The sequence below is a fragment of the Sceloporus occidentalis genome, unplaced genomic scaffold (genome assembly GCF_023333645.1).
Source record: "Sceloporus occidentalis isolate IW3139 unplaced genomic scaffold, rSceOcc1.0.p SCAF_12, whole genome shotgun sequence".
Lineage (NCBI taxonomy): Eukaryota > Metazoa > Chordata > Lepidosauria > Squamata > Phrynosomatidae > Sceloporus > Sceloporus occidentalis.
This window is the reverse complement of record NW_028316992.1, coordinates 4,455,746-4,527,834: the sequence shown is the minus strand read 5'-3', so window position 1 is coordinate 4,527,834 and position 72,089 is coordinate 4,455,746.

The following is a 72,089-nucleotide window of genomic DNA, read 5'->3' as shown; positions in this document are numbered from 1 at the left end:
ATAGAATGGTACCAGTTCCCCATGAAGTGGCAGAATAAGAGGGTGCATTTAGCAGCATCTAGGCAAGCAGAACACAGTGTTTGATACACAGAGTGAAGTTGCAGAGCTCAGATACATGCTTTGGAGCATCAGCAAGAGATAGGAAACAAGTCTTTACAACTATCATTGAGGCTGAATTTATCACCCCATTACCATTCCCACAGGCTTTGCATTTGTATTGCAATGGGCCCTCCTCATGCACTGAGTTTAAAGGTGCAGAACCCCCAAGAAAGTGGGAAAACTGCAAATTAAAAAAAAAACACTACTTTTTTTAACTTGAGAAAACACCTCTGTAGGAATCTCTGGGTCTTGAAGTGCAACTCTACATTCAACATCCACCAGAAGTTGACCATACAACCATGCTGTAGGACCTACAGATGCATAGGAGATTATCATATGGAGGGTAAGGATGGGAGCAAAGCGAATTGCTGCCATCCTTATCCCATCCCATTTGCAATATCAGTAAGTAAAGGGATCTTATAGCAACTTTGAGACTAACTGGACAAAAGACGTTGTAAGATAAGCTTTTGTAGACCTGGTCTACTTCTTCTGTGTGTGAAGCATTGTGACAGATGATAGGGAACTGACTTATGGTTCTCATTACTTAAGACAGACATAGAAGATGAAACCTCCAACAGGAAAGTATAATAGACAAGCTATCGCCTTCTATGATTCTATATCACTGCAGACTGTTTTTATTTAGAGATCTGCAATTGGTGCTTTCTAAATTTTATCGGTTGGCTTGTTGTTTCATTTATATTTTGAGCTGGATTGTCATGGCATTTCCCAAGAGGAACAAAACTTTTAACATTTGCAAAACTCTCAGGAAGATATAAAGCTTCAAAGGATTGTCACATTTGGTTCTTTCCAAACTGTAAAGACTGGTATTTTGGTTATGCATTTTGTTCTGTTCTTTCCTAGTTTCCCAATCCATCCAACTCCAGCCCACTACTTCCAGAGCTCTCATCCATCCTGCTCCCACAGTGACTACCTCTAAAGTTTCTCTTCAGCCATATCCTCCCTCCCCTTCCCATTTTCCAGGCAAATTTGAGACTCAAATCCTACTAAACAACCACGCTGGTTTCATGAACCACATAACATAGACCAGGGCACATATACAGCCTTCTGGATCAAGGTCAGGAAAATGACATCATCTGTCATCAGCTCTGAAGAAACAGCATGCAAACAATGAAGACATCTGAGTTATGTCACAATATTGGGATCAAAAGGAGCATATTACAAATATTATAATAAGCCCAGTGATTTCTTTTGAAAGGCAATGAGCTGAAGTCGCAAACATCTGCTGGAGAGTCCAAGGAGATTACAAATGTCCAGTTATGAAAACATTCCAATTAAAGCCTTCAGATGCTTAGAATACTTTTCTAGCTATGTAAGTTGGCGCAACTGATAACATAGCTTGACATGTTTCACATTATTTAAACTCTTCTTATTTGAACAAGGAATAGATAAACAGAAAGTACCTTTTTAATTTTAAAACTCTTGGTTTGATCAGAGGTTGCTTAGTGTGTATTTAATATGGTTTGAATACTGAACATTTGAATGATGTTTTAAAAACAAATGTTAAAATGTTTTATCAACCAAATAGCAATGCAATGGAGAAATATGATTATTTAACACACAAGTGGTCCCTAACCAATAACCAATAATCTTGGAGATTTGAAAAATACATGTTCTTACATACATATATTCCACAAAAGTATCTATTCCAAAACTGACAATGAAACCTTACATTTCTTGGAATTACACCAATTCACTTACAAAGGCATACTATAGTTGTAATTATGTGCACCATTACTTGGGAACAAGTAGCCCAATTGAACTCAACTGGAATTATTTTTGGCATAGACATGCACAGGATAGAACAGCATTTCAAACTAGTCAATTTACCCATTTTGTTACTGTCACTAGGAGTGCTTCCTTAACCAATCACTCTATATTCAATAAAAAGAGGTATTTTAAAAAAAAAATCCTTAAGATCTTAAAGAAATCTTATGTCCCTTATTCTTCAAGATTTAAAATAAACCTATTAGTGTTAAATCTTTAAGCCCAACAGACTTACTTTAGCTTGTGGTATTCAATCCATTTATTCATGTGGACAGACAGAGTAGTATATTCAAAGCCTTAGGCATATGTGCACAATCTACACAGCTGTAGGGTTTATTTCAGAGGAAGAAACTGGCAAAACCACTTCGATGCATTCCTTGCCCAGGAAAATTCTATGAAATTCATGGGGTCGCCACAAGTAGACAAGTAGACAGGCAATTTAAAGTCTCCCCCTCACATACATAGTTATTTCAAGTTGGCTAAAACAGGCTCAGTTGCCAAGAGAAAGGTTTTCAGCAAGTGATCTGTAGACTGAGGCCATATTTCTGTCGTTGCACTATGCTGACATTAAAAGTAATGTTAAAGGTAAAGGTTTTCCCTTGACAAGACTGTCTAGTTGTGTCTGACTGTAGGAGGCAGTGTTCATCTCTACTACTAAGCTGAGGGAGCCAGCATTGTCAAAGATGATCCCAAGGTCGTGTGGTCAGCATGACTGCATGGAATGCTGTTACCTTCCCACTGAAGTGGTACCTATTTATCTACTTGCACTTTTACATGCTTTCAAACTGCAAGGTTAGTACAGTGCAGCCTTGCCTTACGTGGGGATCCGTTCCGGACCCCCACACACACACATAAGGCAAATACTGCATAAACTCAGGCTCGTGGCAGTGTGGCACATATGGGCCATGGGCACACACGCCATTCCAGGTATTGCAGTGCGGTTTCCACATAAAGTGGAAGCTGCTTATGGTGCACCCGTGTATGGAGCGGGCGCGCTGTAGAAGCTGAGACTAGTGACGGGAGCTCACTCCATCATGTGTCACAAGGGTTTCAACCTGCTGACCTGCCGATCTTGCAAATGTCAGTCAGCATTTTAACCACTGAGCTACCACCTCCCTGACATACCAATGGTGTTTGGCTACAAGCAATTAATGGGTGCCTTTAAAAACATGGGAATGCCAACACATCTGACAGATGAGAAATCTGTACTTAGGACAAAAGACTACTGTTAGAACAGAACATGGAGTATGGTTCCCAATTGGCAAAGGGGTCAGGCTAAGCTACATCCTTTCATCCTATCTGTTCAACTTGTATGTAGAATATATTATACAAAACGTAGGTTTGAACACAGAAGAAGGAGGAGTGAAAATAGCAGGAAGGAATATCAACAGTCTAAGGTATGTAGACAACAAAATATGACTCACCAAAAAAAAAAAAATTACAGACCTAGAGCAACTACTCAAGAAGATCAAGGAAGAAAGTGCCAAGGCAGGCTTATTGTTGAACATAAAGAAAACAAAGATAATGTCCACATAGAATTTACACAAATTCAACCTAGACAACGAGGAAATAGAAATAGTAGAAGAGTTCTCACACCTGGGATCAAACATTTATCAGAGTGGAGACTGCAGTCAAGAAAACATAAGAAGACTAAGAATGGGGCAGCTATGAAAGATCTAGAAAAGTTCCTAAACTGTAAAGATACACAGCTAAGCATAAAAGTTAGAATCATACAAGCCATTGCATTCTCTATTACCATATATGGATGCAACAGCTGGACAGTTATGAAAGCAGATAGGAAGAAAATCAATTCTTTGAAATGTGGTGCTGGAGAAGAGTGCTAGGGATACCATGGACAGTCAAGAGGTCAAACAAATGGATCCCAGGACAGATGAAACCAGAAATCTCCCTGGAAGCCAAGATGACTGAAGTAAGGTTGTCATACTTTGACCATATAATGAGAAGGCACGACTCGCTGGAAAAAAAACAATAATGCTAGGAAAGGTAGAGGGAAGCAGAAAGAGAGGAAGGCCACATGCTAGATGGATGGACTCTATAAAAGAGGTCACGGGTATGAATTTTCAGGAACTGAGAAGAACAGTGGGGCCAGGGAGTCTCGGAGATGTCTCATCTACAGGGTTGGCGTGGGTCAAGATCAAGTTGAGGTTGATAACAGCAGTAGCAACAACAACAACAAAAATACTTTAAAGACACCAGATCCTGTCTGATCTTAGAAGCTAAGCAGATCAGCCCTGGATGATAAGCAGATCCGGTGTTGCTGTAGGCTATATTTCAGAGGAAGGAACTGGCAAAACCACCAAGGAATCTTAGGATTCTTTGCCTAAGAAAACTTTAGAAAATTCATGAGGTTGCCATAAGTCGATGGGTGACTTAAAAGTGTACACACATACACTACCTTAAATGTACAAGCTATGGGCAACAACTGTGGAGCCCAATGGCAGACTAACATGGTATATGCAGGCTGTGGTACAGGACAGAAAGCTCTCATTAGGAAATCCATATCTCCTTTTCTATAATTTATTATATCATATTCATGAACTCCACATCCTGCCTCTTCAAAGCAGCTGTTCTCCTATGAGTTGTCATCAGTGCAAGCCACAGGACCCAATGTGAGAAAAAGTAAAATTTTCTTCAAAGCTAAAATATAACTCTGGATTGGAGAAACAATTGACCTTACCACAGTGGTTCTCTCAATTCTAATGCAATCTCTTTCCCCACCTACTACTTCGATTCTATGGCAGATTTGATCCATTTTGTTTATTTGTATTGAGTCTATTTATTTATTTATTTATTTTACTCATTTACACCTTCTTTCTCTCAATAATGGTGCTCAAGATGACTAACATTTTTTAGCAATTTAGATTAAAAACACTACTGTAGTTAAATGAAATTATAAAATATAAAATAAACAACCATATATTAAAACATTAAAATGCCTTAAAATAATAATAATAATTTTAAAAACTATATACTGACACTTTAAAACTTCAAAATCAATATCACACAGCATTAAGAGTTCAACTTCAACAGTTTGTACAGGCCTGGTGGCACAAAAATATTTTTACTTGCTGCCAGAAGGACATCAAGGACAGGTCAAGCCTGACCTCTCTGGGAAGGGAATTCCAAAGTCTGGGAGCAGCCACAAAGAAGGCCCTCTCTTTTGTTCACACTATACAAACCTGAGAAGGTAGTGAGACAGAGATTAGGACACTCCTGATGATTTAAAAACCTTAATGGGCCCATACAGGGAGATATGGCTCTTCAAGTAGCCTGAACCCAGGGCTTTATACGTCAAAACTAGCACTTTGATTTGTGCCTGGAAATGGACCAGCAGCCAGAGGAGCTGTTGCAACAGAGGAGTCGTGTGCTCCCTATAGCCAGCTCCAGTTAACAACCCACCTGCTGCTCTTTGGGCCAGCTGAAGTTTCTGACCATTTTTCAAAGGCAACCCCATGTAGAATGTATTGCCGTAGTCCAAACAAGATGTAACCAGGGTATATATCACCGTGGCCAGATCCAACTTCTCCAGGAATAGACACAGTTGGTGCACTAGCATTATCTGTACAAAAGCACTCCTGGTCACTGGTGAAACCTGGGCCTCCAGGCTTACAGCTGAATCCAGGAGCACTCCCAGACTGCAAATTTGTGTTTGCAGGTGGAGCGTACCACCATCTAACACAGGCTGATACCCTGTGAGTATCATCAGCAAACTGGTGACACCGACCCCAAAACTCCAGGCAACCTCTCCCAGTGGTTTCATATAGACGTTAAATAAGGGTTAGGTCTGAGCCCTAAGGGACTCAATACACCAATAGCCAGGAAGTTGAACAGCAATTACCCAGCACCACCCTCTGAGAGCACCCCTCCAGGAAAGAATAGAGCCACTGTAGAACAGGACATCCAAGTTCCATGGTATCCTTCTGACAGCTACCCAGAGAAGTGACTCAGAAGGATACCATGGTCGGTGATATCAAAAACTACTGAGAGATCCAGGAGAACCAACAGGCATCCTGTCCAATTGCCTGTGCAGGTTGTCCACCAACGAGACCAAAGCTTGAAGTTTATCACACCGGGGTTAAAACGTTCCCAGTGCATTCTAACGTGCACGCATGGGGCATGCAGGGAGCATGATGGGAACGCGATGGGGCCCAGAACGCCATTTTTCCGCACAGCAGAACACCGCCTTTGCCGCCGGGCTTTTCCATCGCGTTCCCATTGAGTTCCAGAGGGCGCGATTTCTGGGAACTGTTTGCGTTCCCAGAAATTGCGCCCTCTGAAACTCAATGGGAATGCGATGGGAATGCCCGGAGGCAAAGGCGGCATTCTGTTGTGCGGAAAAATGGTGTTCTGGGCCCCATCGCGTTCCCGTCACACTCCCTGCGCGCCCCCGCTTGTGCACGTTAGAACGCACCGGGGAACGTTTTAACCCCGGTGCAATAAACTTCCAAGTCTCTGTCCCATAACTAGGTCTGAAACCAGACTGAAATGGATCGAGATAATCAGCCTCATCCAGGAACCTCTGGAGTTGAGAAGCCACCCCACACTCCAGCACCTTGCCCAAAAACAGACTGTTGGAAACTGGCCTATAGTTATTTAATATAGCAGGATACAGGGGGTGGTATCACTAGGTTTGATGTCACCCCAAGTAGTAACTCATGGTGTCACCACCCCCATTGACCTCCTCCTATACAACACCATACAGAATTCATAGTCATTTTTTTTGTACTAATGTTACTCATTAATCACAATTCCTGCATATTATTGAATGTAATGGTTATAGTTGTGACATAAACAACTATCAAAATTAAAATTAGACCTTTAAATTACAATATCATATACACACTTAACTGCTGAATTACATATACATATTCATAGTTTCATTTTTAAAAAATAAAATTTAAAAACAGGGCCCTCTCTTTTGTCATCCCACTAAGCCTCACCCTACTCACCCCATCTTGTCAGCATTTTAAAGGGACACAGGTGAATGCCACAGCCCATTTCTTCCCAGAGGAAGATGTTTGGGGAGCAGTAGGCTGTCATCTGGTGTGGTCTGCACTGCCTGCACTCCCTATTGATGCCACTGGATCCAGGGAAGCTTTTTTTTTTCCAGAAGAGGTCTTACCACAGCCTCCTTCAGGTATATTGGGACCCTGTCTTGTTGTAAAGAGGCATAAACCATTGATATATTGTGAGAGTATCACAACTGTGATTAAGTAGCAATTGTGACTATGTAGCAGTCATGACTATGCAGCAATTGTGAATAGTAATGGAAGAAGGAGGAAGCTACTTTACTAAATAGCTGAAGTAGAACTCTGCCTATAATTTTTTTTTTAAAAAAACCTAATTTGATCACTAGATGAAACAAATGCCTTCTGCAAATGATTGTTTATTTCCTCCAAAGCTGCACAGATTCCCAAGAGGACCGCAAGGATCAGTAAAAATGATTTTTATCCAGTTGTTTAAAACCATTTTAGAAGTATGCTATGCAAAGCTGTACAGAGTGTTCCCATTTTATTATTGCTGCATAAGAAATGTCCATATAATGTCCACCTAATGTGTCCTAATGAGCAGAAAGGGAAAGTGTCTAGCATTACATCACTTGGCTACCATTAGTGGGCCTCATTTATTTTTGAACTTGAAAGGCGTCCAGTTATTACTGTCAATAGAAAACTCCTCTAGGGCACAACAGCAGAGAATAAAAGTAAGTGCTAAGCTCATCTGGTCTTATCAAGCACTTTTTTTATCTACAAAGTTAAGAGCTGTTTTTGCAAAGGAGAGATTATCTTTGTTTCTTAAGTGACTACAGTAAAGCATGAGGATTTGTGGTCCAAAGCCATACGCAGTACAGTGATCTTATACCAGGCATGCTAATGTGAACTAATTGAGGGATTTGGGATGAACACAAACACACAAAGCTGTGCCACAAGGCTTCTTCTGAAACTCTTTTAGTCATAACTGACGAAAGGGACTGTACCTGGAACCTTTTGTATAAAAACACCATGTTCTTCTATTGAGTAGGAGCCTTTCTTCCTGGTTGTTGACAACCTGAATAGTTGCCACCATTCCCTCTTCTTCTTGCTCTTCCTTGACCCATGTGCTACCATCCCAGTCACTTCTACCACCCAATAACTCTCCTCATTCAGTTCAACCATGAAATTTGTAAGGACTACTTTGGAAGATGGAAGATCGGCTGAAGCATCTTTATCTGTACAAATCCTCAACATCTGAATGAGCATCATGATTCTGGGCCAAAGTATCTGGTTTTCTTCATTCCTCCTGAATAATTTGTTGTCTGTAATAAAGACATGCAAAATGGTCAGAATTTATTGCAAAAGAAAAATGAAACCTAGTGTTAAAATGGGAACAGACTTTGCACCTTAGACACATGCCTTCTCTTAGGATCAAGTACTCATCCTTCAAAGCTTACCAATGATCAGCTGTTAAGTGACAAGTCACAGCTGGCCATGCTACAAAGATATTTAAAACTATGGCACTGTTCAGCTTTATCTCCACTTGAAACTGTCAGTGGAAGATGTATAACTTATTTGGGCCTGAGGGTCACATGTATATATGTGATCAGGATATAATGTGAGGAGCTGCTAATGCATACATGTGCAACCACTCATGTGGACACACAGACATGTATAAATATAATTGCCTACTAGTCCTACAAAGCACAATTCAATTATAGGCATGCTAGCTTAGGAGCAAATCCTGGTACAAACGTTCACTCTTAGAAGATGGAGCAAGCTTGTCTTCTGCTGTTCTGGAGACTAGAACATGAACCAGTGGATTAAAATTACAAACCAAGAGATTCCACTTAAACAATAGGAAGAAATTCTTGACTGTAAGAGTTATTCAACAGTGGAATATGTTGCCTTGGAGGGTATCTGTATATAAGGTGTTTGAGGAGAATACAGCTGTGCTTCCCATGTACCATCTGCTTTGCATTTCTTGCTGGCATCAGCTGCAGAAGTAAGATTCAACAGCCAGATTGGTTGTGTCTGGATGTGGAATGGGAGAAGACCACTGGCTTGTCTTTGCAACATTTCTTGGGCTGGCTCTGGATGTTGAGGCCTGCAGCAGTGCTTCCTCTAGGAAAAAGGACATAGTAAGTGAAATAGGAATATAAAGGCTGGGTTGCCTGGCATTTGGGGTTTTGTTTTGTTTTGTAGAGAACTGTGTAATGTATATGCCTTAATATGACAGTAAGATGGGCAGAAGGAACTGAAGCAAGTAGGGAGCATTTCACCTAAGGCTGGCCTAGTGAGTTCATGGCTGACATGAGATTGGAAGTTGACCTCCCAGCATTAGGGATATAATTCTTCACTAATTTTCTTCTTGAAGGAAGCAACTAATTTTAGCATTCCCCCCTCCCTTTGAAAGTTTTTGACCACAGAGTTTTTGAAGCCTATTTGCAATTTTGGACTTTGTGCAAAATTCACATGTGGTTGCTTTGCATGGGGGAAAAAACCCAGCATTTTCTGCACAAGAGAAAATGTTTTCTTCACAGAAAATAACTTTGCTATGCAGAAATATTATTTTATGTGCAGAAAAAGCTTTTTTGTATGCAAATCAAACATTGTTAACTTCACAGAAATTGTTCTGAGCAAAAAAAAATACATATGAAATTGTGAATGTTCTCATCAGTTCAGGATTCTTCTCAGCAGGGTTTCTTGATACTCAAAGAATATGTTTTTCAACCATCTTTCAAATATTTTGAAATAGTATGACATTATATAATCTCAAAAATAGTACAAAATGTACAACGACTTCTAGGCCTAAAGATAGCTTCACACCTCAATAGTTTTTGGTTTACAACAAAGGCAAACTGACTTCCTTCAGCATGTTTACTTGGAGGTAAGTTCTAAAGAAATCAATAAACTTTCATTCAAAATAATTATGTTTAGGATTAGCACCTACCTACTGTACATCCAGATGCAGTGGCTTAGTGGTTAAGACGTCAGTTCTGATGATCAGAAGACCAGATGGTTGGCACTTCGAGGCCTGAGTGAGATGGTGAGCTCCTGTCACTAGTCCCAGCTTCTGCCAACCTAGCATTCCGAATGCAAGCAAATGCAAGTAGATAGAAAGGTACCACTTCTCAGTGGGAAGGTAACTGTGTTCAGTGCAGTCATGCTGGCCACATAACCACCAGAGTAGTCCTCAGACAGGGACGTAGCCAAGGGGGGGTTTCTTGGGGTCCGGACCCCCCCCTTCCATTAGAAAAATGGTGTGTGCTGCTGCGCCGCCGCACCCAAACCCCATTATAATGGTGGCACTTAGTCTGGACCCCCCCTTTCCTAAAATCCTAGCTACGTCCCTGCCTCAGACAAACTCCTTGGCTTAGAAACAGAGATAAGCACAACCCCCTACAGTCAGTTACGACTAGACATTCATGTCAAGTTTCTACCTTTACTTTTTACCTTTACTGTACATCTTCTCTTAAGACATAGACGCATTTCACTCTTACATACCGCAAATTAAATTCCCCGTTATTTAAACGCCTAAGAAAGTTTGGAAAATCATGTGTATATATTACCAAGAATTACTTCTTTTTATATTTCACAGTATCCTGTGAGCAACTTGAATCCTTAGCATGGGGCTGTTAAGTGAAATGGAACCATTCATCCTAATTGGATCACAAATGAAACACCTTATAATAGGTGAGCACTAGAAGTACCCACAAGTAATATGTTATAATTTATCAAGCACTGAAATAACACATTCAAAGTTCCTTTTATTAAAGCTGGGGAGCCATTTCACCAGCTCCCTTCTGTTTGAAGAGGATAGTTAAAATAAATTTCAGGGAGGAAAAGTGTAGACAGTGTTTAGAAAACTAAGCAGTCTGATTGGCTGCCTGGAACAAATCATTTAATACTTAGATCAAAATATCACATGCCAAACAGCTGCAGAGGCTAATTCTGGCTTTGCTGGAATATATTGGGGGTGAGTGGGAGGGGAGGTCTAAAGGCACAATCCATGCCAAAACCACTGCACATTGCAAGCAGACATTTTTGATCCATCTATGTTAATCACTGTCAGGTTTGATAAAGTGGTAGACCCAATGTTTTGACATAAAAGAATGCAATGAAGATCATGGATGCTAAACGGTACCAGAAGATGAGGCTGTAGTGTACATTAGCACAAAAGAGAAGAGACTGTTGACTATAAAGCATCATTAGGCCCAAGGACTTGAGGCAAATTCTGTGCAGTTTGTTCTCTTGAGCACCTCCACCTGCTATCACTATGTGCGAAAAATTTTTGTAAGAGTAATTTGGAAAATTCACATGAAAGGTACATAAAATATGTGAGGAATATCTCAGGCTTGAAATACAGTACCTCCTCTAGCACTTACATTTTACTAGCAGGTGGAGTTTTTTTGGGGGGGAAATATATGTGTATATATATATATATAAATGCTATGGGAAAAATTATGTTCTTAATATGAAATAATTTGCTCACTTTCTCATTTTTTCCAAATAGGGCAGGGATCCAGCCCAAGTTCAGCAATTCACAGTCCCATTAATATTGATATTTAAACACATGCTCAACGACTCTCTTGCTGAACTCACTGAGATTAGTGCTGGAATCATACCTAGGTCTTTGACTCACATAACTGGCAAAACATAACAAAACAAAACCCTTTGGGATCAAGATGGATGGTCATCCAGATACTTTGAGAGTCTTATGCTTTGCTCAGGCCTTTCCTTTGGAATAGTCCCATGTTAATGCTTTGGTCAGACTTCACCTGAAATGCTGGTGAAACCACCTCTGAGAATTCCTTGTTTAAGAAAAAAAAAACCTATGCAATTCATGAGGTTGCCATGAGTCAACAGGCAACTCAAAGGCACAGCCACACGCACACAGTTATGTATGGCAGAGGATGAACTAGATTGTCCTTGTGACCCCTTCCAACTCTAAGATTGCACTATTTGATAACTCTATAATAGTTTTTTTCTTCAGGAAAACAAATAGCCACAGCAGTATATTAAGCACTGGGGACTCAAGTGGTCTGCAAGACTTTTCTTTCCTATTAGTGTAATTTGCTCTTTTTCTTTTCTTTTTTTAGCCCAAAGAACATCTCCATCTGGTGCAGAAAACAAAACGCCATCACATCATCACCATCAAACACACCAAAACACCAAGAAAAGTTCTTCTTCTTCCAGGCAGGGAGAGATACTCCCTTGAAGACCAGTCTCTTCAGCAGGCCTATCCAGATAATTTTAAATTGTGAATTAAGATGTTAAAATGTATATGTTTTATTTGTCATTTTAAACTGTTACATGTTTTACTTAATGTGTTTTAATTGATGTTGCTAATTGTTGAGTTGTTATTGTTCCCTGCCTTAATCCATGGAGAGAGGTGGGTAAGAAATAAACTTTAGCATCATCATCACCACCACCACCACCATCACCACCACTTATGGAAGACCAGGGGGCTGTATTGGTACCCAGAAGAACTTGGAAGTATGCACCCTCCCAGCATCCCTGCCTGTACAAAAAAAAAATTGAAAGGTTTTTATGCACCCAAATGCCATCTGGGGAGTTGGGAGACATTTTCCACATGTTTTCAGACCTTTCCGATCCATTTTAGGCCTAGAAAAGGCCTTTGTTGAATAACAGGAAGTCAGCAGACATTTCTTGTTCACTTTATGTTTTTTTTAAAAAGCTTTTCCAAGTCCTATATTGGTCCAGGGATGCCTCCTAAACATAGAGAAATTGCCCTCTATGTATCCTACAGGGTGTTTTGCGGCACAAATTTTTTTTGAAATAATAAAATTGTGTTGTTGTTGTTGTTGTTTTACAGACCTCTGGTCCATTCCACTGTACCACAGTACTAGAGCTCTCTAGCAAAAGAATTCTAAGTACCATGTGATGGAGCTGTGACAGTTAAAAGTGGTATAAAACTACTGTATCTGTGCAGTATAGCTACACCTCACATCTGAGCACAACTTTCTAAACCTGACTGGATTTATAAGGGCACTATGATACTGTCAGTTTTAACTCACCTCTTTCCTAATTTCCCATAACACAGAATTTGCCCCATTAAAATTCTGGGGTTTTCATTGCATCACTTACTATGGAGTTTATCACACAGGAGGGAAGCACCAAAACCCCTTTCATAAATGGGGTTTAAACCTGGGAAAGGGCACCTTGCCTCCCATGTGATAAACTCCTATGATGTCTTTCCTGATTAATTATGGTCAGTCGAACCACACCAGCATGCATGTGAAGTTAAAATTTTGGGCTACCAATAAATACATATCATTTTTACCCTTAATGCTAAAACCTATTTGATAGACCATTCCTTCAGTTTTGGGGAATCCTATTGCAACTCTTAGCAGTTTGCCTGGAATGTGTTTATCTGAAATAATTTGATATCATCCATTGCATGGCTCGGTCCCACTTACAGATCATTCATGAACAAGGGAAATATATACAAATGCACATTTGGTGGGAGATAGGTAGAACAAATGGTGTTCTGAGATAGGATCACAAATGGAATCAGATGTGTGGATGATGGGGTGTGATTCTGTATATTGGTAATGTTCCTATGAATTGTCTTGAGGTTTGTGTTTATATGAAGCAAACTCTCTCTGAGATCTAGTAGTGCTCCCAGATGGAGGATTCCTGGAACTACCAATCATTACTGTTCCATTGAAAGCTAAAAGTCGAATGGCCATTGACTGTTGTTACTTCATGAGATCTACTTTTGGCTGCTGGTGGTGCTTACATATCTTACAACGTTCCACCAGGTTCAACTCCCTGACCCCTTTATAAAAATTAGGCAGCTCCTTCTGAAATTCCAGTGTTCTGTCCCAGCAGTGTAAAATTCTGCATTTTTTAAAAAACAAACAAACACTAAACTGAGTCCAAGTACAAAGATACAGCTAGATCCAACACTACTTTGCGTGATAACAGTCACTAGCAAAGTGCAGCACATGGGCCAGAGGCAGAGTAAGAAGATGTCCTCCTTTTCCAGGACATGTCTTCCATTTCACCTTTCTGTTCAGGAGGGATTTCAAAATGCCCTCCATTTTGAGAATGACTAAGAAGCATGAATTTATATTTATATGAGTGTCTTTAGTTTTTATTTTATAATAAAATAATTATTTTTGTAATTATTATATTTTATAATTAAAATAACCTTCATTTTTCTCAGTTGTCATGACTTGTCCTCCTTTGTGGTTAGGACATCTGGTCATCCTGGCCAGAGGTGGCCCTTAGCTTCTCAAAGTGTGGCCCCTGTACCCCCCCATGCTACCCATCCCACCTGCTCCCATGGTTTGTAAGCCTTGAGTGAAGGAGCAAGCATCTTCCTTTGTGGGATAGGAAATGCTTCTGCAAGAGACAGTGTGTGTGATTTCCCCAACATGGCACTCACCCTTTTTAGGGAGAACTCCTCTCACTGTGCCTCAAATGTCTGTTTTTGGCTTTGCACTACCAAAAGGTTGCACTGCTGTTCTGCTGTTACCCTTCTTGTAAGATTTTCCCTCTTTTTTTGGTGGTGGTGGTGGTGGTTAAGGGATGGGAAAAGCCCAGATACAACAGTGTAAAAACAAGTACTGAGGAAATTTGGACACTTCCAAAATAAATTAATTAATAAATAAATAAAATCTGCAGCACATTAGTGGTGGAAGATGAGCCATTTGGATTTTCCACCTCAGGTATTAAAATACCTTCAATAGCTCTCCTTGCTCATAGGTCAGGGGTGCACACTCTGTGGCTCTGCAGATGTTGGAGGAAAAAGTGAGGAGGCATGAAGAACAAAACAAATGAAGCCAAGGGAGAAATAGAAAAGTTGCAGCATCCAGTGCATTTCAGGAACTCCTGTAATTCCTTCAAAAATAAGAGGCTGAAAAAGAGATTGTGCACTCTGTCAACAACTGGCAAACCAAACTATAGGATGCCAGATTGTATCTTCCATTATCCCTCCCCATTGCACCTGCTAGCTAGGGGTGACATCTGGATAGTGGTGTCCCTAGGGTTGGTGTCACCCCAATGCGATAAACCCATGTTATCACCCACAGGCAGGCAGCCACTCCAAGGGAGACATCATGGGAGGAGAGTTGAAGGGCAGATGGTGGAAGGAGAAGAACCAACAAGGAGAGAGGTGCATACACCATTCACTTGTCCTTTTCTTACTGCCTCACCACTTTCCCAATCCTACCCAAGCTGTCTGGCACACACACCCCACCGCCCCTCTGCCCAGTGCAGCTGGTGGCATGGCTGGGCTGCTGCCACCTGATAACCCCTTCTCCCACCCCATCTTCAGCCAGCTCACTGTAGTCATCTCCTTCATTCGAGCTTCTCTACAGCCTTGCTTCTCTCAGTGAAGAGAGACAAAGTAGTGGAGGCACGTGCCAGTGGTTGAAGTGATCTGTTGCTGCACCCAGCAGATGACTGGGTGGGCAAGAGGTGTGATGATGGCAGGAGGGGGAGTCTGTGGCACCATTTCTGCTGCTGCTGTCAGTACCTCCCTTTCCCAGCCAGCCAGCAGCCCTGAAAAACATGGAAAGATCTGCCAGATAGTAGCTGCACTGTGCCCCCTGAACAACCATAACAGGTGGAGGGCCCAACCGGGTGTAAATACACACACGAAGGTATCACCCAATGCAGTCTAAATCCTCCCACATTCCAAGTGATGCCCCTGCACCTGGATATCCATACATCGCCTACCTTTGTACTAGGTCATTTGTGTTTCTCAGGACAGTGCATAGACCATTTGTTTTCAGGATTACAAGTCTAGATTCCCCCAGCCAGCATGTCAACTGGTCATTGTGGCAGAGAGAGATTCTGGATATTCCATATTCATAAAAAGTTTCATTTCCAAGCTCTGCTGAAATAGTCCCAAAGCTACAGTATAATGGCCATAGTTCTATGTCAAAGATGTGCAGCCCTCCTGTTTATTAAATGATAAATCTATTACTGCATCTTTTCCATCTTTCCTCTCAGCAACATTCATTTTCTCCCCCATCAACCTCACCAAGTTTGGGATCAAGCTGAATTATTCTTCCCTTTCTCTTCTTATTGTGGTGTTGACTGCCTTCCCACAATCTTTGCATTATGAGCATCCAAAGCACAAAAGAACAATGGGTAAAGATTTTGGAGACAACTCAAAAAAATGATGGCAGATAAAGTTCTGGAGCTTTAGCAAATTCCATTTGCTAATCCTGACTAAATTCTCTTGGAAACCAGCCCTCCTGGGTAAACTTGATTTCAGGAGATAATAGAGTCTTTTGGAGTTGCTCATAAGTTTTAAGTGATTATAAACATGTGTTCTGAGAACACATGTAAGCTGAAACATACAGCATTGGGGGGGATGGAATCATTAACAAACTGAGCAGTTAGTGGAGTAAAAGTGATTTTGAAAAACTGTATAGATAACTTCTCAAATTTTCCTATTTCCTATAATCTCCCTATGAAATCATTGCAGCTGGAAGTCTCTGCTGCAGTTGATGAAAACTATTAGTTGATAGTAACTGACTGCAAAAGCAAGAATGGTTTTGAGCAAGAATGGCTACGTGAGTTAAAAATTCAAGACTCAAAAATTCTTGATAAAGCTATGGATTTCCTATTTCCAGGGAGGCAGTTGTGCTAGTCTGTTGCATTATAAACTAACAATATGTTAGGGATGTATTATTTGCTAATTTCTTATTTGAAGGAAGCAATTAGTAATTTTAGTAATTTTGTCCTACTTTGGCTACATCTTCAAATGAACACTTCACATTTTTTTAAAATATATCATTATTCAAAAAAAATTTTTAGAAACTAAACAAAACATGTAGCATATATAAGTTACACAACACATTTTTCATAGGACTCAAAGACAAAACAACAACAGCCATACATATTACACAACTTCGGGCCAGAACAGACAGGCCAAAATAAAGCTGCTTTGGGTCACTTTGGAGGTATGCTGTTTAAATGGCACACACATCTTAAGAGGCTGGAAGCTGGGCCAAAGCTGTGCTTCAGTCCTTAGGACTGGATCGTGGCTTTGGCACAACTTCCGGACTCTTAGGATGCATGCACCATTTAAATAGAATATCTTCAAAGTGGCCTAAAGCAGCTTTATTTTGGCCCGTCTGTTTGAGCCCTTCTTTCCCAATTTGCACCCAACTACCTGACCTACAATATGACATTCACACCCCTACACTAAAACATGCACACATACACCCCACATTCTCACCCGTAGTGATCTTGACTGAACTTTAAACTAATAGAACAATAGAACAATATACATCCATACAATTCTGACATTCATCTAAAATTCATTATTTCCTTGTTTGCATCTTTAGTATTTACAATTCAGTTTCCCTTTCTAATAAAGATCATCTTAAAAAAATATCAAAATTAAGCTTATACTGATTTATTTCTCTTATTATTTTTCTTTTATACTTTGATTATATCATACATTTTATCCATTTTAACATTTCATCCTATTTTATTTCCATAAGAACTGTTTCTCCCCATTTCTGTGTGAGGTATTTTGAGTTTCTCCCATTCCTCTGTATATTCTTTGGACTGTTCACTTTTAAATTTTCTAGATAACTTATCCATTTGGAGCACATGTTTTTTTCCAATTCTTGGCATACAGCATTCTTGCAGCTAAGACCAAAATAAAGGGAATTACTGACTCTGAAGATGCCAGCAACAGATGCTGGCGAAATGTCAGGAAGAAAATCTTCTAGAATATGGCCACACAGCCCAAAAAACCCACAAAAAACTGAAAATGAATATTTCCCCCCATTTCCCCCCCAAATTCAACAAAATTCAGGCTTCAAATTCACATTTAAAGATTTTATCCGTGCAAAATCTATGCCTTTTTTTCCTCAGAAAACAGCCGTTTTTGTTCAGGATACAGCATTTTCTGTGCTGTTTCCTATACCGGAAAGGCTTATTTCTGTACAATTTTGTTTTTAAAAAATTAAAAATCCACATGCAAGCTTTGTACAGAATGAGTCTTGAACTGTGAAGATCCCAATCACTCCAAGAATCTTCTTGTCAGGGTTTCCAGACATTCAAGAAATGTATTTTTAAAGCCATTTTTAAAATATTCTTTCTAGCCCTACAAAGAGTCTTATGGCACCTTAAAAGCCATCAAATGGTTGACACTTCATGGATCAGATGAAAGTGAAACATGGCCAAGGAACATTTTATGCTGTACTGAGAGTCACTGTGGTCTAGTGGTTTGAATGTTGCACTATAATCCAGGAGACCAGGGTCTGATTCCCTGCTTAGCCATGGAAACCCACTGGGTGACCTTGGGTGAATCATACTCTCAGCTCCGGAAAACCCTGTGACAGGTTCATCTTAGTCACCATAAGTCATAAACAACATGAAGGCACACAACATAATGTTTCTACTGTTCCATGTTTCACTTTAATCTGATCCATGAAGTTTCAATTGGGGTTTCAGAGTACATATGCACTGCACACATAGTGCATAGAGGGATTGTCAACAATGGAAATAAAATTCAAAAAGTACAGGGAAGGGACAATCAGATTATTAATATTATTACTTTTGCCAATGGAGTTTAAATTTTACTGTTCTTTGTCTCAGTCCCCACAGGACTAAGAGACAAAAGGCCTCTACCTGCACTGAGCTCCAACTAGATTAGAAACATACAAAATGTAGACTTGTAACTCTAACATTGTCACTTTTCTTCTCCTGTATGATATTTGCCTGATGAAGAAGCCAATGGAGCTATGAAAGCTTTGCAGGATGTGTTTTGTGTATTAAAGGTTTTGTGTAATAAAGGTATCACTCTTTGGTGGATTTGGGAGTTTGTTTTATGTTTCTGTATGGCTACCTGTAAATATTAACAGTGTTGTTATTGTTGTTGTTGTGTGACTTTAAGTCATTTCTGACTTATGGCAACCCTAAGTAAACCTATCACAGAATTTTCTGCAGCTGAAAGTGGGTGACTTGCCCAACGTGACGCAGTAGATTTCCATAGCTGAGTGGGGAGTCAAATGTTTATCTCCAGAGTTGTAGTCCAACTCTCAAACTATTACACTGCACTGGTTCTCATTATTAACAGTGACCATTCATGAAGGAACACCAGCAGCAACTATAATACTAATTTGTCATTCTGCTTTCTGTCTTTAATTTTGCTAAGCTTTCCTGTGGGTCACTGAAGAAGAAGAAATGAAAGCTTGCAATTTACAAGGGATGTTGCAGAAACCTGCCAGCCTAGTTTCATGCCATGCCATTGTTGCTTTATGATTTAATGTTTAAACAAGTACCACAGAAAGATGGCAAAGAAGGCATTTTCAAAGCTTCTTTATGTGCTTTGTATGTAGTCACAGTGTGGAACCTCCTGCAGTGTGGACCTTTTGCATTGTCTTCAGTACAAAAAACATTTTTACTGTAGACAAACATGGCTGAGAGTTGGTGACATGTGAATACTATGAAGTGTACATGTGTCTCTGAAGCACATCCCTTTGGGTGCTACCATTTGGATGGTAATTAATGTTTTGATGGCATAATAAAATCATGTTAATAGCAGACTTACCTGTGCATGCTAGGGAAGAGGCATACATGCCCCAATATTTTTCCAGTGCTATTCTTTCCTTGAAGAAAAAACAGCTTTTTCAAAAACTATTGGGCTAAGTCACACATTTTGTTTGCGCACCTGGAGTTTTCCTTGCCTTACTTTTTTCAGCAGTCCCAATTGTACATTTCAAGTTAGGGATGATGGGAGTTATACTCTCATCCATCAAGAATGCCCCAGTTTGAGAATATCTGATCTAAAGGGAATGGATCAACATGAACAGAACTTTTCTTCCTCCCCCCCCTCCTTTAACATAACAGGGAGCTGGGGATGTTTGGCCTGGAGAAGAAAAGGTTAAGAGGTGATATGATAGCCCTGTTTAAATATTTGAAGGGATGTCATTATTGGAGAGGGAGCTAACTTGTTTTCTGCTGCTCCAGAGACTAGGACCCTGAACAATGGATGCAAGCTACAGGAAAAGAGATTTCACTTTGGCATTAGGAAGAGCTTCCTGACAGTAAGGACTGTTCGACAGTGGAACACTCTTCCTCGAAGTGCAGTGGAACGCCTTTGTTGGAGGTCTTTAAGCAGAGGCTGGATGGCCATCTGTCAGGGATGCTTTGATTGAGAGTTCCTACATGGCAGGGGGTTGGAGTGAATGGCCATTCCAACTCTACGATTCTATGATTCTATGCTTACTACCTAATGGGAGACATATCCCTTTCACGTCTAGCAGCAGCTGAGATGGGCAAAATTGACCAGATGCTTCAGATTCCTGACTGAATCTTCTGCCTCATTCATTTATAGCAACAGCTTTTAACAAAACAAACAATGGGGCTGTACAGATGAGAAGAAAGGGGCGGCCAGAGGACACCCCTTTCTCCCCTGGATCATTGACATGGCAACCATGCAGGCGTGGCAATGATCTGCTCCAAAAAGGAGCCGTGAAATGCGTCTCCTTTGTGCACCACTGCCAAGGTGCCATTGGCACCTTCATGCGCACTGATGGTGTACACACAGCACAGCACTGTTTAGATGCTGTACCACATGTACGTCATCATGGTGACCCGCGTGTGAATGGGGGCGAGCCATGATGACGCCAGCGGCACGTAGTAGGGCTTAGGAGTGTGCAGAAGCTCCACTCTCCCGAGCCCTACTTTCAGCCCCAGGCCACCACAAAGTGGAGGTCTGTACTGGGCCAATGATTCAGACCAGGACCACAGAACACTTTGCAGAAGAATTAATCCTTTTCTTTCATGCACTGCCGTCCAATCTTCCTAGCTGCCCTTCCCATTGCTATTCTTCTTTTAATTTCTTGAATGCAGCCTCCATTCTGATCAATATTTGATCCAAGATATGGAAACTCTTTGACTATTTTAATTTCCTTGTAATCTCAAACGAATTCTTGTAAATTTTCCATGGTCATTGTTTTTGATATTTTTGGTCCATGGTCATTACTTTTGCTTCATAGACTGTGAAAGTCCTCTAATGTCCATTTACTAGGATGTAGCCACTGCAATCAATTTTGGAGTGAGTGGGCGACTTATGGTTCTGCCCCTTTCCTTGCACAAACAATCTATGGTGCAAGGGGGAATTGCAACATGGATCCCCCTTCTTGCCACACCAGAGATCACTCACAGTAAGGGGTGGGAACATCAGTCAGATGCTTCTCAAGTGATGGTGAACAAGTCTCCATCAACTGTAGTGGCTGATTCCCAGTAAGTGGGGATCAATGCCCAGTAAGTGGCAATCGGGATGGGACTTACTGCATAGCACTATAGCTCTATAGCTACAATGTTTAAGCATAAGTAGATCCCCAACAGGATTCTGGCAGATCATAAATTTCAGAAGGTTCTTATTTTGAAAAGGCAAACAAAATGCTCAGACATCTGTACCAGCCAAATTCAATAGGCATGGTTATTGAATGGAAGAGGATCAGGTTATACTTGCCTGCCATGTAAATGTGAAAATTTTGTCCAAAAATTTAAGAGGGAGAGAGAGAGAGAGGTGGCAGCCTTAATTCAGCAACATCACAAACATGGCTGAAGTCCTGAGCATATAAGGCCTTCTCTCTGTATGGGTGAGCCTGATGTTTCCTTTCCTTTCACAGCTGGATTTTTTCCCATTTCATCTCAGCTTCATTCCTGACAAATTGGCAAATTTTGGAAAGTTCTTATCAAAAACCAGACAAAATTCCCAGCCATCAGGAGCGGTTGCTATCAATCAACAATAATGTCACTGGTGCTATGTATAGCCCTGACTGCTGGATGGGCCTGTATTCTGCCAATGGATTTATCAGGGCCAAAGGGATTTAAGGGATTATTCATGGACTTGGCCCTCTTTTTGAACAAGTGATGACATTTTGTTTGTCAGATCATGTTTAAGGGGGTGCTGGTAAAGCAGTCACTTTGGCACTCCGATGCCTCTGTCTTTTCTGAATTGTTCATACCATTATTTTGACAGCTGAGTAACCATGGACTGAAAAGTTCAAAAACCTCCCTTTGAAAGGTTCATGCCATGTTGCGCTCTCTTAAATAAAGGCAACAACCTATCTAGATTACAGTTCCTTTGAAGGCCCACAAACCTATGAGAGACCCATGTAGTCGGATCACATGCATGGTTAGATAGAAGTAAGTCCCATTTTATTCAATGAGATTTCCTTCTATGTCAGTGGTTCCCAACCTGTGGGTCAGGACCCCTTTGGGGGTCAAAGGATCCTTTCATGGGGGTCTCCTAAGACCATTGGAAAACACCTTTTTAATTACAGTTATGAAGCAGCAGTGAAAATTATTTCATGGTTGGGGGTCACCACAACATAAGGAACTGTATTAAAGGGTCACGGCATTGGGAAGGTTGGGAACCACTGTTCTATGTAAATGTACATAGAGAATTGTCCCTACATTTTGTAAAAGGGTGGACCTTGGTTTTATATTTGATTGCACTACCTTGTTTTCTTTGTTACAAGTGATTTGATTAATGCAGTTTAGGACATGGACAAACAAACACAACCACTCTGCAATAAAGTAAACCCTCAAAAGCTTAAGACATTAACCTAAGTATATAGTGCTGAGAATGGGAAACTTTCCCAATTTTTAAAAACTTAGCTAGTACACTGGCAGTTTGCATACCTTATAATGGCATTCAAACTAAGAGAGCCCAAAGCATTTTCCACTGACACAGCCATCTGGAAAATATATACATACACACATACACACACTTACACACACACTCACATGTATTATGTGGACGTGATTAGTTTTTGTGTGCTTTCGGTGCCCTCTGGTGGAAAAAGACCTAAAATGTGGCTACTAAGACCTGCATCCTAGAGCAACTCTGTAAAGAGAAAAAATATGGTCAGTCAATACCTTCATTAATCAGGACAAACCAAAATCCCACAGAATAAGAATAAAGCTTTTAAATTCTGCTGAGCTCTTAATCTGCCAAAGCACTAAATAAAAATGTGTGGAGCAGAGAGAAAAAGAGAAATCCAGCTTGATCCTGTGGCCACAAAGTCTTCATTTGATCACAGTTTTAAGATGAGACTGCTGGAGACGGAAATGACAAACCTCTTCTGAATAAATCTTACCAAGAAAACTCCATGATAAGTTCGCCTTAGGGTCGCCATAAGCTGTAAACAACCTGAAGGCACACACCACACACATATGCTGGGTTGTATCACCAGAATCTTAAATCATCATCTAAGTTATGTAACTGCACACATACTTAGCTACGTAGCAGAGATGCAAAAAAACAAAAACAAAAAAACCTGTTAGTGAATTCTGAACTTGCATAACAGGATAGTGGCAAGCGTGCCCAACAAGTATTAGTGCCTGATGCACATTGTATTGGTGTGATGCACATCCCATTGTACATTGATCTTGCTCCCATTGTGCAACAGTCCCTTTGCTAGTTCTGCTATGTAGTCACATGACAGCAGCCCTCTGCTGGATGTGGAAGTATGGAATTGTCCCATTCTCATTCCTGCAGATGTAAGTCAATTTACAAAAACATAAATGGATTGCAGCTTATAATTTTTTTAAAAAATAGGGGAATCAACCATTTATCCAAATGGACCTGAAACCTGCATACCACTTAGAATCATAGAGTTGGAAGCCACCACAAAGCCTATATAGTCCAACCCCCTGCTATGCAGGAACTCACCCCCAACAGATGGTCATCCAGCCCCTGTTTAAAGACCTCCAAGGAAGGAGACTCCACTACACTCCGAGGAAAGAGTGTGTTCCACTGTTGAACCTTACTGTCAGGAAGTTCCTCCTAATGTTGAGGTGGAATCTCTTTTCCTGTAGCTTGCATCCATTGTTCTGGGTCCTGTTCTCTGGAGCAGCAGAAAACAAGCTTGTTCCCTCCTCAATATGACATCCCTTCAAGTATTTAAACAAAGCTATCATATCACCATTTAACCTTGTCTTCTCCAGGGACTTTATCGCACTGCCTCCAGTGCCTGACTCACCTCTTCTGAATTTGAGCCAAATTCAAAAGTTAAGCTCATTTTATCGCATGGACTTTCCCCTCAAAATGGCTTCCCATTGCCTACAGTGTCGAATTTGGGCCCCATAAGTCGCTTCACCGGCCATTTTTTTCCAAATCAGAAGCTTTGGAATTGGGGAAAAAGGCCACTGAAGCAAAATACGGGGCCCAAATTCAACACTGGAGGCAACGGGAAGACGTTTTGAGGGGAAAGTCTGTGTGATAAAATCAGCTTAACTTTCAAATTTGGCTCAAATTTGGAAGAGGTAAGTCTAAACAAGTGCAGAATGTTGACCTGGGCAGGATGATCATCCCCTACCCAGGGGATACAAATGATACCCCTCCCCATTTTGCTCAACAGTCTGCTTTGTAAAAACCAATCAGTAGGGCATAATCCCAGATATATATCCATAGAACTGTAGCCTCAACAAGCAAAACAAGCAGTCATCTTTCATATGTTATCATTCCAAGTTTTGCAGGATGCTCAGAGTTCCTTGTAACAAAGTGTGTGTGTGTGTGTGTGTGTGTGTGTGTGTGTGTGTGTGTTTAAAAAGTATCCATCTGACAGCCTTGGCTAATGCTGCATCTTCTGTCAAGATTGCTTCAATATGTCATGGTTTTATCCCACCAGTTTGTCCACCTTTCCAGTGCCAATTTTTCTTTCTCTCTCTTTCTCATTCTCCAGCCTTTGCATCTGGAAGTAATGATCTTCATATTCTGGTTCTACCTCCCTTGTAAAAGCTATGTGACACAGAAAGTAGCAATCCTGTAAACTGGGCAATCCCCAGTAAACAAATTTGACATTGACATACCTTGCTAAGTTTGTCTCAGATTCATGTAAAAACAAATTTCCCACTGTAGTCCCAGAGGACATACACAAGTGTGGAGGAAGCTGATCATGATCTGACAACCGTTCAGGCTTATATCTGTTTTGTTTTTTTAACTTTTGAAAGGCAGTAGGTCTGGCAGAATAATGGCAAAATATGATGTCCTTCTTTTGGGCAGGACACAAAGCGTGAAAATATTTTCTATTTTAAGATGACTCCTGCCTTCTCTTTTTTCTTCTTAGTAGCTTGTTGATTTGTGGCCAGAGAAAGAGCAGATGTCTATCCCAAACAGCAGCAACTGCTTGTCTTGCCATCAACCTGTGGAGGAACTCTTATATTGCAGACACTCTCTGAGGTCAAAGTGCTGGTTATGACCTAGAAAGCTCTATGTGTCCTGAAAGACCACATTCTTCCATATAAGCCTGCCTGTGTTTTTAGATCTTCTGGGAAGGCCCTTCCTTATGTTTCACCACTCTGTCACTTAGATCTCAAGGCTAAACAGGTGGTTGCTCCCAAGTTCTTGCTTCTTGGTGGTTGCTCCCAAGTTCTGGACCTCCCTTCCTAGAAAGGTTAGACCTGTACTCTCCATGCTATCTTTCAGCAGGCCTTTTAAAGACTGATTGTTTAAGGGAAATGGGTCTTGCATGTTGTGCTAAGAAGTAAAAAGCATATGTGATTGAACTATTGTGGATAGACATCACAGACAGAACATTCATAAGACCATGCACCCCCTTGGAGTTACACTATATTTGCACATTGGTGTGTGGCTATTTATCCACCTATTTGCCTGTATTCATTGTATTCATTGCTGACAGCCAGTGTGCTATTATGTTTGGGGCTTGGGACAATGACATTCTAGTTCCTTCAAGCCATAAAACTCCCTGGATGATCTTTGGTAGATCATACTCTGTACTACACTGACCTTTATTGTGGTCAGCTTCACAGCTTATTATCATCAGCTTCACCTTTTAGGTACATCACAAGGATTATTGTGAGAATAAAGTGAGGAAAAGAAAAGCCATGCATGTTACCTCCAGGTCACTGGAAGAAAGGTATGATGTAAATGTAACTATGCATACACACACATACATACACACACAATGGATACACACACACACACGCACGCACACACGCACACACACAGAGTATATCTCTCCATAGTGATCAAAGCTGTGACCAGAGTCCTGCTTCTCTTCTCTTGTTTTCAAGGCCCCTGCTTGCTCTCCTTTCTTACGTTTTCCCCCGTTATAAAAACTAGGCAGCCCTTCAAGCAGATAACACTTTTAGGCCAAGTACTAGACTCTGGGTGCATCCACACTGCAGAAATAATCCAATAATGCACCCTCTGTTAAGGAGGGCACATGGCAAGCCTAGATCAGATCTGGCTGGGCATGGTCAGTGGCATGGTCTTTCTCAGTGGGCATAAGACAGGGAAGTTGCAAATTGGCAAGTGATTGTTAGATACAGTATTAGCATGGCTATGTACCATTTGCACATGTCTACTTGTGGTCTGGATATATTTGTGAAGGTCTCAAAATTTCTATGGCACCATATAATTCTGTCTATATGCTTGTCTAATCAAAAGTAAGCCCCCACCGAATCCACTGGAATTTACTTCCAGTCATATAAACACACAAAAGAGTGCAACTTAAGTGAATCTTTCTATCAATTTCTCTCTGCCTGTCTCTGTCAGAGACGAAGAGAGAGTTCATCATATCACAAGGTAAATGTGACATTTAACAGAGTATGCTATGGATGACTGGAAATCTTTCTAATTACAGGTCCCATATGTGGCTGTGGCTGTGTATCTATATCTGTGAGAGAGAGAGAGTTGATATGTGCATGCACCACATTATCATTAGCCAAACTGAGCTGGTAGCAACGCAGCCATTATAGATTTCCTGAAAGATGCTAATCTAACTGCTGCCTAGTGAGTTAATATATCAGACCTGACCTTTATTTAACCTGTGTTCTTGGCACTAAACAGAGACTTTGACAATGCTGCATCCAAAAGTCCAAACATCCCAAGACATCAGATGGAATCACCAATTTATTTAAACCACAAGGGCTTTAAAAAATAATAATACTGAGTTGAGAGGCTTAGATCTGACACAGCTTCGAGTGTGGATTTGCAAGCCTGAAAAACTTGTCTCTGAAATGATGTCTCTGTGCACTGTGGTTAACCTCTTTCTGGTAAATTAGTTTGTGACCTGAGAACAGTTAAATAAAACTGTGAAGATATCATGACAAGGTTATGTTGAGTGGTTTCCCCCCACCTCTCCATGTTTTATAGCATCCGTTCCCTGTTATATTTACAGAGAGATTTGTCATGTGCCTGCTATTCTCCAGGTTACTTTTAATTCTGTTTTGAACTTTTCAGGATCCCAGCCTTCATATATTTCTCTGATTGTGTAGTAACAATATGTTCAATCATTTATAGCAGGGTTTTAGGCTGCTTTGCTATGTGTGCTCTGCTGGGAATGTGTCCCATTGGACTCTGAGGGGATTCTTTGAGTAGACAGGTACAGGATTGCATTCTTAAAACCACATTGTGTGCTAGCCCAGAAGCATCATCCCATCAATCGGAGGGCCTGAACAGACAGGCCAAAATAAAGCTGCTTTGGGTCTCTTTGGAAGTATGCTGTTTAAATGATGCCAAAGCCATGCTCCAGTCCTAAGGACAGGAGTGCAGTTTTGGCCTCTTAAGATGTGTGTGTCATTTAAACAGCATACCTCCAAAGTTACCTGAAGCAGTTTTATTTTGGCCTGTCTGTTCAGGTCCTCAGTCTGTAATAAGTATGCATAAGGATCAAATCCACACAGCAAAAAAAAATTCTCTGCATGTTGCTTCAGATCAGAAATGAATCCCTACTCCATCACGCTGCCATGAAACCATGATGCATTTTTACCCAGCTCAGCTTGTAGGCATACCACATTACTGCACTACACTCTTATAGAGCGGCTATTCCACTTTTACTACTCTGGCTGCCTCCTGTTGCATTCTGAGACTTGTAGTTCAGTGATGCCTAAGAGCTCTCTGGCTGCATATTCTAAATGCCCCTCCCTAAACTACAAATCCCAGAATGCAACAGGACGCAGACAGAGCAGTTATAGTAGAATAGCAGTGCTATAAGAGTGTAGTGCGGTAATCTACTCAGAGTACACATAAAACTATATATTGATTTCCTTGTTGATTTCACCTTTCCAGTTATGCTTCAGGTCCATTGTCTGTCTCAAATGTATGGCCTCTTGATAAGCCCTCTTCATAGGATAATATGTCTTCATACATATGATCCATCCATATGATAAATGGCACCAGTTTGGTTCTCTCAAAGTCCCAAACACTGGTATTGTTTTTATCTGAGAAATTATTTCATGACATCACAGTTCCTAGCCAAACAGTGTTCATCACATCATCTTTTTATTTACTTCAACCAAGCAGAACATATCCTATCTGAACACAAGATTGTACAAGTCACTTTCTAGTGAGAGGTACCTTTCATGTTTTCATTTACCTCTACAGGTGAAGCTGGTGAATGCATGCAAAGGGATCTTGAGGCACCTTTGAGGCTAACTGAAAGATAGAGGTTGGTAGTGTGAGTTTTTATACACTTGAGCCTCCTTCCTCAGATACAAAGCTCATGCTACCAACTTCTGTCTTTCACTTACTCTCAAAGGTATGGTAAGATCCCTTTGCCTACTTATTTTCCAGATTAACACGGCTAGGTCTTTGAATTCTACCACATGGTGAAAACATGTTTTCTATGATTAAACCACTTAACCATTTTTCTTTCTCATGATGGGATTTTCTCATGATGCCTCAGCAACCACATGCAAATTAAACCCATGCTTACCTTCCAAATCACGAAACAAAGCATGGTAAGTGCAAGATACATAGGTGAGGAAAATCACATGCTGTGACAAAAAGCATCTTTCACTTGAGGAAGCACCTCTGCAAAATAAAATAAAACAAGAAAGTGATAAATCTAGATCTAACTCTACAGTGGTGGACCTGAGCCTTATACTCACTCATACTGTACTTAGATTGATACATTGACAGATTTATGTAGTGTTACCTGCTGCATGACTTGATTGGTGGTTTGGATTCTTTGGACAGTATTACCAAGGGATTGAAAGTTCTTTGGTAATATTTTGAGGAATGTATAGATTAAAATGTTGCTGATGACTTTTGAGTTCATGGTTTAAAAAATTTTCTCTACTCCCCACCACCACCTACCCAATAAATTGTTTGGGTTTTTTTTTTTCTGCTTTTAAAATCATGCTTCTATTTGAATTTCACCTCAGTTCACAACCATTGCAGAGACTAGAAAATGCTCAAGATTCACAAACACTCTCACATGCACACAAAAATGCCATTCTTTCCTTGTGTATGTGTGCTGCTGTTCAGATTCCATATTCCCTTTTGTGAGCTTAACTATATTTATCATTTGCGGTAACTCTAGTGTCTCCACAAAGGGACTGAGATGTCAGCAGAAGGCTTCTATAAGAGAAGACATCAGTATCCTATCACAAAGAGAGCCTTTTAAGTTAACACTAAAGATAGCCCACTCATGCTTCATGGAAGTAGCACTACTGAAATATAAACAAAACTCCCTCCACCCCAGACATTTTTGGTTATGTTTACAGATTAAATCTCAGGATGTGTATATTAGATGTTCTTGTTTCAGGATATTAATGGCAAAATGAACCTGTTTTTGATGTTTAAGTCACATTAATGTCTGATGGACTGTTAAAATGTTAAAGGGTACATCAGCCTTACTGTAGTGTGTGACATATGTTAGTCATACCATACTAGCTTAGGAATTTAGGATTGTTTATAATGAACATAAGTCGACTGAATTTAAACCCCCCAACAGTTTAATCATGTTAAGTTCCACTTCCTCCAAAAGACAGCTAAAAAAAAACAACCTTAAATGAAACATGAAAAGTAGTTGCATTCTCATTTTAACAGTAGTTTTAAAAAAACCAAAATTACTGGTTACTGTTCCTCATACTCACACACACACACACACACACACACACACTCCCTATATACTTCAAGGTTCAGCTTCATTCCCTGCAAAAAAAAGAAATCCACTTGCCAGAATATTATCCAGAAAAGAAAAGAAAGCCATTTGATTACTTGGTATCTATTTTCTTCCCACAGAAAATCTGTTAAAAGGGGAATGGTAGTGTTTCAATGGAATTTTATGTGTTTGTTTGTTTGTTTGTTTGTTTGCTTATTTATTTATTTATTTATTTATTTATTTATTTATTTATTTATAAAATATTATATTCCACCCTCTATCTTAATCTCAGGGCAGCATACAGCTAAAATTCATCATAACCATTTTAGATTTTAAAGCAAGAAAGAATCATTTAAACAATCTAAAGACATATCAAACACTTTAACAGCATGGAGATAAACAGTTTAAAGCCACATATCTTAACAGATTTGGACAAAACTGTTAACCTTTAAGATTTTGGTAGAAAGTGATGGCCGGCATATTGTTAGTGAATTACAATGGCATTGCTGTTGTTGTTGTTATTGTGTGCCTTCAAGTCACTTTTGACTTTTTGAGACCCTAAGGCAACTCTCTCATAGGGTTTTGTTAGCAAGATTTGCTCAGCGGGAGGTTTGCCTTTGCCTTGCAGACTGAGAGAGTATGACTTGCCCAATATCATCCAATGAGTTTCCATGGCTGAGCAGGAATTCAAACCCTGGTCCCTAGAATCATAGTCCAAGGCTCAAACTGCTGCAACATGCTGATTCTCTTACAATGGCATAAGTCAGACATATACCTTCACAGTTTACTTTTTGGGACATTAAAGAGGTCAAAGGATTCTGTTCTGAACATGGCGCAACCAAAATTCAATCCAACACGTGTTGTCAGAGAGAGATATTTAACTATAGCTGGATGACTAAAAGGACATCAGCTGCAGGGACAGTCCCCAGGACTCTAGGCGGTCCTGCAGATATCTGTCACAGTGTGTCCAGCTAAAGAAAATAGTTGGATACACTTCTGTTGATCCCTTGCTCCCAACAAACACAGAATTGGAAATGTTGGGGCATGCACTGTGGATTGAGGGAAGATGTAGCTGTTGTGATGTAGGCACAGGTTACATGTCCATCTCCTGATGCAAGGTCTTGGCCCATGTTTTAACCTGGCACCAGAATGAAATCAGCACTAGCATTTCACAACTGGAGCCCCACAACAGAGAAAGCCCTGTACCATGTCCATACAAAGTATATAGTTTCCTTAGGTAAGACACAGAGGAGGGCCCCTCCAACAGACACCAATACTCAGGCAAATAACTACATGGAAAGACACTCCTTCAAGTATCAACATCCCAGGCCTTTTATGGCTTTGAATATCATCACCAGCAGCTTGATATCAAACTGGAAGAATATACTGGGTGCTTCTAAATTTCTAATATTGCCAGTTAAGACATTGTGGAGCTATTTTATGTGTATCTACACTACTCAATTATAGCAGTATGGTTGTGATGGGATCCACCCTATGCAATCCTAAGATTTATAGTTTGATGAGGCCCTTATAATTTTCTGCTGTAGTTCAGGGGAGTGGGGTGGAGCTTTCTAGTAGGGGATTTTAAGCATCATGCCAAACTACAAGTCCCAGGATTCTGTAGAACAGAGCAATGGCAGTTAAAGTGGTATCATGCTATAATAACTCTCTAGTGTAGACACATAAGTGGGGTAGTTCTACACAGGTGCCTTTTAGAATGATCAATCAACAGATATGAAGGAACCATGGTATGACAGGTAGTGCTAGACAGCAGCTGTCAGTAAGTGCAAATGCCCCACTAAACAGGAAGAGAGAAGGATATCCATATCCCATAATTAAAAATACATATTCTTTATATTCATATAGACTCAGATTTATATTCAGATGCTTGTGTCTGTACCCAAATGCACCCATACACTAATTTAATTCAAGTTTTTAAGGTTTTAAGAAGGAGAAAATGGCAAAGAAAACCTGAGTTTCTGTCCCTTGAGCCATACAAATGCTATTAATTATCCTCCAAAGTAAGTAGCAAGTCAGTTAATATATTCTGGATAACGGCGGTTATTAATAGCAGCATACAAGGTAATAGATGTGAAATACTTTTCGATGTTTTTCTCAAGCTAAATGTGTACTAACAGACTTAGCCATTTATTTTTAAAAGTATATGGTACCAATTAAAGTAATCAGTTCTCAAGGCTATGGAAAGAATGTTAATAGTAATTTGTCCAGCAATGTCAAGAGCACTTTGATTGACCCCTGCAAGCCAAACATGAAAACTTCATCAGACAAGTGCAGCTCCCAGGAGATTTAGATGCCATTTTGCAATGTTGAAAGAGCTGAAATGAAGCCACTAGCAAAGCTTGGAAAAGTTATCCTTTGGGCATGCAACCCTCTGAATTATGGTTGTGACAGTCCAAAAAGGAAACTTTTCCAATCACTAGTTAGGCTTTCCATCATCTAACAGGACAAACTTAGCACTTTGCCTTAAAGTGAATATGAAGGGTTAAAGCCACCAAGCCCAGCATCTCCACAGATACGATGGAAATGTGTGTTAACCTAAGGAAATGGGATAGTTGATAGACTGCTGAGTTGGGGGGGGGGGGGAAACTAAATAGCTACCTCCTTGGATAAAATCTCCCAGATTCTCTCAGCCAGTATGAGCAGTGACTTTTTCAAGCTCTGAGATTGTACCCCCCGATGAGCAGACACATGCCTCTTTCTCCTTAAATATTTCACTTACAAGGATTAGTTATTTGAAGCATTAGGGGGTCATCTTCGGCAGATGAATTAAAGTAGGAGATGGTGGGACAGTGTGAGAATACCAATATTAAAAGAATTCAGTATTCATATTCAGGGAAGCCTGGCTCATAAGTGGATTCATCAACAGCATCTCATATTTCAGACTGAATACCATAATGTTCAGAACTGCATTTACATCTGAAACACCTAAAACATTCCACCAGAGCTGCAGCAAATCTAGAGAGTAAAACAGGCTAATAGGTACTCTGTTGTCTTTACTCTTTAAAAATATATTTTTTAAAAAAACTGTTTTAAGTTTGGAAAAATATAAGAAGAATGCATAGATGGATTGTCATGACTTGTTACCTTTCTGATGGTAACAAACCCAATTGGTGAGTTAAGACAGGTGTGTGAAAAGAGGCAAAAGTGTTTGAATATTGGCAAAACACAACGTGATCTTGGTTTTCAATGTCTTACTGCTTTTCTTCACCTTAGTAAAACGCTGAAAACCTGAGACTAATACATTTATGAACATTGTTAAAGGAAGACTGGACTTTGCACATATGTATATTAGTAATAAAAAGGGCAGGGAGACAGAGGAATTGAAAACTGTATCAGACTGAATACCTGGAATGTTTTGTATAAAATTAAAGAGTGCAGAATGGGTAAACTGAGGCTCCCTTAATGCTTCCGTTCTCCTGTAAAACAAAGAACATTTTATTGCAACACTGTAATCTTTGGAATAATTTAGATGAGGAAAATTTTAGAAACAACCCTAGGTCCCACCCAGTCAAGATTCACATTGCAATCAGGAAAGCATCCTGGTGTTATACAGCCAGTCAAATGTGTCTGTGTGATGGCATCCCTGAGATCAAGGACTGTCAATTTTCACTGAGGACAGTTTAAACAAATCACGCAACCCTTTGCTGCAAGGTGTACAGAGAAATCATCTAAAAGTATGCATTTCTATGATCACTAATGAAAATGTTCACCCACAGAATGTGAATAGTTTTATCTCAAATGTAAAGAAGGGTAAGAACATACATCATACATACATCGGAGCAAAAGAAGAAGAAGAACAAATCTCAGCAATTTCTTTTGAGTTTATCACATTTTTAATTTTAATTCCTGTATGACTCAATCTTTATTTTCATGTTACGTGTTGACAAACTGGGGTGTTAATATCTTTCAGAGTGGGATGATCATGTTACAAGATAAAAATATTGCTGGCATTAGATAGGTTTGTAAAAAGGATTAGCATAACTAAAAGGGTGGAGGCTCTCAGGATCAGGTTCTAGTCTAGGAGTGAACAGTAAAAATTCCATGACAATATTTATTTACGGTATTTATACCCCACCCTTCAGCCCTAAAGGCTCTCAGAGTGGCTTACAATTATTATTGCCCTCAGGCTTACAATCAGTATAAGCTAGGGGCATCTCTCTATGCCCATGCAACATCAATGGCATCTTAGCTGCCTTAAGAATTTGGGAATCATGACCCAACTTGTTGACTATATGATATTTGACTTTAATCTTCATATGCATAAACAAATAATATGCATATAGCATCAGCAAGAGGAGTAAATTCATTTAAGATAGGGGTACATACTTGATCCGCAATGCAGGCCACAGGAAAAATGAATGTCTAGAGAAATACACAAACATATCCCTGGCAAAGCACACCTCCCCTCCTTCCTTAAATACTCCTTTAAGAATTTAAATGGCTCACATAAGATTAAGGATAATTCAGTCATTATTATTAGTTGAGTCATGAAGCCAACTGCATAGTAGGAGCTGGCCCACATCAAATGGATCATCAGCGGTACATGCAAATCAGGCTCAGATTCAAGCAGTGAATCACACTATGGCTAACATCCTGTTAGTGACATCTGCATGTATAAGTCATGTTACATATGCAGGGCAAATGATTCACCATAATGCAATGGACATCTTCCACTAACAACAGTTAGTTCCTCTTTGTCTAGCTATCGTCCGATTTCTCTTCTTCCCTTTCTTTCTAAGGTTTTGCAACGGGTTGTTTATTCTCGCTGTCTTGAGTTTCTCGAAGCCAACTCCATTCTTGATCACTTTCAGTCTGGTTTCCTCCCAAGGCATTCCACAGAGACAGCTCTCACTAAGATCTCCAATGACCTTTTATGGGCCAAGGCTAATGGCCTTTACTCTGTTCTCATCCTTCTTGATTTGTCTGCAGCCTTTGACACCATTGATCACTGTCTCCTAGTTGACATACTCTCTGACCTTGGGTTCTCAGACTCTGTTCTCGACTGGTTTAGATCACTTTCAGTCTGGCAGATCTTTTGCAGTGGTTGCTGGTGGACAGACTTCATCCTCTGTTCCCTTATCTGTGGGTGTTCCTCAGGGCTCTGTTCTGGGTCCCCTTCTGTTTTCTCTCTACACACTGTCCTTAGGTAAACTCATTAGTTCTTTTGGTTTTTCCTACCATCTGTATGCCGATGACACCCAGTTGTATCTTTCCACCCCTGATCTTTCTCCAAGGCTTGAACAGCAAGTTTCATCTTGTCTCGCAGCTGTCTCGCAGTGGATGAGCCATCGGCGTTTGAAGCTCAACATGTCCAAGATGGAGCTTCTTGTCTTTCCTCCTAAGCCCACCCTTCAACACTCCTTTTCTGTCTCTGTGGACAACATTTCTATTCAACCAGTCCAGTAAGCCCGCAGTCTTGGTTTTATCTTTGACTCTTCTCTGTCGTGTATCCCTCAGATCCAGACCACTACCAAGGCTTGTAGATTCTTTTTGTACAATATCGCTAAAATCCGACCATATTTCTCCACCTCTACTGCCAAGATCCTGGTCCATGCCCTAGTGATCTCACGACTGGATTACTGTAACATCCTCCTGGCTGGGCTTCCTCTTTCTCACCTCCGTCCTTTAATCTCTGTCCAGCATTCAGCTGCATGCATTATCACATCCGCCCACCGCTCTGACCACATCTCTCCTGTGTTGGCATCCCTTCACTGGCTCCCCCTCCCTTTTCATATTCAGTATAAGCTCCTGCTGTCCACGTTTAAAGCCCTCCATGGGCTGGCCCCTCCTTACTTATCAGACCTTATTTCTTCTCACCTTCCCACTAGGGCCCTCCATTCTGGTAGTCAAGGTCTGCTGTCCCAGCCCAGGATTTCCTCTGCCCCATCCCGGATTTGCCCCTTTTCACTCGCTGCCCCTCACTCCTGGAACCTTCTTCCCCCACAAGCAAGAGCCATCTCTTCTTTAACCAGCTTCAAAACGGAGCTGAGGACCATCCTGTTCAGAGAAGCCTTCCCAGGCATTGCATAATTGTCACTTGCTTTTTGTTGTTCTTTTGTTGTCTGTTTTATTGAATCATTTCCTGTATTGCTATGTATTTTATATGTATTATCCTACTAGAGAGGCCCCTTCCCCACCACCTTTCCCTTCTCCGTTTGTGTCATGTCTTTTTAGATTGTAAGCCTGAGGGCAGGGAACCGTCCAATTAAAAAGATTGTATGTACGGCGCTGTGTAAATTTACAGCGCTTTATAAATAAAGGTTAATAATAATAATAATAAATAACAGTGAAAATGGAGCAACACATGCAACAACATTGTGCATTGCAGCTGTGCATTTCACACACTGCAGCTGAGCTTTGTGGTTGTGCATCCTATGTTGTGCATTGCACAATGGCACACAGTGTCCGGGAAAGCAGCCAAAGGGCTGATAAGACAGCTAGTTCTCAAACAAACAACCCCCCCCCCCCCCTAGAACAGCAAAGTCAGTGTAAGCTACAAGGTCCTGGAGATTCACAGTAGCTCTACCAAAAGGGATTATCAAGAGAATTGTCAGATGGTCCGAGGTTCAGGGTATCAGAGAGGCAGGTCAATAAAGCAGTCCAAGGTCAAGGTTTCCGGGTAGTCAAGACAAGAAGTCAAAGGAGCCAGAGACAGAGTCATTCCTCTAAAAGAGTCAGATATCCACTGGCAAAGAACCACACATGCTCCAGGTGCTTAAGAAGGCAAGGAGCCGGCCTTCAGCTGTGTCTGATTACGAACACACTACTGATAAAGCCTCCGAGATCTTCGAAGGCCCTCTCTTTATGCTCGACGCTCCTTGAAGGTAGGCACACTGCCCAGATCCTCCTCCATGTCCACAGCCTCGGCACCAGGCAAACTTGACTGCTGAACCTCTGGAGGAGCCACAGACTCTGTTCCAGCAGAACTAGAGCCAGCTTCTGGCTCCTCCATTACAGGTTCAAGCCCCAGGGGCTCTGGCTCCTCCATTACAGGTTCAGGTCCCAGGGGCTCTAGCTCATCCTCTGAGTCCTCCAAGCCGTCCTCCAGGCTGGGCATGACACACAGTCATTGACATGTTGTGTGATGGTGCTATTCTGCATCAGGGTTGTGTAGTGCTGGTATAGTGTACCACAACATAGGGATATTTATGCTATACTGAGGGGGTATTGGATTGAAGTCTATCTCTCTCCACAGGACCACTGTTTTCTGTGTTCCATCATAACCCTGTAATCAGAAGTCCATTCCATCTACCGCAGCTTAAACCAAATGCACAGAAAGGATGAAACCGATGGACAATGGATTGTAGGCTTGTGTAGTAGTAGGAAGATTTTGAATTTGCTGCATTTACTTTGTTGTTAGAATCATGGAAACACGGAGATGGAATACTACAAGGGCCTTCCAGTCTAAACCCCTGCCATGCAGGAAGACACAAAGCACTCCAGTCCAGCCTCTGTTTACAAACCTCCAAAGAAGGAGACTCACCACACTTCGAGGCAGTGTGTTTCTACTATCTCATGATATTCTTTCAATTCTTATTGTTGTTGCTGTTGTTTTGCTTGTTTATTTTACTAGAACTTTGAGATCCATGAACTAGGACCGGGTACAAAGGTCAGAAAATTGACAGGAAAAAAGAATTCAGAGCCCAAGAATTTCTTTCTGAGTGCCAAAAGTGAACAGAGGCCCAGTTGTCATCCCTCCCGCCAACACAGAAAATTCACTTCTGGTTACCCTCAAGCTTTCTTAATTTGGCAGTATAAAGGGTTGGAAGAAAAGGGTAAACTATTAAACAATTGCCAATACACACCAAATTTCCCAGATAGTGTCCAATAGCTCCAAATCTATTTTCTGTTTGTTTCTGAACCATGAAGAATATCACCAGAGTACATCAGTCAGCACAGACACCCTGTAAAAAGGCAATATATTTATCATATGTTCTCAGATGTTCTTTACTCTGACCAGGACAGGTTGAATGTTGCTTCTAGCCGTCATATCATTATTGTTGTTTTAATAATCAGTCTGATTCTGCACTTTTAATGTCACTTCTAGCACACCTCATGGTACCTAGTGTAGGGCTGGGAAACTGGGTGGCCTTCTAGATGTTGGTGAATTCCAATTTCCACCAACTCCTGCCAAATTGGACAATGGAGGAGTAATGCAAGCAGTCAGTTTCTCAAGGGCCACAAGTCCCCCCCTGCTGCCTGCTGTGAATGTTGCTGTCAGAAAATCTCTGTAATAAATACCTTCAGAGTCATTACTTCCAATCATCATTTGCATGCAGGCTGATTCACTGTCTTCTGCTCCTTTTACATCAGCTAAACAGAAAAGTGGGACAGAGTCTCATCAACACCATACAGCAATACAGTACAAACTGGGGTTGCACTGTGGAAATTTCTGGGCTTCTTTAACCCAAAGAAGAAGAGCTCACATGTTTTAATTCATGGGCGTGGTGCTAAGAACAGAACAAAACTTGGAGGTTTGGATATGTGAGATGGGCAGGATCCTTCAGGGAAAAGGCTAGAACTGATGGAAGCACAACATGTAATGTTTTCCAGAGCTGAACAGTCCCATCCAACTGGAAGGCTTAAACTCTTTCAACAAGATTCCTTCTTAGGTGAGCCAAGCCTGGTGTGAGCACTTGTGGGTAGTTCTCAGAAAAATCTTTTCTATTTTTCAATCTGTCTGTCTGTCTTGCTGAGACCCAATGTGGCATAGTTGTTTAAGCATTGGATGGAGACTCTGGAGACCAAGGTTCAATTCCCAGCTCAGCCATGAAACCCACTGGGTGACCTTGGACAAGTCACACTCTCTCAACCTCAGGGGAAAGCAATAGCAAACCACCTCTGAACAAGAATACCCATGATAGGTTCATCTTAGGGTCACCATGAGTCAGAAATGACCTGAAAGCACACAAGTGTCTGTCTGTCTGTCTACATACACATATACATACATGGCAGCTTTACACGGAAGGGTGTGTGTGACTTTGCGCTCATGTGTAAAGGTTATAAATGTGAGAGACAAGTCACATAGACCCCCTCAATGTGAAGCTGCCACAGGATATGCTGAGTTCCAATCCCATAGGCCATGTCTGGAGGGGAGTGGACTGGCTTTCCACAGTATGCATTGAACATAGCATGGATAACCATTCTTTGGTTTGGGTTGTAATTATGGGCAAGCAGTCTACTGGCTGAAGTCATGTGGCCTCCTTCAACTCATTCTGCCATCAGTGTGGACTGGAGTAACTTTTGATGGCACTACAGTTTGTCTGACTTACTCTGAATCTATATGGATCCTGAGAAGTGGGTCTAAGATGGTAGCATAGACTTTACCTTATAGTTCAAGCCTAGAATTTGTGACTTCATTTATTGCAAGCCACTGACACAAGCATTTTTACTAGTGGATCAGTCCTTCTGTACTCAAAAGTTCTGTTTCTTGGTTTTCCCTTGTTGAAGTCCACTGTGTGAAATCATCCAACTTTTCCAATCTCCTAGTTACTGATGCACTTTATGTCTTTTCTGTGTAATTCTATTCCAAGTTATCTGATTGAGATGTCCAGCCATTCCCTCAAAACTTGTCCAAACAAGGATGCAGATAAAACAGTGAAGAACTGCAGATGAAGCAAGGCAGAGGTATAGTCTCTGAAGACAGACCGTAGGAACTCTCCTCCTAATCTGAGCCCTATCTGGGTTTCAATTCTTCCACATTATTAGAATTGTACACTAGCAATGAGTGTGAGTACTCTACCTCATTTGGACCTTTCCAGTGCATCCTCATTGTTGTTGTTGTGTGCTTTCAAATCATTTCAGATTTGTGGCAACCCTAAAGCAATCCTAATACAAGGTTTCCTGGGGCTGAGAGTGTGTTTGACTCACTCAAGATCACCCAGTACATTTCTGTAGCCAAGTGGGGAACTGAACCCTGCTCTCCAGAGCTGTAATCCAATCAATGCACTATACCACACTGGCTTTCATCCTCATTGGTGCTCCGAAAGAACTTCTCATATTCATGGATGAATGTCTGTCATGGGAAGCCAGCATGCTGCATGATTTAGAGGCTTAGGTGTTCAGGGTTCTAAATTACATGGAGATATCTCAATTGAAACCTAGTATTATTATTTTTTTTAAAAAAAGGGAAATAACACTTAGAGAAAAGTTGACATCTATTGTGAAAGATGATAGACTAACCTTCCTTTCAACATGGTTTCCTTTGATTAGCTTCATTAGTGACAGTGGGGAGTTTCATCTTCCTCTGCAGTCACATTTGGATCTATGGAGAGATTCTTTCGTTGAATTGTAAATGTATTGTTATTTTCTAATGCTGTGAAGCTATGAATCAAAGATTTCAGGTAAACATGGAAAATCTTGATTTTTAGGGGGGGGGAATAATATACAATGTCTGATGAGTTTCTTGTGTGTTGCAATAAAAAGACAGTTACATTATGCCACTATGTCATGTTGATAATAAAGTAATAATAATAAAAGAGAAATTAGATGAAAAGCCCAAACAAGTTGGACAGCCTCACTGCTGCAGATGAAGAGGGAAGAGCCAGCATATTGATTCCCGCTCTCATTCATGTTCTCCTAATTGCATGATAGACCTAAATAGGACTCTGGAGGTCCAGCAAAATGTAAGTCATGTACAAGATTACACTTAAGAAAGCTGCTAAACTGCAGTTACCTTACATGCCCTAGGCATTGGTATTTGGACTCATGTTTGCGATCTGTTTTTCCATGGAAAAACTAACATGCCTGAGATTGGTCTCCGGGAAATAGACACTGGAGCACTTTCTGTCAACGTGGCTGTTACGAACCTTTGAGATTCTAAAGGCACATGCTTGGATGAATCCACTCATGTTTTGCTCTGTATTGAAGAAATTGAGAGTTTCATATGCAATTGATTTCGTATGTGACCAACAATGTTTGAAGACATGTCAGTTGAGTCTGTTCTGTTGGCAGAAGGAGAGTTACAAAACTGTTGTGCTCTTAGAAAACTTTTTCATTGAGATACATACTATAATAAAGGTTGAGTCTCCCACACTGACCAGCAGTGTTTTGAATTTTGGATTTTGGGGTTTTTTTAAAAAAAAATTGATTGATTGATCGATTGATTTTGGAATATTTGCATATACATAATAAGATATCTTGGAAATGGGACCCAAGCCTAAACATGAAATTCATTTATGTTTTGTATACACCTTGTACATCTAGCCTGAAAGTAATTTTATAAGTAACATTTTAAGTAATTTTGTGCATGAAACAAAGTTTGTGTAAACTAAACCATCAGAAAGCAACCGTGTCACTACCTCAGGCACAGGTGAAAATAGCTTTGGATTTTGGAGTATTTTGGATTTCGGCATTGTGGATAAAGGATACTGTATAATAATATAATATAATATAATATAATATAATATAATATAATATAATATATATTTAACTGCTGCTGCTATTCAAATAAATAGTGGGGGGTGGAGGCATTTTATTCCAGTTATTTTATTCCAGTTATTTTTAATGATCAAATTATGAACAAATGAGATACGCCAAGAAAACTGTTATAATAATAATAAATAATAATTTGTTTTATTTATATACCGCTATTCCAAAGATCATAACGGTGAACAGCAAGTAAGCTAATTTGCCCCCAACAGTCTGGGTACTCATTTCAGCAACCTTGGAAGGATGCAAGCCTGAGTCGAGCTTGGGCCCTTTTGCTGGTCTTGAACTCACAACCTTGTGGTTTTGAGAGAATGGCTGCAGTACAGGCATTTAACCACTGCGCCACCAGTTTCATTGTGCCTTTTTGCCTCTATGACAGGACTCACAGCAACAGATGCAGTGTTATCATGGGAATGGCAATGGAAGCAGAATAAGCAATGTGTTATTATAACAACCCAGACATTGATGGGTATACAAGAAATAGAAACACATATATGATTTTAATACAGCATTGTATGTAAAATGGGTGACATGCTAAATTCTTTCTAAGTACATACAATATATGCAGCAACAGATTTTAAGTAAATATAATTGGATACTGAGCTAGAGATAACTATTGAACTCATAATTAGGGGATATAAAAGAGAAAAAATCAAACTCAAGCTGCATCAACACTAGGCCTCTTTTAATTACAAGGCTGTTGACACCAGACTTTTTCAACTTGATAACGTGAATATACTGTTTGGGCTTATCATATGCCCAGATATATAGTCAGTAGATTTCTGTAATACAAATAATAAGGATATCATACCAAAATGGGTTAATTTGGAGTCGTTCTCCTAGGCATAAATCTCTCATATCATAGTCAGTTCACCTTAATTCACCCTCTCTTTGCAACCAAGTAGTGGTCCCTAGACTGCCTTCTTCATTGAAATCCATTTGAATTTCCTGTTAAGCTAGAATTTAATAACAAAATAAAGCAAGAGCTAGAAGAATTTCATCAATGAAAGTAGAACAGAGAGTGTTAAAAATGCATTTGGGACTATTTTGCCAAGGGCATCCAAGTAAAAGACACAAGGATATCCAACTTTGGCATCTTGATGAATGATGTTTACCAGTGTGAAAAACTGATTTAATGAAATGAAAAAAAGCTGAAATCAACTGACCAGGATTCACTTCAACAAGATGTTGCACTGCCATTCTATCTTTTTATCCTTGTGTGTGTGCATGTTATCACATTCATATGTTTAAAGAAGAAAGAAAGAAGAAAGGGGAAGGAAAAATGGGGAAAATGCAGAAGCAACACCAAGGGAGTGGAGAGTTACAAGCTGAAAACATTATGTCTGGGCCTCACTCATAAAATTCCATGCATGGCGTAGGGTGAGTGTACAGTAAAAATGTCAATGCAGAGCACTGAAGAAGAATCCAGAAGGTATTACTCACACCATGTTGATTCATTTGTGAGAAGCAAGGTAGTGCAGGCCTCTCAGCTTGTGCTGCACTGAGATCACTTTAGTAGGCAGGAGACAGAGTCAGGGGCCCTGGGCTTTGTGAACACAAGCCTAGATGGCGCTGGTTTTTTGTTTTTATTTTTAAACTGGAAACCAATTTGTATAGGTGTAAGTACTGTAGGTTCGAAGTAAAGAATCTTGTAAATGTTGGCCCTTATCACATGAGCAAAATTTGAAGTTATCTGAGGGTCAATGTGAAGGCAATGCAGGGGCAGTCATGAGGTTTCAATCAGGAGCCATCTTAAACACAGTCGGGGGTCATTCCAGGTTTATTCCAGGGTTAGGTACATCCTCTTTCCCCCCGAATGTACCTAACCCTGGAATGACCCCCGATTGTGTTTAAGATGGCTCCTGATTGCGTTTAGCGTCATGTGATAAACAAACTTGAAACCCCATGATTGCCCCTGAATTGCCTTCACATTGCCTTCACATTGACCTGTTATAACTTCAAATTTTGCTTGTGTGATAAGGGCTGTTGTAACAGCCAAAGTCAGAGCTCACAAAAGTCAGTTGCATGGACTTCAGCTCCCAGAACACCTCCAACCTGGGGAGTTTTCATTTTAAAAAGGAATTTTTCCAAGCCATGGTCAAAGCCTACTTTGCATAAGGGCTAAGGCTTAAGGGGTCAGAAAGTCTGTCAGTTGCACCCCCATTTTAACTTTGCAAATTACAACCAGAATGAAATAAAAGTTCTCACCCCCTTGTGAACACCAGATTCCCCCCCCCCCCCAGTTACCTGTCCCACATCTTTCATGCTAGCATAAAGTCTACCAAAATGTAACTCTCTGTTTATGGTTCAGATCACCTCCATCCATTAACAAACCACATCATTGCTTCCCAGGTTGCATGGACTCCCATATTTCTGATAGCCAAGATGCTCAAGGAGCTTGAAGAATGCACTGGCAGGAATCAGGAAGCTATGTACATCAGAGAAGCACGAATGTGTACTTGATTTTGAAATACCATGGGCCACCTGCTCTGTACAGTAGACAGATGTTGACAGCAGAGTCAGGTATTATAAGAGAAGCTTTGCCCCTGGTGAGCTGTTCCAACCTGTTTCTTATCACACATTCTGCCATAAGAAAACTCATTTCTCCACTGTGAAAATGCCATTGAGGCAAACACTATTGTGAATAATGGGAGGGGGATAAAGTTAGCAAGAGTTTTGAGAATACTCTGATGTCCATTTGTCTAGTGATGAGAAGGTGGATGTGGATGGAAGAAGGGGAAGATTGGCATTGTTACTGATGATTCAAACCCCAAAGGAAGGAAATAAACAAAACAGATCCAATTGGCATGAACACTATGAGAAACACAGAGTGATCAGAGCTTGCCAAATGGAAAAGGAGTAAATCAACGAAGGGAGGTTTTGTTTACCACTCTAGAAAGAAATTCAAGTAAGAGAAAGCTTTTTAGGGGGTAAAGAAGGTTTAAATGTTTTTTTTAAATCCCCTTGTAGAAGTATCCATTTCCAGCATGTACAATTAATATTGGCTGGATTTTACATATTTTTTCACTTGTGAGATGTAGTCTAGAAGAATAAATGATCCCCTCAGAATGTGTCCACAGGGAAATTGAAACAAAAGAAAACTTTAGAAGGGAAAGAAAGAGATGCTCCTTCATTTGTTGCTGAGCCAATCTCTGATTAAAAGATGCTTCTTGTGGAGACTTAGTACATTCTTGGCAATGTCTTCATGTTTTCCTTTCTCTGCTCAGCTGGGTCTTGTCACTGCGCATACTGGAGAGGGGGGAGGGAAGAGAGAGTGCAAAGAAGTGTAAGATTGTCTTGACATGTAAAATATTAGCTGCTGCTGTGTTGGGTGGTTTATAAATGTCTATGGGTGTTTATGGGAACTTGCTAAAGATCAGAGAAAGAGATGTACAGTGTTAGAGCTGCTGGCTGAGTAACAATAGTGCTAAACTGAATGGCCATATGTTTCATGCTGTCCAGGTTTCTGCCTGGAGTTGGTCCTTGAGATGTGAACCTGTTGCAGCAATCAAGGTGGCAGGTTTACTCTTATCCATTTTATTGTTTGTATGTACACTGCTGTGCAAATCTACAGCGCTATATAAATAAAGCATAATAATAATAATAATAATAATAATAATAATAATAATAATAATAATAAATGCCCAAATGTCTCCATGATTGGGTTCTTACAGCAGGTCATTGGACCATTCTCTTGCTCATTCATTGTGCCTAATGATTTACGGGTAGATTGATTGTTTCAACCAACCAGGCAAAGGAAACATTCGCCAAAGAGCCACACAGATATGAGCACAGCACAAGAGAGGAGGATGGTGAGGACAGCAAAAATATTAAAGCTCAAGATGGTTATTAGAAATGGTAACTTATGGTTGCACAACAGGAGTAGCCCTCCAAATATTGTGGAACTCTGGACTTTATCACACAGCCCCTGTTCTCACTGCATCATGTTAATGAACGGAAATGCATACATACTGGTTTGGGAGCATTTTCTGTCACACTGGCCACATATTGCTCTCTTCTGCCCTTGTCTTTAATCCTGCCTCCCTGACCTATTCCCTACCCACTAATGGTGTTAGTGCTGTGCAACACCTTAAAAGATTGTGAGTTTGGTTAGTATGTGGTCAAAATAAAATTTTTATTTCTACAGTAAAATTTTGAAGGTGTATGTTGTTTAGCACCTTTTAAAATCACTAACAGGATACCTGTCAACATCTGCAAAGCCATAAACTGCCCATCCTTGGTACAGGCTTAGTAAATTTATCAGAAACAAAAGATTTATCCAAAGCCCTGGAGCCATGATTCAGATTTTGCAGAGTTCTTCTCAGAATGGTTAGGAAGTAATTACTTTGCTCACAAAATAATCACATATTATACATGGATAAATACACAGTTATTTAACAATAGTAATACATTCACAAATCTTCTCATGGCTGGAAACCTATAGCATGCAAGCATGCATTTCTACATATGTATTGACATCATTTTCATGATAACCTAATAATGTAAAATACAGAGAGAGAGAGAGAGAGAGAAATGTATCAGGCCTTAAGGGAAGGGTGTGTCTGGAGCAGCAACAGCTCCAAAACCAATAGACACAATTTGCCTGGCCAAAACAGCCCCTGGCAACTTGAAACTCCTTGAAAGCTTTTATTGGAACCAGGAATGACATCTACCACTCCAATGACACAAGATTCACCAGTTCAATGACACAAGAGCACCAGCTATTACTGTTATAATATGTACCAAATGAACCATGAAGACAAAACTGAGGATGGACAGAAGAATCTATTCCTAGTTTCTATCAGTTTTGCCCGTGGTCATTCATACATCCATTCCATATATTTCTGCACCAATCAGTAAATACCTCCCCCCACACTTTGCATACATTTATTTTATACACTTTAAAACAAAAACACACTTCCTCCTGTATATTTTACCCCAAAATGCATATTTTTATGCACATCTCAGACCAAACATACTTTTAATGCACGTACTTTTAAGATTAGAATTATGAAGTGACATTTAGGAGATTATCACATTTACTTTTTTGCCCGATCTGGGCATGGGATGGGATCAGGCTGCAATGGGGGAAAACAAGTGTTATCTCACATGGAATTGCTGCTGTGCTGCTGGCTGACCACCACCTGTCCCCAAGCCAGCTGAGTTTGAAGGACGGAAAGCTTCCGTACTACCAATATCAGTGGAATAAGTGTTGCAGCTCAATCCTGTCCCATGCCTGGATTGGGCAAAAAATGTGCATGCAATAATCTCCTTAGAGAAGTGCAAAAACCAAAGGGTAACTTTCAGTCTATGTCTCATGCCCAGCAGAGTGGTTTACTTTTAAAAATAGGGATCAAATACAATCCTCAAGCAACTACATATGGAACTTGCTGAACTAATTCATAATTTATTAAGTTCAATATGCAACTCTTATTTTCTTCTGAATAATATATTTCAGCATTTGTAGCTGGGCCAGCAGAGTAGAGCTTATTTGTTTGTTTCCTTCTTTACCCTTTCTGAGGTGCACCAGACAGAAACCAGTGTATTCATATTTGATTTCCACACTCTTTCTCTAAGATAATCTTATCAGAAAGCCAAAATCACAACTTAAATTACATTGCTACTGTAACTGTGGTATGTTGGGAGGAATTGCATGTATATGAACAGCTGTCTGCTGCTGTTTCAAGAAGACATATGTGCTACTTTGCAATGGATTGCTTAAAAATTACCAGTTAAAACTGGGCCAGTTGTAACCAGAACTAGGGGAGCATCAGCCCATGTAGTAGCCCATATTTCCTATCAGTCCTGCAGAATTATGCCAAATCAGAATTGTCCAAATCCATTCCCAAATAGCAATTACTTTTCTCTCTCTCAAATGTCTTCATTTCAGAAGTGTAGTGGCTAAGAGTATGCACTGCACAAAAAATCAAAGGTAAACCATTCTAAGCCTTAGGATTTTATCACACATGGCTTTCAAACTGCCATTATCTGCAGTATGGAGATGCTATCCTACATAGTAGAGCTGTTGTATGAATTACCAAGGAAATTAATATGAAGTAGAGGTGTAACGAAAACTCACACATTTTTCTCATCCTCAGCATATCCAGCATACCCAACACATCTCATCTTCAACATGCCTACCCAAAACTCCACTGAAAAAAGGTTCACCCGCCATTTCAGCTTCAAGTAAGAAAAAAAGCAATTTTTGGTTAATTTAATTTTCTGTCAGTTCTGTGCCAAAATCTTCTTTTTTTTTTTTTTACAACCTCCCATCTTTTGTGCAAAAGAATGTTTGCTCAAAAAGGTCTGAGATCATGCATCTCCTCCTTGGTTACAAATGCTTAGCTAACACCTCAAAGTCTCACCCTTCAAGCCTACCTTAACAGCCAGCAGCTATACTTAGTAATGGAAATCTGTTCTGCTGCCAAATAAGTTGTAGCAGGATGTTATTTCTAATCTCTTCCTGCCTGTGAGCAAAGCTGCAACAATCAGAAGCAGGACCTCTATTGCAATCCCTCATCACAGCCTTTTTGGCTGGTTGGAGTGGGCTAGAAACCTTCATCCTTCTTTGCCCTGATCTCCAGTTGAATGGAAATCCATAGCTCAATGTAGCTGATGGCTGTTAAGGTAGATTGAGGTGCAGGAGGTGTGGTAATTTTTTATTGTGGCAATTGTGTCATGACCGTGGATACATCGTATTTGTGAATACAGAGAAGTTATGGATCTGAAATTCTAGATCAACATGCCATACCTTCAATACAGATTGCAAGTCTTTGGATGGGAGAAATGAAATGAGTGAGTGCAGCAAAATCATTTAGTGTATTCAAAAACGTCACAAGTCAGCCTGGTGAGACAATGGATCAAGCTCCACAGCCATGCAACTCTGGCAGTTGAGGATGAACTGATAGGATTGATCCATTTGAATATTTAAAGGCAACAATTTTACCTATGTAGCTTGGTAGCTATATTTTGGGGCCATATGCACATGTAGGAAAAACATCATGCATGCATAGAACGTCTGAGCTGAGCTTGTTGATTAATTCCATGCCCTCCATATGATTAGGACTAGAACTCTTAATCAGTCACTATGAACAGCAATATAGCATTGAGTGAGTTGTAGTGCAAAACAGCTGGAAAGATCCTGCTGCCCACCCTGATCTACTGTGTCACCAACACCACCATGTGCAACTCCAGCATTCAATAATAACTCTATGAAACATATAAGGAAAATGTATTTACATTGCTATGAAATGCCAGGGATGTGGAGCCACATGCATGGAACCAAAGATCTCTCTCTTTCCCATACAAATTCTGTCTTTTTTTTCCAAGCAATGTTCTTCTGGGGAAACAGTCATATCATTTGTTCCACTCATATATTCCTATTACCAGAGTGGCATGGAGCCCCAGCATGAATAAGTGGCTAACACTCTATTGCAGGTAAGTATATCAGCCCTTAAGACCTGGTAAAAGCCAGCACACTGTTGCTCTGTGAAGGACATTTTAAATCTCTCCCAACTGGACATAATACTTCACTATGTAGATTTCCAGTTTTGCCTGCACCCCAGCAGCTCTGCATTGGGGTGGCAGGCATCACACAATCTGCATTGATCAGTACTATGTACAACAACCACCAGCTAAATATGCAAGGATAGCTGTGTTGGCCATTTAGCAAATTCAAACAAAAATCCACCAAACAGTGATATCTTTATTGGTCAACTGAAATGCACAATATACTTATTGCAAGCTTTCAAAGCTCCACTGACTTCTTCATCAGGCAAGATGTTACAAAACAAAAAGGAGGGGGGGATGGAAATGTTATAAGATGCCTGCATTTTGTTGTTTCTGTCCTTAGTTAAGATGGTATGAGTAAATTTTGCAGGCTGGCTCCTTCTGGCCAAGTGGGAATTGGGAGTTTAACAAAGTCCAGGAAATTTAAAATCCACTTGCATATCAAAAGGACTCTTGTCTTGCAGTCCAATCTGTCTCCATTCCTGTGAAGCCACAAGCCTCTTGTATGCAGAGGACAATGGATTTTTCAAGAAGCCAACCACCAGCCTAGAAAAGCTGAACATGAGTTGAATATGACCACAACATCTGACCTTTAATTTCTTCATATCTCCTAACTTTTTGTACCATCAAGGTCAATTAAGAGTTGTCCTAAGGTTGAAAATTCACACACTTTTGTGACATTTTGATTGCCCGGTCCTGATTTTTGTTGTAAATAGTGGCACACAATAAAGAATTCCAGTTTAGAAGGTCCTGCTTCACAGCACTCAGCGTTGGATGAATGGACAATTTCATTTTCTATCCTCTGATAAAAATAAAGGAAGGGGACTTCCCAGTTAGTCATATTGGAAACCTTGCATTCAAAAGAAAATAAACCAGGGTTGTTGTTAACCTTTTCTTCAGTCAGACAAAAGAGAGGATAAAAGGCCAGTTCTTTTATTTTATTTTATTTTCTCTCTCTCTGCTGAACATGCTCGACAACTGCCAGCTCTTAAATTTAGACAGCCTTGGGGTAAATGTGAGAATAAGCTGCAAATTAAGCATCCCTTGACAGATGGAAGTTTGCAGAGTGAGAAAAGCCAGACCCCAGCCCTTAGCACAGTGCTGACAGGTGAAGGATTACACCATCTCTGGGAGTGCGAGCCACGTGTTCTAAGTACCTCATCACAAAGGAAAGGGGGTACATGCACTCTGATAATCCTCAATTCCCCCCTCCCCATGATGATTTATTACCAGAAACATGGACTGCAGTCAAAATACTGAACACATCTGACACCCCAAAGGCTTCAGATAGTACTGTTCAGTCCTTACAGAGGAAGTCGTTCGTTGTTTTTGTTGTTGTTTTGGGGTCTTTCCTTACAAACTATAGTTACACAACCTGGATTCAAGATGATGGCTGCCACTGCTTTTGGATATCTAAAGACACTAGAGGCTTCCATATGTGTGACACCACCTTAACTGTGCTGCTCAGTACTGTGGCATTCTGGGATTTGTGGTTTTGTGAGATATTTTGCCTTCTCTATCTGAAAACTCTGGTGCTACAAAAAAAAACCTATAAATCCCAGGATTCTACAGCATTGAGCCATAGCAGTTAAAGAAGTGTCAAACTATTATTTCTGCAGTGCAGATGAAACCATAATCATGCCATTTGGGTAAGAGATCTATACATATTAGGGCCATGAACAAGTCTTGCAAGACAGGATTTTAGGGCAGAGGTTCAGGGTTTCACTCAACTGAATGAGGCACCCACCACACAGAGAGACAGAGAAACTATACAGCAGGGCTGCATAACCACACTTAGAAATGAATAAAGTAATCCATTTCCAAATTCTGCAATAGCTTAACAGTTCTATTGATCTGTAGAGCTGGACCAATTTTGCTGCCTGTGGTGGAAGAGTAGCTGGTCATGTCAAACTGTACACAACCCCAAGCCAGCCGTGTGTGTGTGTGTGTATGGCACAACATGCACATTTCAAGCAGCAAATATGCAACAGCAACAAGTTCAACAACTTAGCATTTTCTACCCTTTCATGACCTACAAAATCTGATGGCCAGAGACACTGCCCCACTTTGCCTCACTTTGCTTCATATCAGGGCTGGCTCTCTTGATTTAGAAAGAAAGCCAAACAGATCTTTTGTCACTTGAGTATTCAAAAGCTGTTGAATGGCGCAAGCCTCAAGCCTCAGAGACAGGCAGGTAAGAAATAAAAATTGTATTATTATTATTATTATTATTATTATTACCGGAGAGGAGTCTGCTGGTTTAGATTGTAACTATATAGAATTGTGCTGTATTAATTATACTCCTGCAGGTCAAACTTAAACACAGAGCAACTGAATCATGATGACTGATGAGAAAATGAGATGCAGCCATATTCCCTGGTTAGATTTCTTGTTTTTTAGTACAGATCTTGCACTGAGTTCCGTAGTCAGTTTTTGTCCCCTAATGCCACTGTAGGGGTGAAAGAGAGATATTATCAGGAGAGAATCAGAAAACTGAAAGAAAGCAATTAACACTTCCAGTCTTGCTGATACTTCTCCTGTCAACTATTACAGTACCAGAAAGTTCCTCTTCCCTCCTTTTTTTTAAAATGGCATCTCCCCAATCATCTTACCATAACCATCACTGACCATGATTCTTCAAATTGTGGTTGAAAAAGGAACTTGTCCAATTTCTTGCTATTATAAATACAAACACACACATGATGCACGCTACTTAGCTCCAAAAACCAGTAACAAGGGTTGCCTTGGATGGCCATTATTTGAGGGATGAAAGGCTTGTCCATTATAGGCTGGCAGGTGTCCCTTATTATAAGGGATGTCCCCTACCAGAGCATTAGAAACTTCTTCCTTTCATACAGACTGAACAAAATACCCCAAAATCTCATATTTTGGGGCGTGGGCCCTTCGTAAAGACAGCAGGGTGTGCATTATGTAATTTATGAATGTGGGCAATATGTTAATTTTACAAGGAAACACATGGCTAAGTTAACTGAAATTGATACTTGGTATTTTGGTAGAACACAGACTTGATAACTTGTTGACTTCCTGATTGTCAATCCTGGTTGTCATAAATTTCAAGTGTTCCATATACAGTAGGTGTTTCAAAAACCTAGCAAGACTACATGCAGCCAAGCTATTTCCTAGTTGTTGTCATAATAAAGCCTTGAGTTCCCCTTATTAACTCTGGTGTCTTTTGAACAACAGAGAGTCATTGCAAACACTCTGCTTTGTTTAGCTTTTTGGCTGTGAGGGAGACTTGATGCTGCCAAAAGTTGGGTGGCTCACAGGAGCATCAATATGTGGACAGAGACAGGACTGGACAAGTTGCTGCTAATGGGTGTTTGGGGTGTATTTAAAAAAAATTCCTTTGAGGAACTCATCAGCATTTTAATTTGCCAATGATATCTTTGTAGGTGGCTCAGACTTGTACTTAGGTCTTGAGATCTTGACATGTTATCCAAAGGCAATGGCAAAGTTCCATTCATACTACTCAGTTAGAAATAGCAGCTGTTTTCTCCATTGGGACATGAACAGGATGTTGAGATTTATAGTTAATAATTTCATGTCCACAAGCAGTAATGGGCGCTTTGGGGACTAGATCTCCAAAATCCCTGAGCCAGCATGGCTAGAATTCTGGAAATGATAGTTCAATTTTTTTTCCCAGATGGGATCTAAGTTCCAATAAAGTGTGGCAAACTATACTATGCTCCTCTTCTCCATATTTTGCTAACTCTGAGCTGAGGATGGAGAAAAAAAAATAAAAAATATTAGGAAAATGATAAGAAAATGTGTTTTTCAAGTGTTGAGAAACTCTAAGGAAAATTCTGGACTGATGTTTACAGTCAGGACTTATTCAATGTAAAATCTGCATGTGGACAGTTTGTTTATTTATTTATTTATTTAATGGTATTTATACCCCACCCTTCAGCCCTAAAGGCCATCAGAGCAGTTTACAATTATTATTTTTAATTAGACGGTTCCCTGCCCTCAGGCTTACAAGTTTTGAACAGATAACAGTATTTTCTGTGGGAGAAACAACATTTTCTGCACATAAAAAGCTGTTTCCTGTTCAAAAAATGCTACTTTCTGGGCAAACATACCACAGGCAAATTTTGCACAAAATGTCTCACACTGCAGATAGAATTTGAAAACTACCACAGTTTTCAAGAACTTTCTCACAGCGAGAAGAAATTTGCTAAAAGTACTACAGTAATTGCTTTCTTCAAGACAAAAATTAGGGAAGAACTACATTCCTTCTCTGAGCAACAACCTTCTCTGTTTACTCCAGCCTCCTAGTTCCACATTCTGATTCTCCGTGTATCTTTTCATCCAAGAGTGTTCAAGTGCTGCAGATGTACAAGCTTGACAAGTCGGATTAGTCGGGGTGTTTCTCTGCCACAGCTATGAGAAATTCCACTCTTGTTTTAGAACTCCCCCCCCCCTGGCATTTTTGCAATGAGAACTATGGGTGTGGTGTTATAACATGTTTATGGGGCTATGAGGTTTTGGCCTCTCCTTTCTAGGGAAAAATTGGAAACAGAGGTGCTCTGTTTAATGGTCATTCTTATGAATCTCTGTCTGAATTTATATATACATGTGTGGGTGTGTATTACAATGCACACAAAAACAACCCAAATCTCCTTCCATTTTAACTCCTCCTTGCCAGAAAGATCAATTTATCTTGTTATAATGAAAAATATTCCAGGCCAACAATACTGACTATGTTATGCTATGGTGAAATTATGCATTCAATTACTTATTTGGGGGTTAGGGACTCTGCCACCTCCAAACCACAATATGGTGGCATTCCATGCACATTAATGATGCCCTCTTGCCTCAATAAGCACTAGAGCCTGAAACCATTAATTTTTTTCATTATGCTGCCTGGGGGTAGATTCTGAGGGTTATACTAAAAGGTAGCTTTCTGACTTCTGATCAGCGCCTTTACTGCAGATTTTTCATTAGTGTGGGTAAAGGCACATGTTGTTTCTGTAAGGTTCTGATTCTGTGCTGAATCAGCTGTGTCCCCAAGTTCTGTTGCAGTGGAGAGAGTTAGCCATAAGCACTGCCTAAGGTGCAGGACAGACGATCCCAAAGCACTGTGCCGCCACCAATTCTAAGGTTAGGGACCGTGCACCAACCTCACAGTCCCTAACCCTAGAATGGCACAGCAGCGGACTAATGGCGGTGTCCTGTGTACATAGGTGCCACCATTTTGATATAAGTGACGCGCAGCATATACATGTAACTGTGTGTCACTTATGTCATGAGTTCACCATTGGCGTACTTGTGACATCCACCTGGCGACGGAAAAAGAACCTATTTTTTCCAGGTTCTTTTTACTCCAGAGGGACACCGTGTGGTTTGGCAGCTAAGGCGTCCCTCTGGAGGGAAATAGGCTTCTGGCAGGCCGCCCTTTTATGGAGGTCTGTCCCAGGCGTTAGTTTTGTTTTGACAAAATCACCTCCTCTATCCCCTCCTCAAAACCCAGCAGCTTTCACAGAAGAGTAGGTTTTCCCTCCCTCCGTCCACCCACTCTGTTTAAATGAAAGCAGCAATATTACTCACAACCTGTACATTATTTTTTTTAGGTTTAAGTTGCCTTGTAAGTTCCCTCTACCTGCAAAATGAAGAGGCTTGGTGTTCCCTCACCAGTACATTAAAATTGAAAGAGCAAATTGTGTATTAAAAATGCTAAGTGACACCAAGTGTGCCATTTATAGATGGTAGGTGTGAGCCAGCATGTTGGAGTGGTTTGAGCATTGGATGACAACTCTGGGGATCAGGGTTCGATTAATCACTTGGTCATGGAAACCCACTGTGTGACCTTGGGTCTCCGCTAGTTAAAAACAACTTGAAGGCACACAACAACAATTACCTAAAAGTAAATTTTATGGAGTTGAATGGAATTTACTCACAGGAAAGTGTGTTTAGGATTGCAAGCCAAGTTTCCTTAAAGTATGATAATGGGTGATTATGTCTGAGGAGCATTTAGCCCTTTAAGACTAACAGTTGATTGAAATACAGTCTACTTCCCCACATTCCCTGGAATGCCATATTCATTCACATTTTGCAACACGCAAGCGAACACACAGGTCCGGTAGCTGATTATAATCCACAAAAAATGCATGCTAAAATAGGTTGCTTAGTCTTCAAGGTGCCATAGTGTTCCTTTTTTTTACTCAACTGCTTTTTATATTGAAACATATATATGTATTTTGACACTTTAAAGAAGCACTTTGTGCTACCTTCCTGTGAGTCTGTTCCCACTGTCACTCAACTAAAATAAACACAGACATGCACTAATTGAACCATGAAATGGCATCCTTAATGACAAACAGTTGAATAAGAGGGCACAGGATGAGGGGAAAAAACACATTAACTCCAGACAACTTTGGGATGGGAAATGAATATTAGTTATTATGGATAAAGTAATTGCTTCTTTTTATATTTACTACATTGTTCTAATATGCTGGTTTTTCAAACAGACAATATGAATGGACACTTGTACACTATTGAAATAGATTTCTAGATGCTGTGGATCATTTTATTGCAACTGTAACGATAATGGCTGATACTTGGCTGTAGTAGGACAATAGTGGGCTCCAGAAAATGCATCAGTTTGTAGTAGAGGTGAGCCAAACTCTGATGGAAGTTATTTTTCTGAGAATATTGCTTATATATTTCTTTATCATACCTGTCCTTCCTGAAAGGAATGGTACTTTAGCAGAGATTTCTCCAAATAATATATACCTGTATATACTTTAAGTCGACCTCATATATTAGTCGAGGGTAGGTTTTAGGGGCAAAATTATGGATATTGATATGACCCTTGGATAAGTCGAGGACAAAACTTAGGGACATGCAACAAAGGATCTAAATGATGAAGCAAAAGAAAACAGTGCCAAAGAACCTATAATATTATGGCAGGCAAACCGTTTTGGCTCACACTAAATGCTAGATGGAAGAGAGAGCAGAGGGAGGTCAGTGCTTCCAGAACAGATTGCACTCTTGCCTTTCACCAGGAGATGGTTCCCTTTTTAATAAGAGTTAAAGTATAGTATTTACATTGACCTGTGGATAAGTCAACCTAGGTTTTTGGGGTCAATTTTTTTACTAAAATTTCTAGACTTATTCGTGAGTATATACAGTATCTGTTCTACGTCTATGCCAATTGCCATCCCCTCAGCAGGCGCGAAAAACTAACAATATCCTCACATCCACAGGTGTGTGTGTGCATGTGTACAATTCTCTCTGGTAATAGTTACCCTCATCACTGATAAAGTGTTGGATAACTTCCCCTACCCATACAAGCACTCAGTGAAACTGTACCCCCAAAGTCTACCCAAACATAGGGTGCATAGGAATATACTTTGTGTCAATTTTCACCTGAAAGCATTGAGTAATTTGAGCAATTTTCTTTCTCACTATGCAGTTTTTAAAAACTGTTTGCAGCTCAGGACTTACTCTGTGCAAAATTCACATGTGGTTCTTTTTACACACGCACACACACACACACACACACTTCTAATATTTTTGCAGAGGAAACAGCATTGTCTGTACAGAATATTTCTGTTCAGAAACTTTTTCTCTGCAAAAAAAATGATTTGCTACTCAAAACAATGTTGTTTCCTAGACAAACAATTTTGTGTAGAATAAGCCCCAGTTTTTCAACACTCGAGAAACAGAGATTTTTTTTACCATTTTCAAATAATTTTTAATATTCTTTCTATCCTTAGCTGAGACTAGAAGTGATTTGCACACACAAGTCTAGTGTAGGATACTGACCGCAAAGAAAGAACAATAGATGTTGGCTCAGACAGCTTTCTTTTTAGACAAAAACTTTCAGTCCAGAACCACTGCCTTACAATGTCTTAGCTGCAAAAGCTGCTAAAACATGCAGCAGCTCTGTGATATCATGGTCAAACCTTCCTGTGGCAAGCAGCATTTTGCCATTAAAAAAGCACCATGACAGAAGGCACAAATAGATTATCTACACATATGTGGACATCACCACACAATCATACACAGAACTAGCCATATATCTTTACCCAACAGAAAATAAAAGCTGTTGAATCATACAAAGTAACAGTCTGAAGGAGGCAAAGAGAAATAGCTCTTAACTGGGGAATTCAGTTAATATATTTAGCCACTAGAGGAGTAGGAGTAGCAGCAAGGACTGTTGCTCTGGAGCCTTCTGTCCATCCTCTATAACCATTATACTTGAAACAAAAGGAGGAGATGGAAGTTGGAGCATAGCAAAACATGGTCCCATTTGTATCAAAGAAAAGAGTATCGGTGACCGTTCACCTTTTTTTACCAGCCCCTTTGACAAAAGCTCACTATGGAAAATTTGCTTTCCCAAATTAACCATTATGAGTTGTGACCTGCGATGAACTTGTGTGATGTGGTCATAAAAAAAAAATTACATCTTAACAGAGCCCCATACAATTCCAAAAAGCAAGGCTATACAGTCCACCACTTAAAAAAAATTGGTGGTGCCTAGCCCATTTATAGACAAAATATGGGTATATATGGCCGAGTAACTACATCTTGTCTCATTTCACATTGTTAAAGCATTTGATATTCTCTCCAGGAAATTAATAAGTTTATGAAGCAGCTGTTCCATCTCCTAGGTTTAAAAAATAATACTGCAGTTGTAAACTACAGATTACTGTTTTTGAGGGGTGTAATCCCCTTAAAATTGGCCTTTCCCAGTTTTAATGAGAGAGCCTGTCATTCCATATTGGTGCATCAGAGAATCAAGATTTAACAATATGTGCAGTTGTGGACCATAGAGGGACATGTTAAATTGATAATTGTTTATACTGTTAATCATTTATTATTGAAACATGCTGTGTTTAGAAAAATGCATTGCTGATAGCAGCCCCTGTACTGGGCACTCCCAGTACTCAGCAAAAGACAGAATCAAAAATGTGTACATGGAAAGATCATTGTCTTTTAAAATGGTTCAGTTCTCATTGGAAGGGGGGGGGGGGAGACAAAATCCATCATTTAGATCTTTGAAAAGCACATACCATAACTGGGGGGGGGGGGGGGGGAGACTAGAGTATTGAGATATAAAAGCAGCATGATCATCCTAATTCAAGGGATTTTTTTCCCCAATCTGATCAATTTTCTTTGTCGTATCAGTATCTATAAGTGGCTACTGAAGGTGTGTGTACTCATCGCAGATTAAGGGGACAACAGAAGGAAGAAGTGGCAGCCAGCTCATTCACTCTCTCATGTGTGCGAATGTGGATGTGTGCACACACTTTTCAAAAATCTAAATACACACCCACAACATATATACATGTGTCCCAACACACACACACACACACACACACACACACACACACACACACATCTTTCTTGCATAGTCATGCTTTCCTTACATTTACTGTTACACATGCATTGGGGTGAGTAAAGTATGGCTTGTGGGCTATGTATGTCCCCAAAATGTGGTCCCTGAAACACCCAGAACACATGTTGTTTAAAAAAAAAAACTTTGATTTTTCATCCCTAAAACTCTCAAAAATAGATCAGAACCATCCACAAGTTTCTGTACCCAGAGAAGATAAAATCTCATTGCTGAATTAGAATGTCATTTTGTTTATGGACCATGGAAGCTTCTCTACACCAAAGATACCATCAGGCTTAGCAGGGTGTGACCCTTTCATACTGAGATCCTTGGACTCATTTTACAACCAAGATGCTGACACATCCAGACCTCCTCTCAACACTGCATGAAGGAAGCAAAGTAGTCACTTAGAGTTACAATCTGAGCAGTTGTTGCTGGAGCTTGCAATTTTATTCCCTCCTACTCCAGGCATCTGGATTAACATAAAATCATTCTAGGGCATGTCTTCTGAGGGAATTCAGATGGCCATCTGACAAGTGCCAGTACTTTTCAGCTAGTGTAGCTTTTGCTGCCATCTGCAAAAGAATGTCTCAAAGGTGTAATGAAAACAGAAATAATGGTATTTGTATCACTTGCTTTTTGCTTATAAATGTGGGGGACTGCACCATGGGAAGTGACCACATGGAAAAGTGCAAGTCCTTAAAAGTCCTTACAAATACATTGACAGCCCAAATTAATGTTGCTATGCCATGCCATTTGACATTTGGTTCCTTGTGCTCTTTTTTATATCATCATGTGAAACAAAAAAGTGGTTTCTTGCTCATCACTTGTGTTTGAACATCCAAGCCTAGCACCAGCATTTGGCATGACATGACACTTCTGAAATGGCTCTGAAAACCAATATGGAGTCTGAGAAATATTCCCTTTGGGGAATATAAACTTCCCAAATGTCCTAGCCAGCATGGGCACCAACTATGTTGGCTATGGGATTCTGGAAAATGTAGTACAAAAAATAACTTTTCCAAGTTGTGAAACAAGAGATGGGACCAGCTTGTTCAAATGTGACCCACTTACAATTTTCATGTAATACAGAGAATGCCCAAACAGAGGGGAAAAATCTTCTCAGCTTGATGGTAGTACCTTTAACTATTGACAGAGCTTCGAATGTTTTGTTTTACATTTATCTTGAGCTGTACTCTATAGGTGTTTTAAATTTTCTTGTTGTTTAATAGCTTTTTAGGAGTTGATTAATGTTTTCATAATTGGGAGGAGGGATGGGTTGGGGAGGGGGTTAAATTATATTTCTTAAATTGTATGTTATTTTATTGCTGTAATCCGCTTTGATTCCTTTGACAAAAAGCGGAATAAAAATAAATATTATTATTATTATTATTATTATTATTATTAGGCTGAAATTAATATTTCAAGGATAGCAAGACAGGACTCAGATTTTCACCTATATCATGCTGTCCTGACAAATTTCCGGATGTTGAAAGTTTCGTGCAAAGTGATTAGAAATTGCAATAAGCATCATAAGTATAAGTATATGTACCTATTTAAAACAACCAATACTACATCTTCAAGTAACATCTGCATACTTTGAATGAAGCTCCTCTGTATTTGAAAACATACAGAAATTCTCCTTTCCTTGTTTTACTGCCCCAGTTTAGGCAACGGATATCTCCTCCTCTCCTTATCAGCATGTGCAATCAACTGATTTGTAAGAGGAAACGTCCGGGTCTAGTGATGAATGTAAATCTAGACAGCAATGGTAGCTCTGCATTTTTGCTCTAGACATTTCCCACTTTGACAACCTACAAGGGAGCATATAAAAGCAGCAAAGGAAATGCAAGACATCTGTAACAAACCCAGTGAACATGCTATTGATTTGTTTCCCTTGCTGGTGTGGTCCTGGTATCGGGCTGCTTTCTCTAGAGAAATGAGTTAAATAAACAAGTCCAGTAGAGAACATGAAATTCCACTTCCATTCATCTTCTTGATTTTGCAAGCATCACATTCTGCAAACCCCATGCCAGCAAAGCTCTTGGATCAGGCCTCGAATTCTTCTGGATCCTTAAGGGAGGAGATATCTGAGCTGGCCAAGAATCTAAGTGGAAACTGATGACAGAAACTGACATTAATCAGCTCCACAGTATGTTCTGCCCAGCAGGTTTCTTCCAATAAATCAAAGCCCTTGAAATCTAAAGGGCATTTAACCATTGGAGAGCAACTGTTCTTCGTGGTCTGAGAGCCGATACAAATGATTAATTTAACATTTAATTTGAAAATACAACTACTCTATTTATACCATGCCCATGAGCATAGCATACACTTAAGCATATACACGCACACCCAAACAGCCAGCTCCCCTCCTTGCAAAACTGACAGCCTGATTTGAAATGCAGGGTGAGTTCATCAATATGGCTCGGTTCTTTAATCCGTCTATGGTTTGTCACCATTGCTAGAAAGCAGACATCTGTTTTTAAATGTCTTTCCCAGGTCCAATGTCTCGGGTGGGTATAATCAGGCAACTCCCAATGTCCCACATGTTACCAATGTCTCCCCTGGGCTGAAAACGCTGCTGCTCAATGCCAGGAGGGTAAATGGTAAAACACCACTGATCCAGGACTTGATCCTGGATGAGCATGCCAACCTGGCTTGTATTACGGAGACCTGGCTAGATGAAGCTGTAGGAAGGGGGTTAATCTCTCCCAGATCTGTCCATTATTAGACAGGCTGATAATGGGGGGAAGGTGAAAAGAAAGAGCAGGAGGTGTAAAAGCCTACTTGTCCATTGCCTGCCTGCCTATCTAGCAAGCATATGATAGCAAAGAGGAAGAAAGGAGAGGGAAAAAGAATCAGGAACATCAGCTGATCATGGTGACAGTGGGAAAGTAGACTTGCTGACAGAGGTGGCCCATTGAAGATCTCTTGCCTGAGGATCCCAGAAAAACTGGACCTGGACAAGTAGGCTAGTTTTTACTTTCAAGATGGGAAAAAGAGGATTCTTCCCTACTTTGCTGGCACTGGAGTCCAAACTAAATAGTGATTAGTAAAAGTGCCCAACTAACCACCACTGGCAAGTAGCTGGCAAAGAATTAGCAGAAAGAAGGGAGAGGCAGCACCTCTCTACAATATAAAGCTGTAGATAGGGATCAGGAAAGGAAAATCAGGCCATGTAAAGACATTCATATGGTGTTCTGCACAAGGCAATGGTACCACCAACCCACGAGGGGCCTCTGCGCCATCTCAACATGGTCACACCAGTGGCAGCACCATGTAAAACATTGAAAAGGGAGCAAAGTATGGGATGTGGGACTTGTGTAAAGTGTCTTTCCTTCAAGTAATCATGGGGATCCAGCAATTCAAGAAAGAGGCTTGTTGTTGTTTTCCCCCCATCACACAGGGACAGAAACAACAAGCAGACCTTGTGGCAGAATGCTGAAAATGACAAGCATATCCATCACAGTCCACCACCTCAAATATGGAATCTCAGGAGGAGCTCCTATTTCTGTAGGATCACACCGTATTTATTATACAGTTGGTAGTTGGTCAAGTGGGGCATCTTGGTTTTCTGTTAAGACCATTTACTGACCACACCAGACAGATCAAGAGAAAGGTGTCCGGGATTGCTGCCAGCAATCTCTGACTTATGCTGATAACCAAGCCTTCAGCCAACACGTGCAAGAAAAACAAACCTTGTGAAGAAGCAGTCTAAGAGCAGGCCGAGGAAGCAAGCCGATGTCAGGGTTCCAGAAAGTCAAGCATACCGAAAGACGAGCCGAAGTCAGGAAGCCAGAAAGCAGCGTGGTCAAAACAGTCCGAGGTCACGATAGCCAAGAGATAACAGAGGTCCGGTCCAAGGTCAAGATAACAAGGTAGCAAGGTAACAAGATGTCAGGAGCTAGAGCGACAGCAATCACACCAAGGGCTCATGCAATAAACTCTAGCAACAAACTCAAGCCTCTCTCCCACTTAAATCAGGGAAACTCTCCCTTGAGCCACCTGAGGCTGGTTTGCTAATTGTCTTTCTGCAATCCTCCTGGATCTGCGCCTGCAAGCACTCTCGGCCCGTCTCTCTTGATAAGAAGGCACCTGCAGGCAAGCCTCGTCTCCAGAGTCACCACTAGGCTGCGGCACCATAAGAGGCCTCTCCTCAGCACTAGGACCTGGTTGGACCTCCTGCTCTGGGGCTGGGGAAGCACAGCTGGGACCTGGCAGAGTAGAACTAACACCTGGAGTAGCCTCAATCAGCCCTTGCTCTGGAGGAGGCTCATCCTCCTCATCATCATCCGAGAGCTCATCTTGGCTGGCCATGACAAAAGGGTATTCAGTGGAAGAAACTATTTCAGTTGGGGGTAATCAGTACAAATGATTGCACAAATTAATCGGTTCAAATGACCACAGACAATCTGGCATGTCAAAAAGGAATGAGTTCCAAATTCCTTGCAACTAGAACTCCATTGATGGAACAGTGCAGAAAGTAATGGAGAAAGTGGGGAAAACTGGTTTTTACTGGTTCCTTTTACCTCCTGCTGTTCTTTCTGGTCTCCAAAACCTACTTTGAAAAACTGGGGAGCTCTCTGGAACAGCACAACAGATAGCAATGTGGGGGCTGCAGAAGGAAAGGGGAATCAATGAAAATCAGTCCCCTTTCTCCATCAGGAGCTTCCGTCACATCTTGACCCCTTCCACAAATGGAAGGCACCCTTCCTCTTACAAAAAGACAAATCTGGATCCCTCCCATCAAGCAGTGATGTCTGGTAGTTGCCATGTTGGTGGACCAAGAAATGTGCTCTGGGTTATAGGCCGAATCTTGAAGATGCTCTCTGAGGCTGCATCTGAACTGCAGAAATAATCCAAGTTGACACCACTTTAACTGCCGTGGCTTAATGCTATGGGATTCTGGGAACTATCATTTGCTATGGCACCAGAGCTGTCTGACAGAGAAGGCTAAATGTCTCACAAAACTACAATTCCCATAATCCCATAGAATGGAGCCATGTTAAAATTGTGTCAAATTGGATTATTTCTACAAAGAGGATGAAGCCCAAGATGCTGAACTCTGGTTTCAAAATAGGCTCAGTACTTTTGAGAGTTCACCATTCAGACGAAAACATGAAGTGGATCTACCACTCCCATTGATATGGGAGCCACCAGCTGCCACTGCCACCATCAATATACTATATCCATGAGTCTTGGGAATTGTCAGTTTCGGTACAGAATCAGAACCTACTAACATACGTTTTAATTCAATAGTTTTTATTTGGCATTTCAAGGAAAAACAGAAGGAGGAGGAGGAAGTCATGTACACACACACACACATATACATACACACAAACAAAATATATCCAACATACATACAATTTAAGTTTATAACATTGTCCCTCCCCAACTCCCACCTTTCCCCAATTAAAAAGACTTCCCGCTTCTCCCTAAATGTGACTTAAAACTGTCACCTATCTATGTTTCAAATCCCCATTCTACTTTCTTGCTAGTCAGAGTTGATTATTGTTTATGATTTACCTCTTTTTCATAGACATAAATTAGATTTAGCTTGAGTCAGCCCTATTTAACAGCAATCAAATCCAATAGTACTGATAACCCCCATGTTTGTTTTAAATACTCCATGAAAGGCTTCCAATTTTTTTTTTAAAAAAATACTTCCATTGGGTTCCTTTTTATTAAATTTGTTCACTTGTCTAAATGAGCTATTTCCATCATCTTCTCTTGCCATTCAGCTAGAGTATTATTAGTCTTCCTGTATCTCATGAAAACCACTCAAAGTATCTCAAAGCACTCACCAGGTAACTTATTAAAGACAGCCTACTAACATGCATTTTAATGCTTATACAAGTTGACTCTCCCTCATACAGAATTCAAAAATCCAAAATATTCCAAAAACCAAAACTTTTTTCATGGATAGTGGCTTTGCTTTCCGAGGGTTCAGTGTCCACAAACTTTGTTTCATGTGCAAAATTATTTTAAGATATTGTATAAAATTACCTTCAGGTTATGTGTATATGAGACATAAATGAATTTTGTGTTTAGACTTGGGTCCCATCTCCAAAATATCTCATTATGTACATAACATGAGCCTGCACCACATGCGGGCTTCACTTCCACAGCTTTCAGCATACACTGAAACCGCGAGAGAATCTAATGAATGGCACGTGTGCCTGGGACGCATGCCTCATGTGGCGCCACATGCACGCACCCCATTATTTTCAATGGGGCATCAGCATATGCGATTTTTCCCTTATGCAGGGGTGTCCAGAGCGGATCCCACACATAAGGGAAGGGAGCACTGTATATACAAATACAGGTATTCTAGAATTTAAAAAATCCAAAATCCAAAACATTTCTGGTCCCCAGTATTTCAGATACTGGAGACTTGGCCTTTATAGAGAAGAATTGCTGGCTTGGCTGAATTATTTTGCTGCTATGCCATGATTTTCCTCCCAAATTGGACCCTACAATGAGATTAGCGTGACCATTTAAGCCACAAATGCTGAACATATGAAATGTCCAACATGTAATCAACCCCTTGGGCCCCAGACATTCTTCTTGCCTCATTGCCTTGCTCTATGAACTTGCATCTTGCATTGAGAAGTGGGGTAGGGGAGAGAATCAAAATACAAACAGAAGGCCAAAGTCATAAAAAGAATCTGACATTTAAATGCATGGGATTTTCTGCTAGGAAATGTCATTAACATTTGCAGATGTTTGCTGAGAAATCAAATTGCATCCAGATATTTATACAGTGTGAGTGTTTTTGGTGTGTTCTGAAACAATCTGCAGCCGTGCATTTTTAAACACATCTTCAGGATCATATCCCTGTAATACATGAGCCTGTTATTGCACCAAATAATCGCCTCATGTTCATATTTTGGTAGAATTCTAGACTCTGCCAAACCTCAGTTGTGTCAGGATGACTAAAATCACACAAGAACAGGTGCCCTGAAATACATGCAAATGACTTCCATCCCATCATTCTCATTAAGCTGTGTATGTCGAATGCATTCAATAAATAAATAAAATGTATAAAAATATATACCATCTAATTTTCCCAAACACTGTGTCCCACTCTAAAGTGACTAAGAGAAAAAGGCCTTGGATTCTGGATTATCTATCTTCGGGACTGCCTCCTTCCATATAATCCTCCCTGTGCACTTAGATCCTCTGGGAGGAATTTATTACAATCTTTAAAAACAAGGCTATCTACGACCGCCCAGAGGACCTTTTCGGCTGTTGTTCCCAGATTATAGAATGGCCTACTGGACGAGTTCTGTCATATTACCATCCTGAACAGCTTTAAACAAGCTGTTAAAACAGATCTCTTCCGGTATGCCTTTCCTGAATAGATACCCAGCCACCAAATTAAAAAACCCAATTGTGACCGGACCTCACTTTAGCAACTGTTATTGCCTGTATGATATCTTTTAAAGTATGTTTTAATTTAATTTGTTTAATTGTATTTTACGGGGGGGGGGGGGGGTTGAGGGTTTGGGGATGTATTTTAACTTTGTAGGCCATCCCAATTGCATTTTGTAGAGAGGTGGGATATAAATAAATTTTAGATTATTATTATTATTATTATTATTATTATTATTATTGGGGCCATACAGACAGGCCAAAATAAAGCTGCTTTGGGTCACTTTGGAGGTATGTTGTTTAAGTGATGCATGCGTCCTAAGAGTCCGGAACCCGCAGCAAAGCCAAGCTCCAGTCCTTAGGACTGGAGCATGACTTTGGCACGGCTTCCATATTCTTAGGACACATGCATCATCTACACAGGATACCTCCAAAGTGACCCAAAGCAGCTTTATTTTGGCCTGTCTGTATGGGGCCATGGATTATACGTTAGATTCATTCATAATGACAGAGATTGCCAGGGGCAGGGTGCAAATTTGGCTCCACCTCTCCACCACAAACCCCATAGATGCCAATGCTGTTCATGCTAAGGAGAAAAGAAGTGCTAAACATGGAACATTAAGTGCCAGCATGGTTTAGTGGTCTGAGCATTGAACTAGGACTCCAATTTAAATCCCTGCTCATCAGTGGATAAGATTACCCACTGAGTAACCTTGGGCAATGTACCCTCTCTCAGGGTGCAATTTAAAAAACCTCATCATTCTTGAAAAGCAGCGAGATAAGCCCAGGTTGCATATCAGCTGCCTATGGCCCGACCACAGGGTAATCCAATAAGATCCATCACTGACGGTTAAACGCATGTCTTTCCTGTTGGGCCTATTAGCATGTGATAATCTCCATAGTTACCTGTGGGGGAACCATTATCTTTAAAGTAATGAACAATGACTTTCAAACAATGAACTTTACCGTGGAGCAGACTTGCATAGGATTGCACCATAGGTTATTATGTAAGAGTTTTAAAAAGGAAGAGAAAACAAACAATTTTTAAAACCAATGTCTCTCCATCACCTAGTAGAATATCAAAATCAATTTGCTTTAGATACTGGTGAACAGGAGCTCAGAAAATAGGGGGAAGAAGACAGGCATTTTGCATAGAAATGGTGGAAGAAATTGTATAACATGAGTCTGTCTCTTCTGGATTAGAGCTATTTGTTTGGGTCATCTGTATGGAGGCTTGGCTGTGTGTATGTGTGTGTGTTTGTCCTTTACATGAGCACATGGTCTAAGCGATGGGTGGCTTCTCCTGAGAGAAAATGAATGCTGCGAGGAAGTTACTCAGTGATTTGGCTGGAGATGGAGCTAGCGGTCACTAGTTTTCTCTATAGCTGTTCCCTCAGTCTCTGCAACTCACAAACAGGAGCATAGGAAACAGGAAGAGGAAAACAGGTATTTTGCAAGGGTGTTTTGTGGGAGAGTCTGAAGGGGAAGACTAGAATGCTGTGACACTGCGAACATAGAGTGACTGAACATATATGGTCAGAGACTGACTTGTAATAACTATTCTATGTTTCTTTTCTTGCCTGAGGATGTAGGGAGTTATGCATACAGAAAATGCAAACTGGTTACTCTGCAAGTTGGCTACCCTACTAGAGCAAAAGGTACAACTGCTTGAGATTACATATCCATACTGAAACGTATCATGGATGATGAGACTTTTTTGCAAACTCTAGCCCGGTACATACGGGCCCTTTGCAACGCCCTTGTCACTTGATGGGGTTGCCTGGAGGCGGAGCGCCCACACACCCCGCAACCCTAGCACGTGATGAGGGCATAACAATGGTGGTGCCCTGTATACATGGGTGCTGCCATTCTTATGTAAGTGCATGCAAGCATCTGCATCGTGTCGTGCGGCACTTACATAACCAGTGTGCCAGTGGCACATTTGTTACGCTGCCGCAGCAGCTTTAGGAACACCCTCTTTTTGCTGGTTGTTTTTCCGCTGGTGGGAAGCCACGTGGTTTGGTGGCTGCAGAAAAACAGGCGCCAGAAATCCACCCTTTTTGAGCAGTCTGTCCCACGCCTTTATTGGGATGCCAATAGGGAGGAGGACAGTTCTCAAACACAGGAAGTAGACATTTGGAAGAATGTGAGATGCAAAGCGTAATATCAAGAACCACACGTTCCTTAGTTTGAAGCTACATGTTCTCGGTGCCCAGAAAGCATGGGGGAGGCCTGGGAGGTGTGGATGGAAGGATTCCTGCCAGATCCCAAGAAGAAGAGGTATGTGATGGTTGTGATGGTGGTTGTGATTCCCTGCTGAGGAACAGAAGCTGTGGTATGTGGGCCTGACAGATTGGCTTAAGAGGTCTGCTCTCTTCTAGAGATGAAGATCCATGATATAGCATGACCCATCAAGCCCAATGACCATTATACCTCCCTTTTGATACCTGTGGGAACAAATGATACTGAGAAATACTAGTCTTCAACATATTGCAAGGGACTATGATGCTCTGAGAAGGGAGTACAGGTGTTTGTTTTAGCACTCCTTTCTGTTGCAGGACATGGTCAAGGAAGAGAGAAAGAACACTGAAAGTGAATAAATGGATCCGTAGATGGTACCATTGGGAAAGATTCAGTTTCTTTGACCATGGTGTACGTTCAGAGGGACCTCCGTCAAGAAACAGGTTGTACTTCACAGCAGCTGGTAGGAACATATCTCTTGGAGTCTCACAAATCTGATCAGAAAGGATTTAAACTGAATTATGCAAGGGATGTAGACTGAAAACATGTTCATTAAGGCTGTTGATAAGCTGGAACATTTCCAAAGGAGAGTGATCAAGATGCTAAAAGGTCTGGAAACAAAGTCCCATGAGGAGTAGCTTGTGGATCTGTGTATGTTTAGTCTGGAGAAGAGAAGCTTGAGTGATGATATGATTGCCATCTGTCAATAAAGAAATAAATAACTGAAGGGGTGTCTTGTAGTACATGCAGGAAGTTTGTTTTCTGCTGCTCCAGAAACTAGGACATGAACTAATAGATTCAAATGACATTCTATCTAAACTTTAGGAGGAAATTTTTGATGGCAAGAGCTATTCAACAGTGGGATACAATGCCTTGGAAGGTGGTGGACTTTCCTCCACTCGAGGTCATTAAACAACAGTTTGATGACCATTTCTCAGGAATGTTTTACCTGTCTATTTCTGCATGGCAGGGGGTGTAATAAATGGCCATTTTGTCTCTTCCACTTCTATGATTCCTTAGCCAAACTGACAGATTTTTGGTATTCCATACTGATTCAAAATTCAAAGCTATGCTTTCTATTCTTCTGTTATAATTCATTTTTAATAAATACACTATTTCTCTGAATATATTATATTAATATTACTATAGGGCAGCAGTTATATTTTGAAATTAAAAACAGATCTCATCGGTATTGCAGTTTAATGTGATTTGCAGAATTCCAACTTCTTCTTCCAATGTACTTATTTTTGATGAATGCTTTCCCATTTCTAATTTAAGCATGGCTTGCTACATGTATCACTCGAATACAGAAGCTCCAGACACACTCCTGGGGTCATTGGCATTCAGTGCGCTCTGTAGCCTTCACAAAGAGTCATAGGTCCATAAAGATTGACAGTGCTCCAGACTGCAACAAAAGTGGATTCCCCAGCTGGTGCCAAAGTAGCAGAATAAATCCACAGCCCACAACTCAAAGTCTTCCTCTGGTGTAAGAAGTTGTCTCCACAGAGCACAGAAACCAAGGAACAATTATATTTTCAAAGCTCAAACACTGTACATCTGGAAGAAATATTGGATTCTCATCTCAACCTGCAATAACAGGGCCAGCTTTTTGATATAATATTTCCTGTAGTGATGCAACAATATAGCAGCATTCAGTGGGCTTATGAACACCTAACAGATGTCTCCAGCATTTTACAGAACTGTATCTTGCTATCTACTCTTCATGCATGATTTACTGGCATGTGTTCTACCTCACTTTGGCTATGAAAATATATTTCTGGAAGAAAGTATTTTATTTCTTTGGGATCGGATGAAGGGAGATGGTATCTATGAAAAGTTTGGAAGACAACCCAGAATCTCATTCACTGTAAATGGAACCAATTCCACAGCTCTAAAACATGAGAGGCTAGGCATATGTGACTTGGTACATGTGCACAAGTCTATCAAATCAATCACTACCTGGAATTCAGGGACCGAGCTGTCAGGATCAGAGTCCCTCAGCATTCCTGACATGGTTGCTAGTCAATTATGCTGTGCCTGTTTTGCTTTGAATTACTGGCTGATGGGTTATGTCATAACTTTGGTGTTGCTGGGTAGAAGGGATGTTTATCTTTCTTGGAGTTGGGTAATGAGAAGATGTGAAGGAAAGGTAATAGGCATTGGGAGCTGCCAGTCCCATGGGAATACCTGGTATGGAGAGAAACAATGGACCAGTCCTGGAAAGAGCGTGTTTTGGAATGGGAATGGAGTTTGAGCACACAAAAGGGTTTGAATCGTTCTGTGCTTTCCATATACTGTGTAACTAAAATTAGTTTAGTCCCAACAACATTGCCATTCTGTGAAGTGCTTTAGTTTTCTGAATACAGCTTTCTGTTTTCACACTGAGGCTTGGATGTCTGAACTGAGGTCAGCCAGTAAAAGACAAGAGCCTGCTATCTCAACTTTATCCCAAACATTCTACTGTTAATTTGTTCTAATGACCTATAGTAGGAGTAGACTACTCATGGCCTGTGGATACATATAGGCCATGTGGCCATTTTAACAGCCCCCACTGCTCCCCAAATCCCATTTGCTGCTGCCACTCAAAGTATGCCAGTGGAATTTGGTGAGGATGATACTTCAGGGGTGAGAAAAGGGCAACTATTCCCTTCCCTTCTGAAACAGAATTCTCTGTCATGCACATTGGCATGACTGTATGGTACAGGAGGACCCTCTGCCATCCTTCTGCACCATAGAGAGCTGCCACCATTGCTGTTGAATTTCACTCTAAGGCAGTTTCCTCACTCCTGAGAGTTGCCCACTTCTCATCTATGGACTGTCACCAGGCTTGGATAGGACCTCAGTATAATGCAACTGACTGGACCTGCAGTCCAGATCTGGGCCTTATCCCAGAGTCCCCACTCCCAGCACTGCCACTAGCTACCCAATTTAAGCCCTCTGAAGATGCTTCATCTGTTCATCACTTCACATTCACCCATGCTCATGTGGCAGCACCACTGTTTGTTTGTTTTAATGGGAAAGGTGAAATGCATAGCTACCAGATCTGTTTGTCTCCAAGTGACTTGCAAAATATACATCCCTTGATGAAATCCCTGGCAATGGGCATTTCAATTTGGTCTTAAATTCTAGAGCTCAGAGCTTGGAACATTAGGGAAATTATCACACAAGGCCTTTAAACCACATTTAAAGGTGGGGAATCACATCGTTGGCCATACTTATCACACAACATCCCATTTGTAATTGGGCCTTGCATATCCTGATTCCCTGCCTAGAGGATGAGGGGGGAAGCCAGTTTATTTGATGTGTGCAGATAGCGCCTGATATAACTAGAGACCAGCTGCTTGTTGCTTATGCCTCTTTTAGCTTTCTGATAGCTGAAGAATACAGAATCTAATTTGCCTAAAGGAACTGAGTCCACTGAAACTGCAAACCAAGACTAATTTACCACAATCTTTACTTCATGATATTACCTTCTAACACAAATTGGGATGAACTTGGTCAGAGAGCTGCCATTTGTACAAAATCAGGTGACTACATCTGGCAGTGGATGTTGGAGAGATGTTCCACAGGAGCCCACAGCCATTTCTCTCCCAGTAGAGCTATTTGTGCCAGAAACCCAGTCCTATATCTTATAAACTAGCCTACCATTTCAGATGTGATCAGATCTTGGGAAATTACTATCTCTGTTTCAAGACAGCAATCATGGTCATGCTATATAGAATGCGCTTCTACAGGAAGCGAAGTTGGCCCCCTCCCTGCTTGCCTTCTGTCGGCAAGCAAAAGCGGTTTTATTCAGGCATTATTATTATTATTATTATTTCTTTTTCAACATACATAAATCACAAATCCTTTCCCCACCCATTCCCCTCTCTGTTTATATACATTCATTCTACATTCAAACTGACTTCCTAATAATATAATACAGTAGTTATTGTTTTCTTCCCCTTACATCTGTTATTTATTTATTTATTTATTTATTTATTTATTTATTTATTGTATTTATACCCCACCCTTGATCAATCCCTTATAAATGTTCCCCTTAACCTCTGTTTAGAAGGGTTTTATTTCCTTTATCCATTTTCTTAATATCCCTTCCTTGTTTCTTTATTATATGCTGTTTTATACATTCTGATCAGTGATTAATTCGGTACCTCCCATAACTTTGTTATCTTTTCCCATTTTTTCTCATATTGTTGGATCGATTTTCCATTAACATACATAGTTAATCTATCCATTAACGCTAAATCACTTAACTTTATAAGCCATTCTTCCACTGTAGGCACAGTTCTCTCTTTCCAGTATTTTGCATATATTACTTGCACTGCTGTAATCAGGTATAATTCAGGCAGGCTTTTAATGGGTAATCATGGGGTGGCTTTTGTATACGAGGTGTTTGCTATATGG